Source organism: Camelus dromedarius, unplaced genomic scaffold (genome assembly GCF_036321535.1).
Source record: "Camelus dromedarius isolate mCamDro1 unplaced genomic scaffold, mCamDro1.pat HAP1_SCAFFOLD_179, whole genome shotgun sequence".
NCBI classification, from domain to species: domain Eukaryota; kingdom Metazoa; phylum Chordata; class Mammalia; order Artiodactyla; family Camelidae; genus Camelus; species Camelus dromedarius.
Window position 1 is genome coordinate 2,785,311 of NW_026989756.1, and position 72,089 is coordinate 2,857,399.

General features: G+C 41.9%; 1 long non-coding RNA gene across 2 annotated transcripts; it reads left to right on the top strand.

Annotated features, from left to right (window-relative positions):
* The first annotated feature begins 19,592 nt into the window (after nucleotides 1-19,592).
* Nucleotides 19,593-53,700, top strand: LOC116156030 (uncharacterized). Of its 2 annotated transcripts, none has more exons than XR_010379715.1 (3): nucleotides 19,593-19,720; nucleotides 22,278-22,392; nucleotides 53,609-53,700. It is a non-coding gene; the product is annotated as an uncharacterized LOC116156030 (long non-coding RNA). The 2 variants fall into 2 exon arrangements; XR_010379714.1 differs by lacking the exon at nucleotides 53,609-53,700 and adding an exon at nucleotides 27,321-27,420.
* The last annotated feature ends 18,389 nt before the right edge of the window (nucleotides 53,701-72,089 follow it).

Genomic DNA, 72,089 nt, shown 5'->3' on the forward strand with positions numbered 1-72,089 from the left:
ATGAATGGACTCCATCCCCTATCCATCAACATTAGTGTTGCTTTAATTCCGACTGTTTCAACCAGTGCTGTGATGAACACCCTTGAAAAGGCATCTTTGAATAGGTGTGTAAGGATTTTAGTGGGATGAACTGTAAGGATCAGAACTTCTGGGGAAGAGCTGCGTCTGTGGCCCTTTGATGTGTCCTGCACCCTCTTGTCCTGAAGAGGAGCGTCCTTTCTTTCTTCCCTCCAGGGCATCTGCTGGAGCCTCTGCCTGCTTACATTGTCACCAGGGCTGGTTGTCACCTGACTAAAGACCCGCCAGTGTGATGGTGACTGGTGCTCTCTCTGCAGTGTTTCCGTCTGCCTGTGTTCTCACCTGAGAGGTCAAGCATCTCTAACACACACTGGCCACCTGCATTGCCTCTCATTGGAACTGCCCATGTCTATTCTGTTTCTGTTTAGAACACTGCGTTTCAAAAGGATTTTGGACTACAGGGATGGGAATCCTTTCTCCAACCTTGGGTTATGAGGAATGCTTTTTCCAGGTTGTGGTCTCACTTTCAAGCAGTTTTTCTGGGCTTTTGCTAATTTTTTTGATTTGTTTGGTTTTGTTTTTGCCACAGGAAGAGCTAAGCATCTCCCTTATGTCTTCTGGCTGTGGTGTCACAGGGGGAACAGCAATGCTACCCTGAGATTATGCACAGAGTTACTAAAAGGGCTTCATTTTGTACATCACATCTTTAATCCCCCTGGATATCCCCTTAAAATGATAAAAATGCTGTTTCAAGTGAAAACAAAAAAAATCCCCAGCCCCAGCTGAAAACAAGTGGGCAGGGACAAAAGAAACCTTTTTTAAAGTTTCATTGTGAGGGAACACCAAGGAGAGGTAAAGACACGCAGAGAGAAAGAGGACTTGTGGTTGACAGGAGCTGGGTGAAGAGGGAGGGGAGTGCGCGCTCTGCATCCAAGGTTTCACTTTGATGAAAGAAATAGTGTGAAACTAGATAGTAGTGACGGTCGCACAACATTGTGAATGCCTCTAATGCTCCTAAGTTGCACAATTTATAAGGGGAAAAGTCTATATTTTATTAATGAAACTCTAAAAAGAAAAATAAAGCATGCCATAAATGACGTGAAACAAACAAAGGAAACTAAAGAAAACCAAACCAAAATATCTCCAGAGGAAGGGGGGTCAAGTTTGGAGGGGGAGGGGGAGGGGACTGATAGTGGGATTTTGGAGAACATTTTGGAGAAGAAGGTGTGGGTGGGTGCAGAGGGGGCTCTGCCCCAGGTGGTGGTGATGCCTGAACTGGTTCTCCGTTGCCCAGCAGTCCAGCTGCAGATGCAGGTTCAGGAGGAGCTGCAGGAGCGGCAGGAGGGAACTCGTGGTCCCCTGGTAGATCCAGATCGTCCTTTGATTGGTCTCTGACATCTTCCCCTGCCCCTGCCTCCTCTGTAACTATTGGATGTGGAGAGAGTTTTAAGTCTTGTGGAAGAGCTCATGCTGTGTGAGAGGAAAAATTTACACACCTGCCTCCCTTTCCATGTGCCTCTTCAAGGACAGAAAACTTCCCAGAGCTTTCCAGACAGCTCCCACCCAGAAAGTGCCCACAGGATGTGTTCTGTGACTGAATTTTTCCAGACAGGTGGCCTGAGGCCATTCTTTGCTCTGGTCCGAACAGTAGCCTCTGGGGACACCTCCTTGTGTGGCCCAGCCCTCGCCCCTCCCTCACCTACACACATGCATCAGCCCTGCCTTCCTGACCTTCGGGCTCTGCTTTGGGGGCTCCTGGTCCTCCACCTGACTTGCAGCAAGGTGGGCACTGTGCTCCATGTCAGAGCCGAGTGTGCTGAGCAACCCATCATCCCCGGGGAGGTACCTGGGGAGATCCCTGGGTGATCTCTGGGTCGGAGGCATGCCCCACTGATTTGTGGGCCATGGTGGAGGGGACCACACCATATCCAGACCCACCTGGATCCTGCGCTGGCCCTCAGAAGAGTGGCATATCAGCCCTTCACTTGGGAGAGGGGTCGTTGGTTTTCTTATTCATCAGCTGCTGTTCAATATGTGGTATCTGGCTCTGCAATGACAGTGACCAGCAGCTGACCCGGCCTGGAAGTCTCAGAGCCCTGCCCGGCCAGGAACACTCCTGCTTCTCTCCACTCGACCCTCTGCTGCCAGATCAGACCGAGACCTTGTTCAGCTCAGACACCCGGGAGGGAAAAGACATACCCAGAATGCATGGGCTCCACCTTGGGCAGCAGGACCCTTCCCTGGCTCTCCACATCCGAGCCAGCCAGCTTTGACCTGGGCTGTGGATGTGACTGGCCCCCCAGGCCTCTGACCTGCTTTTGTTTGAGGCAGAAACCCATCCCCAACATGACTGTTCCACCTCGACCATCCAGGACGGGGCCGTGGGGTTACCTGGGTGGGATCTGAGTGGTGGCCCGGACTGGGCGGGCCTGCTCTGGGCCTCCCTGTGCTACCTTTGGGTCTCTCTGGCCAAAAGTCCAGAGGCGCCTTGGGTGAGACCTAACCCAGCGCCAGCAGCGTTGGTACAGCCCCTCGCTGCGGGCTTTCCGGGGTCTGCAGCCTCGGGATATTGGAATGCAGCAGAACATGCCTCTGTCTCCAATCAGGTGAGCTGAGTAGGGACTTCTCTACAGAGTGGGTGCCTGGTGACTTTGGTTCCAAGTTCTGTTGGGCTCTATTGCCAGGGAAGTGAGGTCACTTCCTGGGGTCCACTTATCCAAGCTTCCTCCTGACTCAAAGCTCCCCAAGAGCCTTTCTGAGCTGCTGATCTCTCATTTCTCACTCCATGCCATGTCCACACACAGTGACACCAACTCAGCCCCCCTCATAGCCCTGGGGAGGCCTGGATGCAGCCAGTGCTGCAGCTCTGAAGACACAGCTGGGTTCAGACATGGCTCCCCCCACTCAGCAGTGCTATCACCATGGAAAAGCCACGTGCCTCTCAGGGTCTCCCCAATCTCCCATCAGCACAGTGGGGATCATTCTGGCCCCTGCTTCCTAGAGAAGCCATCCTGTCTCTAGACCTAGAAACACCTACTGCATCTGTCACCCCCATGGGCTGGCATCACAGGGAGCTCGTGCACAGACTTAGCAAAGGAAGGTCCCCACAGAAGGCTGGTGGAGCGCAGAGCAGATGCCACACAGCCCTGGGTCTGCCCTGAGGTCTGGAGAAAGTTACTTTCCTTATTGCTTGCTTCCCAGCTCCCAGTCGTGCAACTAAATTTAAATACAACCCTGACATTGCCCGCTCTGGCATACAACCTCCTAGGTCATTCTGTCATGTTGACATACAGGCCCAGTGTCCCATCTCGGCCTCTCTGGTGGGCTGCCCCACAATGGCTTCATAGTTTTTGCCTTCAGTTCCCAAGCCCTTATGTGATCCCCACACCCTCCCCTGGAGGGTGGATGGAGTTTGGGACCAGGTTCTGACATGCAGACTGACTTGTGAAAATGTGCGTGAGTTCCACTCCTTCCCAGCTCCAGTGTTCCTTCTCTCTGTCTCTGTTTCTCAGTGCCTCTCTCTTTGTCTTGTCTCTCTCTCTGTTTCTTTGTCTCCCCTGCTTCTCTGTGTTTCAGTCTGTCTGTCTCTTTTCCTGTATGTATGTGTGTATATATTTATGTGTATATGTGTGTATTTATGTGTGTGTATTTTTCGGGCCTAGGGCAGGTCACTTCTGAAAATCCCTTGATGACATATTGATTATTTTGAATTCATGTTACTAAAGAAAAATTATCTTTGAAAATTGTGCAAACACTTTGGTGGGATCTTATCTAAGGACCAGCACTGCTAGGGAAGGGATGTTCCTGTGGCACTTTGATGTATCCTGTACCTTGTTCTGCCGGAGAGGAGCGTCCATTTGCTCTTCCCTCCAGGGGACCTCCTGGGGCTTCTGCCTGCTCATGTTGTCACCAGGGCTGGTTGTCACCGGGCTAAAGACCTGCCAGTGTGATGGTGGCCAATGCTATCTCTGCAGTCTGTCCATCTGCCTATGTCCTCACCTTACAGGTCGAGCATCTCTAGCAGACACCGGCCACCTGCACTGCCTCACGTTGGAACTGCCTGTGTGTGTTTTGTTTCTTTTCAGAACACTGGGCTTCAAGAGGTTTTTGGACCACAGGGATGTGAAGATTTTCTCCGACCTTGGGTCATGAGGAAAGCTTTTTCCAGGCTGTGGTTTTTCTTTCCAGCTGTCTTTCTTGGCCTTTGTTTTCTGCTTTAGTTTGGTTTTATTTTGCCACAAGAAGAGCTAAGCATCTCCCTTCTGGCTCTGGTTTCACACTTAGAACTGCAGTGCCTACCACGAGATTATGCACAGAGTTACCAAAAGGGCTTCACTTGGTACGTCTCATCTTTAATCCATCTGGATTTTCCTCTCAAAATACAAAAATGCTAATTCACGTGAAAACAAACAAACAAAAATTTCACCCGTCCCTACTTAAGATATGTGGGCAGCGAGAAAAAAAGCCACCTTTTATATGATTTCATTGATAGGGAACCTCCAGGATAGGTAAAGAAATAGAGAGAGAAAGGGGATTAGGGCTTCTCATGGGCTAGGGGAGGTAGGATGTGGGGTGCTCTTTGTATACAAGCTTTTATTTTGAGGAAGGCAATTGTCTAAACCAGTGGTTTTGGTCTCACAGCATTGTGAATGCACTCAATGCTCCTTAAAATTGCACAATTTAAAATGGGAAAAGGCTAAACTTTATTCTTATAAACTTAAAACAAAAATAGAATATAGTATAATAGAAAAGAAAAAAATCTGACTCCATAGAAGATCGGTCCTTTTGACTTTAACCCTGTGCCCTCTTTTCTATGCTTAATCTTACTAGCTCTGCACCTTTTGTAAAACAATGTTGCCTTTAGCCTGAAATATACAGGAGAGCCTGTTTTCAAGGCTCTGCTCTTTAAAGATATTAACACTTTTCCACTTATATAAAGATGACAAGTTGCAGAATAGAAAATAACTTTTGTTTTGTTAGAGGTTTTACAGAGGCACTATGACCTGGTCTACGTAGACAGCTTCAGACCAAGATAATGGCAGACTAATATCTTGGAGAACCATCTTCCCCAAGTCAGACTTTAGGCTCCTTTTCTAGTAAATAGGGGAGGGGCTGTGGTTGGTTGTTGCAAACTTGTTGGTGTAGGATTTCTTTGTTCTTTGGAATCCTTTGCAGCTGTCCACGTGGGTCAGATCATGGTGTTCCTGTAAAACCTGCAACAAAACAACCTTTTTCTATTCTGAAACTTGTTATCTTTATAGGAGTGCAAAAGTGTTAATATCCTTAAAGGTCAGAGTTTTGAGAATAGGCTCTCCTGTTTATTTCAGGCTAAAGGCAACATTGTTTTTCAAAAGGTGCAGAGCTAGCAAGAGTAAGCCTAGAAAACACGGCAGAGGGTTAAAGGAAAAGGCACAGATCCAATATGGAGTCAGATTTGTTCTTCTCTATTACAGTGCCTTTGGGTGAGAGCTAAGAGTATGATTCCTGGGTGGGTCCACTACTGTCCCAGGATGGAGTTCAGGCAGGAACACTGCAAGATTCACCATGACTTTGGACCTGATCTCCCGCAGAGAAAGTGACAATTATTGGATTAAATTTACCTGTCAAAATCCCTTCAATTGCCTGTAAACTATACCACAGCAGGGGATGTCCCATTGGCCAGCCAACTGCCAGTCTCCCCTGATGCAAGGGACCAGCGTCACGGTGGGCTCCATGGTGGCCAGGCCAGTGCACCTTCCTACTTTGCTCTCCAGCCTTAGCTTCCTAACTTTGACGCTTTAAAATCTCCCGTCCCTCTCCCCTCTGGCCTGGTGTGAATGAACAATATCCCTGCACCCACCTGGGCTGAGGCCAGGCCATGCACACATCCCCATGCACACAGCCCACCCTCTGCTGTCTACCCCTGGGCTCAAGTGCACCCTCTGAACTCCCCCACCTCAAAGGTCTGCATGCCTGTGCCTCCGCCCTAAGGGTCCAGACCACCATCAGGACCATCAACCACCCAAGGCCCACAGGACAGTGGCTGACAGCCTGGGATCACCCTGACCCATTGGGTCAGATGAGACACAGAGTGCGGGGATCAGGGTGCCAGGGCAGGAATTGGAACCGCCTTCAGCCCAGCCTGCCTCGCCCTGTAGCCTCAGACATTAACTATGAAGGTGCACACTAGGCTGGATCCCCCACTGGTGGCAGTAGTCATCATTACTGGAGCCCGGATTTCCCCACCCCAACCACAGGGTGAGGGGTGAGGTGTGAGGGAGGGAGCTCAGTGTAGGGGTGCGCTCAGAGTGAAGGGGATCCCATGGTGAGGGGGTACAGGTTGTAGGGTGTGGGGCCCGCTTAGAATGGAACTGACCTGGCTGAGAGGTGAGGGGGACAATTTCAGGATGTTGGGCGTCCTGTGGTGAGGCATGAGGGGTAAGCTTGTGGGTGTAGGGGCCATAGGTTAGGACCTAGCAGGTTGGAGTGTCAGGGCAGGGACCTCGGTGTGAGGAGAAGGAGCCCTGTCTTCAAGGTCTGGTGGGAGACTGGGCCTGGCCAGAGTTGGGAGGGTAGTAACAGGGAGGGGAAGGTGAGCAGGGGAAGTGGGGCTGGCGGGGTGTGGCCTGGCTCAGGGCAGTCGTGGTTCTAGTTGAGTGCCAGGACCCAGTCGGTGGCGGGGTGAAGGCTCTGGGGACGGAGACCTGGCGGGACGAGCAGGAGGGGCCCCACCTGGCTCCTTCCGGCCCCAGTGGCCAGGTCCGGTAAAGCAGGAGACCCACCCGAGCAGGTTGCGCTGCAGGCGGGAGGAGGAGGGGAGAGCACGCGCAGACGCACAGACGCACAGACGTGCGGACGCCGGAACCTGCCCAGAACGCGTGGAAGCTGGCGGGAGCCGGTTGCTCCTGGACCAGCTCCTGGAAGAGGAACAAGGCCTGGGGTTTTGGCCGCCGCTTGCCCTCGGTTCGGCTGCCGCTGCCGGGCTGTTAAGGGTGCGCTGGTGGGGGGGTGCTGCTCGGGGAGCCGGCGGGTGACGCCTGGGCTGTGCAGCTGGGGAGGAGCACAGGGAGGGGTGCGGAGGTGAGGTCCCGGCCGCGCGTCCCGTTAGGACCCTGAGGCGGGTCCCAGCCGCCGCTGTGGTTAGTGGTAACCCCGCTATTAGTAGTTCCTGAACTCCGCGTTTTTGCCGCCGCTTATACCCGGGTTTAGGAGAGCAGGTACGGCCCCGGGAGGTGGGAGGGCACCGGACGGCTCCGGAGCATCTCCGACTGGCCCTCAGACCATGGCCTGCTCCTGGGAGGCTGGTGCGGTGCGGGCGCAGGGCCTCGGATGGAATGGGGGCTGCCCCATGAGAGCCCCTGGATTTGCTCCCATCTTCCCGGCGGCCTGACCTTGGGGGCGGCCTCTAAATCCCCAGGTTTTTGTGACTCAGGTTACAGGTCAGGCTGCTCCTGGGAGGTTGGCGCGGTGCGATCAGTGTGCTGGGATGGCTGCAGCAGCAGCGGGAAATGGTTGCAACCCCTGCGCTCTCATAAGGCAGCCCCAATCCCGCCATCGCAGCCGCCGCCATTCCCTGACAGCACAGCACCCACCTTCCAGGAGCAGGCTGACCTGTAACCTGAGTTCCATGAACCTGGGGCAGCAGAGGCTAAGCTCAGGCCATGTGCTGGGGAGTTTGAAGCAAATCTACAGGCACACATGGGCGGACCCCATAACCAGCCACTGCCTTCGACCACACCGCGCCCTCCTCTCGGGAGCAGGCTAACCTGGGGACCGTGCCTGGAGCAGCAGAGGCCGAGCCCTGGACAGGCCGTGGGGGAGATGGGGACAAATCGACCAGCTTGCCAGGTAGCTGCCCATCTCCCTGCTGCTGCCCCAGGTTCGTGGACCACTTGTTTTTAAGTCAGTGGGTTCCTGAGAGGCAGGCATGGTGCAGTCAGGAGGCGGGGGCTGCGGGGAGGGGTGCTGCCCCAGGGGGAGCAGGTGGACTTGCTCCCATCTCCCCCAGGGCCAGACCTGGGTACGGCCTCGGCTGCCTCAGGTTTGCAGGACACATGTCATGTCAGCCTGTCCCTGGGAGGAGGGCTCAGGTTACTCGGGGCAGCCTCAGTGGATGAGAAGGATTTTAGAAGTGGGCTCTAGCCCAGCATAACTAACTCTCCTTTCTTCTCTTGCTTCCTCAGTTGGTGGCTGTATCGGCTTTTTCATTATAGGTTATTGCTGGATAATGAACATAGGTTTCTGTGCTATACAGAAGAAACTTTATTTAAAAATCTATTTTTATATATAGTGGCTAAAATTTGTAAATTTCCCAGATTTATCCCTTCCCATCCCCTTTCCCTGGTAACCTTAAGATTGTTTACTAAATCTGCAAGTCTTTTTCTGTTTTGTAGATGAGTTCACAGTGTCTTTTTCTCTCTTTTTTTACATTGCACATCTGAGTGGTATCATTTGGTATTTTTCTGTTTCTGGCTGTTTTCACTTAGAATGACGATCTCTAGCTCCATCCATGTTGCTGCAAATGGTTTTATGTTGTCCTTTTCATGGTAGAGTAGTATTCCAGTGTATAAATATACCACAACGTCTTTATCCAGTCATCTGTTGCTACATTTAGCTTGCCTCCATATCTCAGCTATTGTATACAGTGGTGCTATGAATACTGGGGTGCAGGTATCTTTTCACATTGGAGTTCTTTCCAGTTATATACCCAGAAGTGGGATTGCTGGGTCATAGGGTAAGTCTACTTTTAGTTTTTTGAGGGATTTCCATGCTTTCCATAATGAGTACACCAAACTGGATTCCCACCAGCAGTGTAAGAGGGTACCCTACCCTCTTCTGCCTCTCTAGCATTTATCATTCATGAAATTCTGAGTGATGGCCATTCTGACTGGTGTGGGCTGATACCTCATTGTAGTTTTGATTTGCATTTCTCAGTTTATTAGTGATACTGAGCATTTTTTCATGTGTCTATTGGCCATTTGTGTCTTCATTGGAGAAATGCTTGTTTAGGTCTTCTGCCTATTTTTGGATTGAGTTTTTTTTGTTGTTGTTATTAAGTTGTATGAGCTGTTTATATATTCTGAAAATTAAGCCTTTGTTAGTCGTATCATTTGCAAATATTTTCTCCCATTCGTAGGTTGATGTTTTCTTTTACTTATGGTTGCCTTTGCTGTGAAGAAAATTATGAGTTTAATTACGTCCCATTTGTTTGTTTTTTTCTCTTATTTCCATTGCCTGGGTAGATTGCCCTAGGAGAACGTTGCTAAGCTTTATGTATGATAATGTTTTGCCTATGTTTTCTTTTAGGAGATTTATCAAGTCTTGTCCATCTGCAGCTTAAGCCTGTACTCTACATCTGTGCTTCAGTTTTGAATTTTGAGCTTCTTGGAGAACACCTACTAATAGCTCATATGTCAGATTCAACATGTCTAAAGCTGATTTCATATCTTTTTTTTTTTTTTTTTGCAGCATCTCCACTTATTCAGTGGGATAATCATTCTTCTGGTCTTGAATAGCCAAAGGTTTGGAATGGTCTTTGATTCATCTTTCTCTCACCACCCTCCACATTTTGTCAGCTTCTGGAACTGTATGTTTTTGGTTTCAAACGTCTATTCTGATTGCTGATACTCTGATGAAGAGCTTTCATCCCTGATACATGAATTTTTCCTTCTGTTGAATTCTTGGATATTCTCTCACCCCCCCTTTTCAGTCAACCTATCATTTTGACCTTCCAACATCTAGAGTCAAGTCAAAGACTTACCACAACCAGATCTCAGACAAGTAGTCTCGACCCTCCATTATTTTGGCCTTACCTTATGTGTTCCAATCATTATGTGACTTAGCCTCCTAGGGTAACCTGTGCCTTATTAAAAACCAGGAGTCACCAGCCTTTTCCTATCCAGTCCTCAGTTAAAACAGCTTAGAATTGCCCTGAGAACTAGTTGGAGCCCCATCCCATTCATAGAATCTTCCCTACTTACTCCAAATACTTCCAGCTCCTCTTTGTATTCCTGCACTGTTTATGATCGGTAGCCTGTTATCTTGGCTTTGAGTACTGACTTGGTACCATTCCCGGGTGGTTTCCAATGTGTCTCCTCACTCAGCTAGTAACTGGAGAAGACTCCCTTGTTCAGCCTCCTTTATACCCTCACCCTGCTTAGCATCGGGCAATAGCAGGCATCCAGGCAGTGTTAACCTACTTTATTTATTCGCAGGGGTGGTGGTGTGGAGTATATCTAATAACTATTAATTCAGTCTTGCAATTAAAAAAGAAAGCCAAGAAAATCCATAAAACTTTATCTCCATGTTCAGTTTAGCACTTTACCTCAACAGTTTTCTTAACTCTGTGTTTACATTCACATAGTGTTCAGTGCTTGTACAGTTCCCTGAGGCAAGCAGGTGAGATGTCATTATGTTTGACTTTCACGTTACATTTCATATTGGATATATTTGTGGAATGACAAAACCTTCTTTTATAAGTAAACAGCCAGAAGCCCAGAGAGACTAACAGCCTAACCCAGGGTCACCTGGTTAGTGTTTGGCACAGGCCAGGACCACGGTTCACATCTTCCAGCTGCTCCTCTTCCAGTGCCTTTTCATTCCAGTGCTGAGAAATGTAGCCCCATCAGCCAAACGGCCAAGTCACATTGCTGCCCCTTTACCTGCCATTGCTGGCAGTGCTACAAAAAGTGGCAAAGCAAAGGTCAGAAATAGGAGTGATAAAAGACATGGAAGTGCTGGAAATGAATCCTCAGCCTCCACCTACCTATTTGAGCGCCTCACAGTTGTCCCACTCTGACAGTGCTGTTCATTGTTTATAACATACTCTTTAAAATCAGACTGCTCTTTTATAGGACATGCTTTTATCCTGGTCCCTTTCCTGCTAGTAGTCACCGTCATGGGCAGAAAGTGCCTGACTGTGCTCTGTTTGTCACGTAGGTGGGAGGGAATGTGTGAGAGGGAGCGGGTTGAACTGAAGCCGAGCTTTTTACAGCTCTGTTGTTCTAGGACCAGAGCAGTTCCACTCCTGCTTTCATCACCTCTCCACCTCTGAGTCCCACCCACCCACTCCTGCCTGCTTCCCCAAACGCCATGTCCTGGGGGAGGACAGGGTGGTGGGCAATGACCCCTCCGCCCTCTGCCCTGGGAGGTGCAGGAGTCTGCTTCAACTTTTAAGCTGTTTTGGTAGTTGGGCTTTTCCAGCCTTTCTAGACATCTGCTTTCCAGCTCTGGGAAATTGGAAATGTAACTTAACCATACATGGACTATACTAATGTATTCAGTGGCATTAATGTGATGTTGTCTTTAAGGTGTTCTGTGACTTTATAGGAGGTATTTTTTATCTCACAGGATGCTTCATATCCAATTCTAAAGGCATACAGGCTGCAGGTGTAATTCAAGTTCTTACATGTCTGTAAGGCAGACATGAACATTATTTGGTAATATGACCATGTGTTCATAGATTACAGTTAGTCCGCTGGCTCTGTATCTAATAAAAGTTTAAATTCCAAACTCTTGAAGAAATTTTGTGGAACATGTCTTTTTGCCTGTAACTAGTTACAAAAAGTGAAATCACAACTCTACCAAAAGCAACAGTGTTTCCCAGTAGAGAAATCCCTCCACTTTTACAACCTCTAAGTAATGTGGTGGTTCTTTGGATGAGATGAGGGATGCCAGAGTATTTTATTGGGAAACTAGAGTGGCATGACAAGTATTCTGGGACTGGTTACAGTTGAATCTCTACTTCCTATATCCTGGACTGATTACAGAGGCAATGTTTGTGCAGTAACCAGCTACTGAACGCAAGTGTAGCTAGGAAGACAACAGAGAAAATAGAAGGGATATAAAGTAATGGAGGGACTTCAGAGCAGTACAAATGGTGACTTTGACACCACCAGCTGCTGACATGAACTTGGCAGGAATTTGTGAGAAGTGGTGGGTGTCATTGCAAGCAGAAGATTTCTGCAGCTTTTGGGGTGAACAGGCAAAGGGGAGAGCAGATATGGTGGTAACCCAGGGGCTATTTGTGTCCTGAATGTGAAAATGTCTGGTCCCCTGTTCAATTTTGCAGCCACAACTTCACGTGACTCATGGCATTATTTCCACCAGAAAACCATAAAAGCATAAACAACCTCTGTTTCCCAAAGTGTTTGTTCTCGATCTGAGATGATTGTCCTGTGGTGGGAGGTAAGTGGGCGATGAGGCCTATTACATCACCCCCTTTCACTAAAAGTCTACCTTGCTGCTTTTCACCCTACTCCTAGAGGTGCTGTCATTCTGTTACACCTACACCTGTAAGACGGGCTTGCCTGAATCCTCACATGAAGAGGGACGGTAGTGTGCAGTTTTAAAAAATTGCTTGGGTCATGGGGTCCTATGTTCCCTCCATTGGAAATCACTGTTCCAGAGCAAATAATATGCATCTATAGAAACTATATTGTTTGTAAGATGTCTTCAGAAGTTTTGCAGTAGGTTTAAATATTTGCTTAGTGATGGCATCTTGATTGTTTGAAGGAGGCAATCCTCACTAGGGGCTTTGTGTGCTTCCGTCTGAGAGTTCCTTTACTGGCAGTAGAGTGTTCGTAGGCAGAGTTAGAAAGTTACCTGGGCTGAGAAGCCGAATTTTCCCGCAGCTGGGAATTGGCAGAAGAGTCAGTTATGGAAGGAAGGCTTTAGGATTATGTGGTAGCAGAGTTCTGGGATCCCAACCCTGGGAAACCTCAGCTTTTGTAGCGTATGTTCTGTAGAAATAGGCTATTGGATAATTTTAACACGTTATGGGATGTAGAGTTGGGGAAAGACTTAAAAGTGAAAGAACCTTAAAAGAGAATCTCCAAATATTTTAAAGAAGACAGTACTCAGAATGAGAGCTTTTCTGGAAAAGACTAGTTATTCACTTCACAGGGGAAGCAGGGAGAAGGTGTAACTGCACTTACGGTAACTTAAAAGGTAAACCTCACCCTCCCACTTAGCTGTTTCCTGGTGTACGATCATCTTCCACATCTGTAGTTTTAGACATGACGTGTCATTTTCTGGTACTCCATTCTGCTTCTGAGTGAGAGACTGACACAAAGTCACATAGCAATGGAAAAATTTCGCAAAGGACTTTATTGTTAAAAATGTAGACCTGTGGCAGGGTGCTTCATTTGCAAGTGACATTCAGTAAAGAGAACACTTAAAAGAATGCAGTGTTATTTCTTTTTTTTATTCCTTTAAGCCTTTGAATAGGAGGTTTCTTTGCAGAGTTTCTGGTGTACATCAGAAAAAGCAGGAACTAAAAATAGCTTTAAGAAAGCACCAGTATAGACGTTACTTATAGTATGGTATCTGTCTTAAAGTTAATTCTTTAAAGCAGGAAGTTATAACTCTCAATTTCTTAAGCAAATATAAACATTCTTGACTCTTAATGACATTCTTTGTGGGGTGAAGCTGCTTTTGCTTCCATTCTGAGCATTGAAAGGCCTTCTAGGATACTTCTACCAGTCCTCAATATTTTATTTTCCCTCTATTGTGAACGTGTTATTAAATTTGGAGCAGATATAAATATCATTAACTTGCTACATATGTAGATATTCAGTGTTACATAGTCAGAAAGTTTCTGTACATCCACATATCTACATAATTCCCCCCTTTCCAACTGTGTTCCTGATGAAAGGATGGTGGGAAATGGCATTATGGGGATATGTCTTACAGTACACAGTGTTTCCCCTGTTCCCTCTACCAGATCTGGATGTTCTTTCATCTTTCGGCTTCTAGATTTACTAGCTCTTTTTCTTAAGCCAGGTGTAACTCATCCCCTTGCTCACACACACATGTGTACACACTCACACACACACACACACACACACACACACACACACACACACACACACATTCTGCCTTAGGGAGTAGCATGCACCATCCCATTCTCCCACTCCAGCTCTGATCCCACCCACTGGAGGCAGTGTCTTGCAAGATTTCATTTGTAAGTTCCTTTTTAAAACACGAGTGGTCGGGAAATAGGACTGATATCCACACCTAGTAGGTAGGCCCTCAAGGATAACTTCTATGGTAAATGCCAGGTTATCTTAATGTTTGAGTACCTGGGTTTCATGGCTTCCTGTACCACCTGTTTGACCTATAATTCCCATATTTCTGTCTCCCACTAGACTTTTTCTCTACAACTCTGGACTCTTACAATCTTCTGCTGATTTGGCATCTTCACTTGGAATTCTGATATCTTAAAACCAACATGTGTAAAAACTGAGCTCTTGGTCCTCCTACACCCCAAACTGGTTCTTTCTGCAGCCTCCCCCATTCAGTTAGTGAAAACTTAATCCTTCCAGCTGCTTGAGTCAAAAAACTTGGAGTTATTCTGACTTTCACTGACATACCACATGAATTCTGTCAATAGATCTGGTTTAACACTGCCTTTAAAACATATCCAGAGCCCAGCCACTTCTCACCATGGCTCCTGCCTCCACTGCTGCTTCCCTGCCCTGAGCCACTGTCCTCTCCTCCTGCACAGCCCTTCTCATTGGCTTCCCTCCTTTCATCTCTGACCCGTTTCGACTATTCTCACCCGGCAGTCAAATGAGCCTTGAATACCTAAGTTAGATTGTGTCGTCCTTCTGCAGTGCCTCCCCATTTCACTCCGGGTAAAAGCCACAGTCCTTACAACGTCCTCCAAGTCCTTACAGGATCTGCACTGACCCTTCTCCGCAGCTCCAGCTGTTCCTCCATTCTGGAACATGCGAGGTGCAATCTGGCCTTGGTAATTGTTATTCCGTCCACCTGGGACTTCTTACCTCGTAGTCCTAGTTCTAACCTCAGTCCTCAGTGTGGCCTGCTCTGGTAATTAATACAACATCACCCTCATCCCATACCCTCAACTGTCTTTACCTTGCCCTTTTTATTTTTTCCATGGTTCCTCTTTCCTAACATGCCACCTCCTCTGCTGCTCTGTTGTGTGAATTGTCATCTCCACCCCTCACCCCAGCTAGACTCCAACCAAGCTCTGTGAGCACAGGACTTCTGTTTTGTTTATTGATCTATTCCAACTGCCTAGACTAGTCCTGGGTACATAGTAGGAAGTCAAAATTTATTTGCTGAATAGATTAAAAGACTATTTTAAAAATGATTCATCCTTTCAGGAACGGGTGAAGAAAGGAAGCTGCATGAAGTAAAATGGTTCAGTAAATAATGATATTTGCCTATTGTACTTTGTGTGATATATATATGTTTTAGTCTTAATTTGGTATCCCAATTTCTTAATTTAATAGCTGTATTAAGGTGTAATTTACAGTCCATAAAATTCACACATTATAGTTGTACAAGTCAGCCATTTTAGGTTTTTCTACAGTTGTGCAACTGTGTCCTCAAAAAGTCCCCTTGTTTCCATCCATATGTAGTTCTGCTTCCCCCCGGTGGCAACCTGATTTTATTTGTTTTTTTGGCAATCACATCTCAAAAGAATAATTTACACAGCAGTACTAATATATCTTTGCACTTTTAGAAATTACACTTAAATATGAAATAAATGGTAATTGCTGAATGTAGGCAGCAGTATCAGACATCGGTGAGAAGAATGGACTTGAGTGTCAGACTGGCTGCAGTCTTACCCAGCTCCACCATTTACCAAGTTACCCAAATTATTTTCTGCCTCAAGCTCTTTATCTGTTATATGGGGGTAATAATAGCAGCTTACAGAGATATTGTGAGGATTAAGCAAACAGGGAAACAAAATTTAGTACAGTGGCCAACTTATGTTATTACCTAAAAAATAGCCTTGCAGGTATACAGCAAAATTCAAATCAGTTTCTAAACTATGTGTAAAATATGATCCAGTTCCTGCCTGGTTTGTAAACACGTATGCCTACTGCAGAATGTAAAAGCAGACTAATTTCCAACAGAAAAGATCGTTTCTCAGCATTTCTTTCAAAGGTAGTTGCAAAAATCGTTTTTACTAAATTTTCTGTGCACATCTCTGACAGAGCTTTGACACCAGGGAGGTAATTATCTACTTTTTTGTTAAAATCATGCTGACCATCAGAAAGTGTTCTGAATTATATTTTAGCCTTTATGTTGGGAAATACTGTGAGACTTCTAAATTAATGGGAGGAGGGGCATTCATTGTAGCTCTTGTAGCCTGATAAGTCTGCACTAAATTATCTTTTTTAAACTTTTTATTAAAGTAATTAATTAATTTTTTGCAGGGGGGAGGTAATTAGGTTTTTATTTATTTATTTTATTTTTAGAAGAAGTACTGGGGATTGAACCCAGGCCCTTGTGCATGCTAAGAATATGATCTTTCACTTGAGCTATACCCTCCCCCCTAAATTATCTTTAATAAGGTCTTTTTCTCTGTTTTATTATTTTCTTTTATGTACAGATGCACAAAGCAGGTTCAGCAGAAGCCTCTCAATTCCAAAGATGATAATAGTGAAAAACATTGCACAGTGACAGTGAATCCTTGGCATATGAAGAAAGATTGTAAAGTCCTGAATGAATTAAGAAGGTATTGTTACATTAACATACATGTAACCATGGCCCTCTTACCTTTAATTTTCAGTTTATAATGAAGATACTCCCCACCCGTCAAGGTTGCTTTATTTGATATAGGGAATATCTAAAGCCTTTTCTGCAAGTTTTTTAAATAAGTAAGAGCAGGTAATTTATCAGAAGTGTGAATGGTGTTATCTGCTCTGTCTAGTATGGTAGCCACCAGCCACATGTGGCTATTGTGAATTGAGATGTCCTATAAGTGGAAAATATGTAATAGATTTTCAAGACTTTGTACAACAAAAATAATGTAAAATATTTATTAATAAGTTTTCAAAGTGTTAATCACACTTGAAATGATAGTATATTGGATATTTTGGGATAAATATAATTATTCCTGGAATTAAGTACACTTGTTCCTTTTTATTGTCTAAATGGGATTACTGGAAAATTGTGACTTGCAGTATGTTTGTATTGACAGTGCTTGCTTCTAACTTATTGCAAATAATATGAAAAGAAAACTTTGATTACAAATTTTGTAATTGAGTAATTGATTTACATCATATTAGTTTCAGGTTAAAACACAGAGGCTCAACATTTTTATAGATTATATTCCATTTAGTCACCATAATATAATGGCTATATTTCCCTGTGCTGTATGATGCAGCCCTGTAACCTATCCATTTTATATGTAATATTTTTTACCTCTCAATCCCCTACCCCCTTCCTGCCTCCCCTCTCCTCCTTCTCCCCATTGGTAACCACCAGTCTGTTCTGTGTACCTGTGAGTCTATTTCTGTTTTATTATAGTAATTAATTTGTTTTATTTTTTAGATATACATATAAGTTAATACATAGAATACTTGTTTTTCTTTCTCTGACTTATTTTACTCAGCATAATACCCTGTATGTCCATCCATGTTATCGCAAATGTCATTATTTTATGTTTTATGGCTGAGCACTATTCCATTGTGTGTGTGTGTTCATGTGTATATATGTGTGTGTATATATATGTATATACCACAACTTCTTTATCCAGTCATCTGTCAGTGAACATTTGGGTTGTTTAAGTGTCTTGTAAATAGTGCTGCTGTGAACATTGGGGTGCATGTGTCTTTTTGAATTATATTTTTCTCCAGACATATACCCATGAATGGGATTGCTGGATCACATGGAAGTCTATTTTTAGTTTTCTAAGGAACCTCTATAATGTCCTCCATAGTGGCTGCACCAATTTACATTCCCATCAACCGAGTAGGAGGGTTCCTTTTTCTCTTAGAAGGTCAAAAGTTCTCTACATTTATATACTTTCCTTTCAGTTTAGGACACAATTTGGCAAAAGCCAGATAGAATTTAATAGCAGCAAATACAATATTTTTTTTAAATGGCCATGCATTATGGATAGATATGTTATTGATGAGTTGGTTCCCTATATTTGTAGATGCAGAAGTTTTTATAGCTTCACAGACATTTCAGACTTGCAGAGAGAAAAATGCCTTGCATTTTGCTGAACTTGTCCGGGTGGCTTTATCGAATTTTGTCCAGGTCTGCAGAGGTGAATACACATCCAAACCTGAAACATTTGAATGTCTGCAAGATTTTAAGAGTCTAGAATGTCAGATCTGAACTATAACTCTGGTGAATGACATCAGTGAGTGGACTCAAGAAAACTCCATTTGAGTGCAAAGCCTTTCATAAGCCAAAAAAGGCTTTGAAATTCTGGCAAAGCCAGAGACTTTTGTGCACCACATATGGCCACAAACCCATGGGGAAAACCACAGGCCTTCTGGAGTGCCAAGGGAATTCCATGTGAGGAGTCCAGCACTCACAGGAATCCAACAAGTCCCTGCCAGCCAGAGCACCTTCATTGCTACTGTGCTGTTTTGAGCAAATGCCTTTTAATCAGGTTCAAATTGGTTTGTTGTTTTTTTTTGCATAAAAAATCAAACAACTTCTTGTTCCCTTGGTGAAAGTAAAAGCCTAACATTTTCTGATATCTTTTGACAGAGAAAATATGAGCCTATGAATCTAACCTCATCTGTGATGGTCTGCAGCTGGGAGCAACCTGATCAGTGTCAGTCCCTTGCAGCCATTGGCTGGGAGCCTGCATGTTACCTGGAATGGTATATGAAACATGTCACCCTAGCCATACCTTCACTGTGGGCTGGGAGGCGAGTCAGTCAGGATCTGCATTATGGAATGTATGTTTCAGATCCAAAGCTAGGAGATTTTTTTATAGCCAGATAATGTAGTCATAAATATATCTATTAATGTATTAATGCAAGAACATTTTTAAAGATATTTTTATTATAAAAATTTACCCCCCAAATTGAAAATGAAAGAACAGTGGAATTAAAAATAATCTGTACCTTAATTATACATAAAGAAACTTAAAATCCTTCTAAATATTTTTTTTTGTTCAAATGTAGGTATTTTTCCCTTCAAAAAATGAAAATTATTATTTCATAGTTTTTGCTTTTTCCTTTTATTATATATTCCATATCAATAAAAATAATTATTTTAAATCTCTTTTAATGGCTGTTTAACACTATATTGAACAGATATATAAATAGTCCTAGGTTTCAGAAATTCAAAAAATTGTCATTACAATACCACTGCAAAGAATATTATGGTGTTTCTAATTTTAGTTACTAATTTGGACTAAAAATTAACAAGTTTGCTTTTCTTCATGTAAAACAATGGTTATTTTATGAATGAACTCTAAGGATTTTAAATGACTTTTCAGTAATTTCAACAAAGAAATTATCTTTAAGGCAAAAATTTATGATGGTTTGCAAATCTATTTTTATTATATCTTCACTTTTACCAGTGTCATATGTGTGTGTGTTTGCACAAGTGCTTTAACTACCACTACTTCTTTCTAAACGTAAGAAAAATCTGTGTACTAAAAATGTGAAAATAGTTTCCTCATTTGTGTTTTCATTCTCCCAATATAGGTTTTGGATGACAAGCTTGTATTTGAAAAGTACACACCCTGTGGGAGGTGCTCTGTACATACACTGAGATACTGCACATAAAATTGCCTCTGAAGCCCAATGATCTGAAAACCTGGTCCTCAGCCTTTGATAATTTCAGCTGTTTTATGAAAGTCCTCCAAGTACATGAAAGTATCATCAAGCCGGAGCAAGAGTTTTTCATTCCCCTATTTGAGAAGAGCTGCGTGAATGACTTTTATATTCAGGATAGAGATACATTCTTCAATCCAGCCACCAGAAGCCGCATTGTAAGTCTAAGCCGAGTTTAACTGCTGTCTTGTGGGTGATTTAGAACCTGCTGATAAATTATCAGTGATTTGGTTTGGTTGGTTTGGTTTGGTTTTTAAAAGCTGCCCATAAAAGGAAAAAAGTGAAAGAAAAGAAATATGCCTACAGATTCGAGTTAGGATAGTAAACAGTGGCTGGTTAGTTATCCTGTATAAACCACACACTCTTTTAGAATCTTTTTATGTTTACTTCATCCTTTCTCAGATCAAGTATCAAGTAAGGGACAGTGTTAAAAGAAATTAGGGATTAACAGGCTTGTGAGCTCCGGGATCAGCAAGGCAGCTTTCCCTCCCCATGGTGTAAGTCAAATGGCAGAAATTAAATAAAGCACATCATGTATCCTCCGATGTTAACAGGAAAAGGCTAATCTTCTTGACCTTGTTTCTTCCTGGGTAAAATGAAGATAATATGTCAGGAGGCGACAAGCTCACTTAGGGCAGGAACCATGTTGTCTTGTTCACTGCGGAATCCCAGGCACCAGGAAGGCTGAGTTTAATGAGTGAGTGAATGAATGAACTATAGTTCCCCCAGAGTTACCATGTGGGGTGGTGCGGATTAGCAGCTAAGAGCATAGACTCGAGAGGGGAGGGTACAGCTCAAGTGATGGGGTGCATGCTTAGCACGCATATGGTCCTGGGTTCAGCCCCCAACACCTCCTCTAAAATAGACAAATAACCCTAATTACCTCCCCAGCCCCCACCAGAATTACCTTACTATCTCCCCACCACCAAAAAAAAAAAAAAAAAAGAAGAGGCCAAGAGCGTAGACTCAGGCTGGAACACCTGTGCTGGTTTCTCACTGTCGACCTTGTAAAAGTCATTTAGCCTCTGTGTTTATCAAGTTCCTCATCAATAAAATGGGGATAATAATAATACCCATCTCGTAGAGTTGCTATGGTGATAAATGAATCTGTGTCAATGTTAGAACAGCCCTGGCTAATAGGAAGTACTATGCATCTGTCAGCTCTTTTCATAATTACTGACAGATGTTATCAACCAAAGGAGTATTAGTTCTTTGTAAGGGAAATACATGTTAGACCATTTCATTTATCATTTTCTGTAATTCAGGATTTTTCCCTCTGAAATACCATTTTCTGTCTGTGCACTAGGAAGCCACAGGGCTTTCCAAATTTCATCTGTCTGGGTTCTTGTCATTATGGCAATACTGCAGAGTGTTGACATTTTTTAGGGACTCCGTCTGAGATGACAGGAACCCCTCAAATTCAGGAGCACATCTCTAACTGATAACATCTCGCATGAAATGACGTTTTCAAAATGTAACAGCTTCAGACTCTTAATGATGCCATAAATTCAAGGATGTTATATCTAAGCTCTTTAAATAAATCTTGTCATTGGAATAAAGGAAATACTGTATTATAGCACTCTATGACTTTGTTATCTTTGCTATCCATTTATCTGACTCTCTAAGACCAAAGAAAGCAAAGACTGAGATTGATCGTTACTCCTGGGTGGTACACGTATATGTGGATGAAGACAATACTGAAATGCACTGTTTAAGATATTAAAATGGACACTAAACAGCTGCTTGATGCACATGCATGAACAGAACAGGGAGCTGGGTGCAGGGAGCAGACACTGAGCTTCCTGGATCAGAGACCCAGCATAGCAGTCCAGCCCAGCAGTCCACCTGTTTTATATTTATGTCCCTGCAAAATTAGCAGTGAGAGTCTGAAATGAACTTTGGGGACACTGGCAAACAGCTGTCATGATTACTAATGTGGGACACCAGGATTCTACAGTGTTTAGTTGGCATCTGCCCACAACCAGTACTTTTCCACTAAAGCCTGTTGTAATTGCTGGTCTCACATCCAGGCTGAGGAATCATCTTATGTGGTGTTTGGGAGGGAGGTAAGTGGAGTCAGGACCCATGTTAAGGCTGGGTGGGTAATAATCTGGTTCTAGTACAGGAGAAAGGAAAGTAGGTCAGGTGGGAAGGAGAATGACTGGATTTAAATTTTGTTTCTTGAGTAAGCTAAATATATAACATCATGTCAAGTTTCTTTGTTGTTTATATTCCATGTGCTGTCACTGAATAACTACTGAATTGTGGGGACAAAAAAGCCTGGGTTTTAGAATTTACCCTGCCCCTAACCTGCCAGAGTACAGGTTCCTCTGTGTGTCCAAGGAGGGGGCTGGACCATCAGGTGTCCCTCCACTGCAGCAGTTTGGGCACTTGGGTGACCTAGTTATTTTGCTGTGGAAGACTGGCCCGGTTGTAGACATTAAGTATCTGCAAGGCCCTCACCAGGTACCCACGGTGGTCCCAGGACTGTAACATCCAAGTGTTCCTTTCCACCCACTTTTGCAAATGACCCTCAAAGGGTTAGTATTAATACTGGGTGAGAATTATGAAAAATTATATGGTACCTCCATCCCTCCTGGCAAGTGAGGGCTTCTTATTTACAAATGACCACAAAGTGTTAGCCCCACATTTTATCAACAGAACATGTGAACACATGGTGACATTGATGCTCACTTGTTTGCTTCTGCTTCCCAGTGCAACTTCAGCCTCCGTCAGAGGACCTCAGCTGCCCCAGCGAACAGGGCCTTCTGTACAGGGAATGGGCTCCTCCTCGAAGCATAGACAAGAAGCAGCCCTTAGATCTCATCAGGTGAGCTGCTGTGGAGAGCACTCCAGTGGGAAGGGCTCAGGGTTGCCCTCATGGCATCTGAGTGTGACAGTCCTCCAAGAGTGTTACCAACCAGGAAGCTCACAGGAGCTCTGAGCTTTGTTGCCCCAAGTTTTTACTGGAGGCTTTATAACAAAGACATGATTTACTGGGTCACTACTGACATAGCTATCCCAAACCTTAACTGTAACTCAAACCTTTACTTAGCCCTAAACGTTGAGCCCCTTCCTCCCCTGGTGTTCACTCACTTGTCACAAAGCTCAAAGCCCCACTCCCCTAATCACATGGTTGGTGTCCCTGGCTGGCCAGTCCCCATCCTGAGTCATCCCATGAACACAAGCCAACCAAGGGTCCACCATGATAAGCAAAGACATTCCTATCTTGGGAAATTTCAAGGCTTTAGTGGTTGCTGTCCAGGAACTGGGACCAAACACCTACCAAATTCGTCATTAAACAGGAGTAAATGTTAGGTTTCTCTTAAATTATAAAATAAGAGAGAAATTCTCACTGCTTGGCTGTATCTGCTGTTCGACACCGTTTCACTACACCACGTGACTGTAATGTCATGTTCAGCATGTGTCTTCTCAGAGCAGCAGTGCCGGCTGCTTCCCGGGAGCTTATGTAATTTGGGCAAGGCTGCCGGGTGGAGGGAGGCCAAGGACAACCGAGCAAACAAAAATAATTGGGCGAATAAGGAAACAATGTCAGATTGAAATGAAGGAAGTAACACAGTATTGAGTTGGGAGACTTGGGGGGAAGTGAGTCAAGAAAGCTATATTTGAGTAGGTTACATGTGAGCTGAGATGGTGATAAGGAGGCTGGACTTTGAGGATCTGGGAAAAGTCACCCCAGGAACAGAGGCAGCTTGTCCATTGGCCCCGAGGCACAAATGTGCTCAGCAGGTTTGAGGAGATACTGGAGCCAGCGCTGGTGAGAGTGATGAGATGAGAGGTTTAGAAGGGCATCAGGAGCACGGAAATTAGTGTAGACTCTAAGTGCAGTGAGAAGCAGTCATGATAGTTTAAGCACTAAAGTAATTTTCTCTCACTCCCATTTTGCAAAGATAATGTGGAGAATGAATTGCAGGGACCCAGGAAGCAGGGAGGCCGGGTAGGAGGCTCTTGGAGTGGGCCAGATGAGAGATGGTGGGAGCCAGGGAGGAATGCGTTTGGGGAGTGGAGCTGACAGGATGTAGTTATGGGCTGGCTGTGGATGGTGAGGAGAAGAGGAGGGTCAAGGTAGCCCCAGGTCGGCCTGGAGCCAGGTGCCTGTTCTTTCTAATCTCAGCGCCCCATGCAGATGCCCACCTACTTGGGCCAACCTCTTAACCTTGAAAGTGAGGGTTTTAAATCACTGAAGTCTTTTTGTTTGTTTCACATTTTATGGAAAGATTCAAACATGTACAGAAGTAGAGAGAACAGCACAGCCAGCCTGCCTGTATCAGTCACCCAGCTCCAGAATTATAAACTCAGAGTCACTGTTGTTGCATCTTTCATCTCCACCTCCTCCCCTCCCCCACTACGGGATCATTTTGAAGGCAATCCTACATAGCTTAACCTTTCATTAGTGAAATGACAAGGTCTCTTTCAAATACAATTGGAATATACTTTTTTTTTTTTAGGGTTAGAAAATAATTCCCTGATTGTCACAAAAATACACTTTTAAGTAGTTTTGGGGTTGAAATCAGGATCCAGACTAGGTTCAGACATTGCAGCTAGCATATCTCTCAAGTGGGTTCTAATCTATAATTTTCCTGTTTCTCATTTTCCTTGAAATTGCTGAGGGGTTTCTCTATTTCCTGTTTTGCTGATTTCATTCTCCCCTGTAGTGTTAGACTTGTTTCTTCATCCTTTGTATTTGCTTTAGCTAAGTGATTTGATCCTCCCCTAAAAGCTTGATCTGATTGAGGTTCAACTTTGTGCAAGAATATTTGTTATGTGAAGTTTTGTACTCCTAGCATAAGGTACATAATGTCCAGTTGACTCTCTTTTTTGTGATGACAGCAGCCAATAATGATTGTCACCCGAGATCATTATTTCATAAGGGATTTTATTTCATGTGGTCATACTCTAATTTCCTCCCTCAATTATCAGCAGGATCACAGTCATGAAGAAGCACTTTCTCTTTAACCCGGGTTATCCTGTAGAACACAGTTTTAAAAGAGGATGTTTGTACATATGTAAATATTTAAAGTTGATACATTTTTCTTTTTAATTTTTTTTCTAATGGAGGTACTGAAGATTGAATCTAGGACCTTATGCATGCTGAGTACACACTCTGCCACTGAGTGTACCCCATCCCCCTTGAGATTCATATTTATATGATATTTTCCTTCTGTTATTTTTGTTTTATGTTATACAGTATTTGATGACAGGGTAATGGGTTTGACGGCTCTTTAATCATTCTTTATGGGCTTTTGGGGTTGGTGTGTGTGTTTGTGTTTGTAAAGAAAACAATTTTCCCACTATTTTAAGTATGTTTTGCTAAGGAAAATATGTTGATCTGTTCCCTGCTCCTGGTCCATGTGTTCCTTTTGTTGCTTCCCACTAGTGGCCCCTTGAGCTCTGTGACAAGTCTAGCATGTCGTTAATCCAGGTTGAAGGAGATCTGAAGAGATTTATTCAAGGAGATGAAATTTGTAGACAATGTATTGGAAAGTATTGAGAAAGTTATTCATTAGGAGAAGGTCTGGGGTTGAATTGTTAAGTGCACAGAAATCTAAGCTATGAACCACCAAGACAATTATTAACTCCAGGGAAAACAAAGTAGGAAAGGAAAAAGTAAGCCTAGCAGACAACTTGCTACAGCTGTGAACAGTCTGTACAGAGTCCTAATAACGTAAAGCAAGGATACTGAGCTGATCAAAATTATAATGTAATTGTATCAAAATGTTGGAAGAATGAAGGTTTGGGTGTGTAGATGAGATGTGGTTTGAAAGAGAGCTTAATCCTCATTTTCCAAAATAGATAGTTAAATAGGTGATACATAAAGCTGAAAAAGGCAGTAGGCTGTGTTACAAGGATAGTAGTCAGAGACAGGGAGTAATTATTCCAAGAGTCAGCAGTAGGAGCTGAAGGTGGTTGCTTCTGGCCAGGAAATGGGGCGGTTGTTGGGAACTGCTCCTTTTTACAATCGGTGTTCGAGAACTGTTTGACTCTTTAATGAATGTATGGTATAACTTTGATAAAAAGAAATCAAAGCTGAATTTTGAAAAATTGATGTTAAGAATTAAACTACATTTGAAGGGATCCTCATTATTTCTAGCCTTTCAGCAAGGACTAGGAGGCAGACATCTGTTTAAGGTTCAAAAATTCTTTCTGACCTTCTTGCCGACATGTAACCTGTGGAAGTAATGAACTCCCCGTCACTGTAAATATGCAGGCAGAGGCTGCCTGACCAGCTCTCTAACGGTAGCAGGGTGTCTTTACAACTGGCCAGTTGGAGCAGGCAACTTCTAACATTCTTTCAGGTTTGAATGTGGCATTTTCAGGACGGATAGTTGATAAGAACGTATTACAAAAAGCTTAATAAGAAAGGCTCCAAGACATCTCAAACCCATTGCCAGGGTTTTCTCTGCCAGACACCATCCTGAGCCTGCCATCCTTGAGCCAGGCCACAAAGCCCAGTCACATGAGAATGAACACACTTTGTCCCTCCTATCTGACTTGGCATCGGGCTCAGCCATTTTCCCCATGGAATGGTCCACGCCCAGGTCTCTGACGATGGAGCTGGTCTCACAGCAGCCCTGTGAGCGCTGGTCCAGCCCAAGGGGGTTCCTGCGTGAAGTTTCCCAGGACTGCAGGCTGTTCTCAGAGCTGAGTCTCCCCTAGGCTAAGCCCACGGAGCTCATCTCAGCTCCAGAGTGAGCCGGAAGCCTCAGAGAGAACTCAGAGCTAAGGAAAGCCACAGGTTTTACCCAGCACTGCTGCGTCAGCAGTGCTCCAGCTGAGGGAAGTATCAGCAGCAGCAAGACACACCTGAGCTGCCGTCTCATTGTTCCGCCTCATCCCTAAACCCTCTGTGTCGGCCTGTCTGTGTCTGTCTCACTTTCAGGACCAGCCTGGCGCCGCTTCATGCCCTGCCTCCTTTCTTCTAATCTTGCATCCCTGGCCTGTTCCGTCTATTCCATATTAACTGAGAAACATTGAAGAGTTTTTAAAACCTAAGAACAACAGATGTGCTAGATACAAAGAATACAGGGCAATGCCTTCGTCAGTCACATCCCTCCTGCCCTCTCCCATCCCCACAATGAGTTTTATAAATATTTTATCACAGAGACATTGCACTCCCAGTTGTTATCATTATCAGCCATTTCCTTATTATCTGTGGTTTACGATGCATTTGCTCCAGGGAAGTTCCCGAGATAAAGCAGGAGCAGATGACTGAGTCAGTTGTTGACGTCCAATTGTGTCAAGCCTGTTAAGAATGATCTTTGGGGGGATTTTTTGAATGTGCCAGTCTGTCCAGTGAGTGGTGATGATCCCCTGCATCTGCTCCGGAGTTGGCCTCATCCCCTCCTTTGCTCTGTTCTCATTTATCTCTCTTCAGCAGGTGAACCAGTGATCTGTACTTCTATGATATGTAAAATACTTCTTATTTCACGGTAGAATTTGGGGGCTGCTGTGAAAACGCATATGTTTTAAGTGTGAATTGAGTCAGAGGTTTAAACTTAAAGCCCCCTTGATTTAGAATCAGAAATTAGTATGGTGGAAGGAAGGTATAGCTCAGTGGTAGAGTGAATGCCTAGCATGCATGAGGTCCTGGGTTCAATCCCCAATGCCTCCATTTAAAAAACAAATAAATAAACCTAATTATGCCCACCAAAAAAACAAAGAAAAAAGAAATTAACATGAGGATGAAGCTACAGAGTGATTGTGTGTCTTCTGAAGCTACCTTCTGTCTTTCTGCAGGAAATTCTATGGAGAGACGGTTGGAATCTACTTTGCTTGGCTGGGCTATTACACTCAGATGCTCCTCCTGGCAGCAGTCGTGGGGGTCACTTGCTTTCTGTATGGAGATTTTAATCAAAATAACTGTACTTAGAGGTAACTTCTCTTTATTCCTTGTTACGGTGCTTACTTAACTTAGAATGACATTCTCCAGGAGCATCCACGTTGCTGAAAATGGCCCTATATTGTCAGTATTTATGGCCGAGTAGTATTCCATTGTATTAATATACCACTTCTTTAACCAGTCATCCATTGATGGACATTTAGGCTTTCTCCTTGTCTTGGCTATTGTAAATAGTGCTGCTATGAACATTGGAGTGCTGGTGTCATCCTGAAGTAGGGTTCTTTCAGGATATATGCCCAGGAGCGGGATTCCTGGGTCATATGGCAAGTCTATTCCTAGTCTTTTGAGGAAACTCAATACTGTTTCCACAGTGGCTGCACCAAACTGCATTCACACCAGAAGTGTCGGAGGTTTCCCTTTGTCCACAGCCTCTCTAGCATATGTCATTTGTGGATTTTTGAATGATGGCCATTTTGACTGGTTTGAGGTGATACCTCATTGTAGTTTTGATTTGCATTTCTCTGATAATTAGTGATATTGAGCATTTTCTCATGTGCCCATTGATCATTTGTATGTCTTCCTTGGAGAATTGCTTGTTTAGGTCTTCTGCCCATTTTTGGATTGGGTTATTTGGTTGTTTCTTATTAAGTCATATGAGCTGCTTATATATTCTGGAGATCAAGTTTTTGTCAGTTTCATTTGCAAAAATGTTCTCCCATTCTGTAGGTTGTCTTTTTGTTTTACTTATGGTGTCCTTTGCTATGCAGAAGCTTGTAAGTTTCATTAGGTCCCATTTGTTTATTCTTGCTTTTATTTCTATTGCTTGGGTAGACTGCCCTAGGGGAACATTTCTGAGATGTATGTCAGATAGTTTGCCTGTATTTTCTCCTAGGAGGTTTATTGTATCTTGTCTTATGTTTATCTTGCTGAAGAGACTGTCTTTTTTCCATTGTATATTCTTGCCTCCTTTGTTGAAGATTAGTTGACCAAAAGTTTGTGGGTTCGTTTCTGGGCTCTCTATTCTGTTCCATTGGTCTATATGTCTGTTTTTGTACCAATACCATATTGTCTTGATGACTGTAACTCTATAGTATTGTCTCAAGTCTGGGAGAGTTATTCCTCCAGCCTCTTTCTTTTTTTCTTAAGTAATGCCCTGGAAATTCTATGTCTTTGATGTTTCCATATAAATTTTATTGTGATTTGTTCTAGTTCTATGAAATCTGTCTGGGGTAATTTGACAGGGATTGCATTAAATCTGTAGATTGCCTTGGGCAGTGTGACCATTTGAACAATATTGATTCTTGCAATCCAAGAGCATGGGATACCTTTCCATTTCTTAAAATCTTCTTTAATTTCCTTCACCAATGGTTTATAGTTTTCTGTGTATAATTCTCTCACGTCTGTGGTTAGATTTATTCCTAGATATTTGATTACTTTGGGGGCTATTTTAAAGGGGATTGTTTCTTTACTTTCTTTTTCTGTTGATTCATCATTAGTGTAAAGAAATGCAACTGATTTTTGAACATTAATCTTGTAACCTACTATTTTGCTAAATTCTTCGATCAGCTTTAGTAGTTTTTGTGTGGACCTTTTAGTGTTTTCTATATATAGTATCATGTCATCTGCATATAGTGACACTTTTACCTCTTCTTTTCCAACTTAGACCCCTTTTACTTCTCTTACTTGCCTGATTGCTGTGGCCAGGACTTCCAAGACTGTGTTGAATAGGAGTGGTGATAGTGGGCATCCTTGTCTTGTCCCAGATTTTAGTGGGAAGCTTTTGAGTGTTTCACCATTGAGTGCTATGCTGGCTGTAGGTTTGTCATATATAGCTTTTATGATGTTGAGTTATGTTCCCTCAATACCCACTTGGGTGAGAATTTTTATCATAAATGGGTGTTGAATTTTATCAAAAGCTTTTCTGCATCTATTGAGATCATCATGTGGTTTTTGTCTTTTCTCTTGTTGATGTGAAGTATTACATTGATTGATTTTCATATGTTGAACCACACTTGTGTCCCTGAGATGAACCCCACTTGAGCATGATGTATAATCTTTTTTATGTGCTGTTGGGTTCTATTTGCTAGTATTTTGGTAAGGACTTCTTGCATCTGTGTTCATCAGTGATATTGGTCTGTAATTCTCTTTTTTGGTGGTGTCTTTGCCTGGTTTTGGTATCAGGGTGATGGTGGCTTCATAGAATGAGTTTGGGAATGTTCCTCCTTTTCAATCTTCTGGAAGAGTTTGAGAAGGACTGATATGAGTTCTTCTTTGTATGTGTGGTAGAATTCCCTGGTGAAGCTGTCCAATCCTGGACTTTTATTTCTAGGGAGGTTTTTTTTATTGTTAATTTGATTTCAATCCTAGTGATTGGTTTGTTCAAGTGGTCAGTTTCTTCTTGATTCAGTCTTGGTGGACTATATGTTTTCAGAAACTTGTCTGTCTCCTCTAGGTTATCCATTTTTTCCCCATGTAGTTTTTCATGATATCTTCATATGATATTCTGTATTTCTATGTTATTTGTTGTAGTTTCTCCGTTTTCCTTTCTTATTTTGCAAATTTGCGCTCTCTCATTCTTCTTCTTTGTGAGTTTTGCCAGAGGTTTCTCGATTTTATTTATTCTTTCAAAAATCTGGCTTTTGGTTTGATTGATTATTTTCTTTATTTTTTTTAGTCTCTATTTTATTTATTTCCTCCCTGATCTTTATTATTTCCTTCCTTCTGCTGACTTTTGGGTGTTTTTGCTCTTCTGTTTCTAGTTCTTTTAGCTGGTGGGTTAGATTATTTATTTGATATTGTTCTTCTTTTTTGAGGAAAGCCTGTATAGCCCTAAACTTTCCTCTTAGCACTGCTTTTGCTGTGTTCCATAAGTTTTGTGTGGTTGCAGTTTCATTTTCATTTGTCTCAAGGTATTCTTTAATTTCAACTTTGATTTCATCATTGACCCATTGTTTTTTTAATAGCATGTTGTTTAATCTCTATGCTTTCCTTTTTTTTTCTCCTTTGTTTCTCTGTATTTGATTTCTAGTTTCAATGGCATTGTGGTCAGTAAAGATGCTTGAGATAATTTCTATCTTCTTAAAATTGTTGAGGCTTCTTTTGTGACCAAGTACATGATCAATCCTAGAAAATGTTCCACACGCAATTGAAAAGAATGTATACCCTATTTTGGGAGGTTGTAATGCTCTGAAAATATACACTAAATCTAATTTTTCTATTGTATCATTTAATTTCTCTGTTGCCTTCTTTATTTTCTGTCTGGAAGGTCTATCTAGTGATGTTAATGTGGTGTTAAAATTTCTGACAATGATTGTATTCCCATCAATTTCCCCCTTTATCTCTGTTAGTAGTTGTTTTATGTACTTAGGTGCTCATTTTGGGTGCATATATATTAATGATTGTAATATCCTCATCTTGTGTTGCTCCTTTAATCATTATAAAATGTCTTTATTTATCTTTCTTTATGGCCCTCGTTTTAAAGTCTATTTTGTCTGAAATCAGTACTGCTACACCTGCTTTTTTTGAAATTTCCATTTGCATGGAGTTTCATTTTCTGTCCATTCACTCTCAATCTATATGTGTCCTTCTCCCTAAAGTGTGTCTCTTGTATGCAGTTTATTGAAGGTTCTTGCTTTATTATCCAGTCTGCCACTCTGTCTTTTGACTGGAGCATTTAGTCCATTAACATTTACAGTAATTAATGATAGATGAGTGTTTATTGCTATTTTGAACTTATTTTTGCAGTTGATTTGGTATTTCTTCTTTGTTTCTTTGTTCTTCCTTTTGTGGTATGGTAATTTTCCTTTGTATTATCTTGGATTGTATTTAGTTTTTGTGACTCACTTGTAAGTTTTTGGCTTGTAGTTACACTTTTTTGTAAGTCTGTTAACCAATTACTGTAACTGTGTGTACTAAACAGAAAGTAATGTAATCTCAAACCCATCCTACCAAGAACAAAAAATTAAAAAAAAAAAGAAGAAGAAAGAAAATAATACTCTATATTTTCTTGCTTCCCTCTCCCACTCAATGATTTAGATGTCTTCTTTTACAATTTCATGTTTATTCTATTTGTAATTCGTGGTAGTTATCACCTTTCCACTTATGAGTTCTCATTTCTGTAGCATCGTGCATCTTTTCTATTTAGAATAGACCTTTCAATATTTCTTTTAGCATGGGTTTAGTGTTGCTAAAGTCTTTTAGTTTTTGCTTCTCTGTGAAATTCTTTATCTCTCCTATTCTAAAGGATAGCCTTGCTGGAGAAAGTATCCTAGGCTGCATCTTCTTTTTAATTCAGGACTTTGAATATATCTTACCACTCCCTTCTGGCCTGTAGTGTTTCTGTAGAGAAATCAGCTGAGAGCCTTCTCTTATAAATCACTCTTTGTTTTTCTCTTGCTGCCTTTAGGATCATTTCTTTATCCTTCAGTCTGGCCATCTTGATTATGATGTCTTGGTGTGGGTCTCTTTGGGCTCTTCCGGTTTGGGAACCTCTGAGCCTCCTGTACTTGGGTGTCTGATTCCTCCTTTAGGTTTGGGAAGTGTTCAGTCATGATTTTTTAAATACCTTTTCCATCCCCTTTGTTCTTTCTTCCCCTTCTGGAACCCCTATTATACATAGATTGGCATGCTTTATATTATCCCATAAGTTCCTTATATTGTTTTCATTGTTTTTTATTTGTTTTTCTCTCAGCTGTTCTGATTGGGTGCTTTCTGTTGTCCTGTATTCTAGGTCACTTATTCGTTCCTCTGCATTATCTAGCCTGCTTTGTACAGCCTTTAGGTCAGATCTCATTTCAGGCAATGAATTTACCAATTCTACTTGGCTCTTCTTTATAGCTTCTATTTTGTTTTTGGCATATTTTATGTCTCTAAACACTATCTCTTTTAGTTCCTTCAGTAATTTGATCACTTCTTTTTTGAAATATTGATCTAGTAGGCCATCAATGTCTATTTCATTGATCGTTCTTTCAGGGGGTTTCTCTTGCTCTTTTAATTGGGAGTACTGCCTCTGCTTCTTCATAATGCTCATATCTCTCTGGCACTGTGGCTTAAGGAGTATCAGTTATCTATTGTGGTCCTTAAAGGAGTTTATTTATCTATCTAAAGTCTTTGTGGGAATAAAACTTAAAAACGAGAGAGAGAGAGAGAATTTTAAAAGAATGGAGGAAAAGAAAGTTTGAAAAAAGTGTATAATCAATAATAGAAGAGCAAATTGAAGCAGATTAGGAATCAAGTTGAGATGTCTTTTAAGAACCTTAATAAAAAGAAGAAAATAATCAAAACACAATATTTGAAACCTGTGAATAATCAATAACAGATCAAAACCAAGAGAATTAAAAATGAAATAACTGTAAACATATAGAATTGTTTAAAAAGTAAAGATTGAAAAGGTAATAGAAAACAAAACAGACATTCAAGATTTAAAAAACCAAGGTATATTCTCCTAGAGACTGTGCACTCTTAATGGTTTTATTGACAGGTCTTTGTGTCTTCACCCTGTTTCACGAACTCAGCTTGCTCTGTTGGTCCCCTCGTCTGTGCAGCTCACAGTGTCTGTCGGCAAGAAGATCATGCCCCTCCAACACTGGGTCAGGTGCTGCTCTCCTTTACGGTGGGTGGGTGGGTCACTCCCACTCCGGATGCTGCAGTCAGTGCTGTGCCAGTTGCTCCATAGGTGAGCTCAACTTCAAGAATAACAGCTTTATGGAGATATAATTCACATACCATAAAATGCAGCCTTTGAAAGTGTGCATTAGGGTTTTAAGTACCTTTCAGGTTTGTGTAGCCATCACTCCCAAAAGGAACAAGTACCCTTTAGTAAGTCACTCCCTAACCTTCCTTTCCCTTAGACCCCAGCAGCCACCACTCTACTTTCTGCATCTATGGATTTGCCTGTTCTGGGCATTTCACATAAGTAGAACCATACAGTATTCTGCCTTTTTTGATTGTCGTCTTTCATTTAGTGTGACGTTGTCAAGGCTCATCCATGGTGTAGCATATTTCGGTACCCAAATTCCTTTTTGTGTTCAAATAATATGCCATTGTTATAAGTACACCACATTGCTTATCCATCCATCAGTTGATGATGAATAATTCTGCTGTAAATGCTCATGGACAAGTTTTTGTGTGAACACATATTTTCAGTTCTCTTGAGGATATATCAAAAATGGAATTGCTGGGATGGATTCTACTTTTAACATTTTGAGGAATTGCTAAAGTAGCTTTTAAAGTGACTGCACCATTTTATATTTCCAGTAGTAATGTATGAGGAGTCCAGTTTCTCCACATCCTCATCAACACTTTATTACCAGGTTTATAGATACATATTTATATATCATATATCGTATATATTTGTCATCCTAGTTGGTATGAAGTGGCATGTCATTGTGCTTTTGATCTCTGTTTCCCTAATGCCTACTGATGTTGAACATTTTTTATGTGCTTATTTCCCATTCATATGTCTTCTTTGGAGAAACATCTATTCAAATTCTTTGCCCATTTTAATTGTATTTGTCTTTGTATTGTCACGTTTTAAGTCCTCTTTGTCTATTCTGGATAAAAGTCCCTTATCAGGGAAAATATTGGAAATATTTTCACCCATTCTGTGGATTGTCTTCTTACTTTCCTGATGAAGTCCTTTGAAGCACAGAAGTTTTTAATTTTACTGAAGTCCAGTTTACTTGATTTTTTTCTTTTGTTGTTTGTGCTTTTAGTGTCATATCTTTGAAGTATTTGTAATCCAAAGTCCTGAAGATTTTCTCATTGTTCATTTTCTAAAAGGTTTATAGTTTCATGTCTGAGATTTATCTTGAGTTAAATTTCATAAATGGTGTTAAGCTAAAAGTTCAGTTTTCTTTCTTTCCAGGTGTATGTTCAGGTGTCCCAGCATCATTTTTGTAAAGATTATTTTTTCCCCATTGGATTGTCATGGCACCTTTGTCAAAAATTAACTGGCTACACGTAAGAGTTTGTTTATGGACTCTCAGTTCTTTTCTCTCAATCTATTTGTCTGTCCTTTATGCAAGTACCACACTGTATGGATTACACTTTTGTTAGTGAGTTTTGAATTTGGAAACTTCAAAACTTTGTTCTTTTTCAAGATTGTTTTGACTATTCTGGGTATCTTGCATTTCCATATTAGTTTTAGGATCAGCTTGTTCATTTCTGCCAAAAAGCCAGAGTTGCATTGAATCTATAGGTCATTTTGAGGACAATTGCCATCCTAACAATAAGGCTTCTGATCCATGAACACAGAAGAGCTTTCCATTTATTTTAGGTCATTTTTAACTTCTATCAGTAGTATTTTACTTTTCAATATACAAGTTTCAGATATTTTTCTCAGTATTCCACATATTTTTCTTAATATTCCTAAGTATTTTATTCTTTTTGATGCTATTGCTAATGAAAATGTTTCCTTCTTTTTATTTTTAGATTATTCACTGCTGTTGTATAGAAATATAATTACTTTTTTATATACTGATTTATGTCTTACAATTTTGGTCAGACTGGGTTATTAAGTCTAATAGTTTTTTTTTTTTCTTTTCTCTCTCTTTTTTTTCTTTGTGGTTTCCTTGTGATTTCAATATATAATATCATGTCATCTGGAATTGAAATAGTTTTATTTCTTTCTTTCTAAACTAGAGGCTTTATTTTCTTTGTCTGTTTGCTTTGACTAGAACCTCTAGTACAATGTTGATTTTGGGAGGAATTAATTCAGTCTTTCACCATTATGTATGATCTTTGCTCCAGGTTTTTCATAGATGTTGTCTGTCAAGTTGAGGAAGTTCTCTTCTATTCCTAGTTTTTATCCATTATTCTATTAATATGGCATATTACATGAATTGACTTTTGTATGTTGAACTGCCTTTGCATACCTGGATACATCCCACTTAAATGTGGTCTATTTTTTATGTTACTGGATTGGATTTGCTTGTATTCTGTTGAGGATTTTTGCATTTATATTCATAAGAGATAGTCTTTAGTTTTCTTGTGATGCCTTTATCTGGTTTTGGTATCAGTGTGATACTAGTCTCATTGAATGAATTGGGAAGTGTGCCCACCTCTTTATTTTCAGATGAGTTTGTGAAGCATTTTTTTGTTTGTTTGTTTTTGTTTTTGTTTTTTCTTTAAGTGGTTGTTGGAATTCACCAGCAAAGCCATACAGGCCTAGCATTTCTTTGTGGGAATGTTTTGGATTACTATTTCAGACACTACTTATTGTAGGTTTATTTGAGTTTTCTATTTCTCCATGAGTTAGCTTCAGTCATTTATGTCCTTCTAGGAATTTATCCATTTCATCTAGATTATCTCATTTATTGGCTATATAATTATTCATGGTATTCCCTTATATTCCTTGTTATTTTTGTAAGGGCAGTAGTGACATCCTTCCATTCATTTCTCATTTTAGTAATTTGAATCTTCTTTTTTTTCTTCAGTACTAGGTAAAAATTTCTCAATTTTGTTGATCTTTTCAAAGAACCAAATTTTCTTTTTGTTGATTATTCTGTTGTTCATCTATTCACTATTCCATTTATTTCTACCTTTAGTATTTTGATTAGAATGTTTAATTCATTTACATTAATGTAATTTCTTATCATGTTGAAGTTACATCTGCTATCTGCTTTCTATATGCCTTTTACTTTTCCCATTCCTCTATTACTACACTTTTTTGTACAAAGTAGGCATTTTCAAGTGTGCCATTTTAATTTGTTGTTTATTTTATCTTTTTCTTCTCCTCCTCCTCCTCCTCTTCCTCCTCCTCCTTCTCCTCCATTGCCCTGGAGATTATAATTAACAACTTGTTTTAAAGCAATCTAGTTCACATGAATGCCAACTTAATTTCAATAGTACACAAAAACTTTGCTTTGATATCAGTCTTTTCCCTCCCCCTCCTCATGCTGTCACTGTCATACAAATTACACCTTTATGCATTTATAAGTGCATCCACACAGTTTCATAAGTATTGTTTTATGCAGTTGTCTTTTACATCAATTAGAAGAAAACACTTACATGTAATACTGTATTTATACTGTTTTATTTTTTTACTCATGTATTTACCTCTACCAGTGCTCTTTATTTTTCAGGTGAGTGTCCTTTCATTTACAGCTGCTGGACTATCCTTAATATTTCTTGTAGAACAGGCCTGCTAGCAATGGATTCTTTCAGATTTTGTTTTTATAGGAGTGTCTTAATTTCTCCTTTAATTTTTTTGAAGAATAATTTTGCTGGCTATAAAATACTTGGTGACAGTCTTTTCCTTTTATCACCTTGATGATACAATCCCACTGCTTTCTGGTCTCCATGGTTTTTGATGAGAAATCAACTATCTTACTAAGGAGCCTTTGTATATGTTGAGCAACTTTTCTCTTTCTGCTGTCAAAATTCTTTGTTCTTGTCTTCTGACACACTGAGTCTTATGTGCCTATTCTAGATGTCTCTACGTTTATACCACGTGTAGTTTGTTGAGCTGCTGGGATGTACAAATTAATGTTTTCATCAAATTTGGGAAGTTTTCAGCCTTTATTTTCTTATATATTCTTTCTACCCCTTTTTTTCTCTCCTTCCGTCTGGCGCTCCCATTATGTTTGTATTGGTATTGTTGATTGTGTCCCACCTATCTCTGACACAGTGTTCATTTTTTTTTCATTCCTTTTTCTTTCTGTTCCACAGACTGGATAATCTCAGAAGTTTTAGTTAACTGACTTTTTCTTCAAAAAGTTCATATCTACAGAGAAACCTCTTATTGAATTTTTCATTTTAGTCATTATATTTGTATCTCTAGAATTTCTAGTTGGTTTTTAATATAAATTTTACCTATTGATATTCTCTGTACAATGAGATGTTCACATAATTTAATTCTTTAGGCATGGTTTCTGTTAGCTCTTTGAATATATGTGTAATTCCTTATTTATGTCTTTGTCTAGTAAGTCCAGTGTCTGGGCTTCCTCAGGGAGTTTCTATTGACTACTTTTTCAACTGTGTTATGGTCAAACTTTTCTGTTTCTTTGTACATCTTGTAATTTTCTGATGAAAACTGGACATTTAAAATATTACAATATGGCAGATCTGAAAGCCAGATTTTCCTCATCTCCAGTGTTTATCATTGCTTCCTTTGTCATTGCTGCTGCAGCTATTTATTTAATTAATTTTCTGAACAAATTCTGTAAAGTCTGTATTCTTTACCATGCATGGCCATGAGATCAGAGTGTGTGCAGAAAGCCTAGTTGTCATCACTGTAATAATGATTGGACAGTGATTTCTTTCAATGCCTGGAGCCAATCGTTTGAGCTGTTGCCAGGTGGCTGTGTGTCTGTGTGCTGAGGGATGCCTTCAGCACCGGCAGGCAGTCTGCAGCTCTTCTGTAGCCTTTAGCTCTTGCTTATGCAGAACCTCAAGTTCAGCCAGAGTTGAAGGCTTAAGATTTTCTCAGATCTTTCCTTGCCATGTGCCACATATGTGTACGGCCTTCTACAATTCTCAGTATTTTTTGGAGCTATTTAACCCTACCTCCACCCCCAGAATGTCTCATTACTCAATTTTGCCTTCTAAGTTCCCTAGTCAGCATCTAGTTAGCCTCTACTGGTACCACTGCCTCAGGCAGTTGTAATGTTAAATACTGACTGCTGATTGTTTTACACACACACTCTGGGGACAGGCTGTTTGCACAGCATGAGTTTGAGATAGGTGAAATAGTGACAGCTCTCTGGGGGCGGATTTTTTGGGTAATTTCAAATCAATTCTGCCCCTACCTTTATTGTGAGACTGTTGCTTTTAAAAGCCACCATTTAAGGAAAGGATACGGGAATGGGGGTAGATCAAGTTACAATGCCACAAAACTCACTATCTTTATGGAGATTTAGCTGTTTTTTCCTAAAATAAACACGCCCCGGATTGCTGGAAGCCTATGTTTAATTTCCAGAGCTCTGCATAGGTTAATTTTGACAAATTTCGCCATTGACATTGCTTCATAGAGGAGTAAGTTTTCCAAGATTTTTACTCAGATATTCTAGAAGTGTTTCCCATTTGCATTTGTTTTTAACTGAGTTACTTGCAAGACTAACTAATTCTACAGCTCTAGCCCCATTCACATAAGAGTCCATCTGCATGCTTTCTCCTACAAGGAGCAGTGTGCAACCTGTTGTCAGTTTGTTGTTTTCTTATTAAAGTGTAGGGGTTTTTAAAAATATGCTCATGAATAGCCCTTTGTCATATTTACACGTTACAAAACTTCCACTAGTCTGTGGCTATTTTTTTCCCTCACTTTTCGTTGCTTTAATGAAGTTCTCACTTTTAAGGATTTTCAGTATAGCAGTCTGTGGATGCTGATCACATGGGTGAGGCTTTTAACTACTGTCTATAAACCTCGGTCTTTGCTCTGATTCACTGTCTAGAGCATCTGAACACATCTACTGTACCCCATATACCAATGGATGCTGACAGCCCTAATTAAAAAAATGCTTTTTAAGTAAAGCAAAAAATATTAACTTTGACACTGGAAAAGACAAATCTCAAATTTCCTAGCTGATCTTGCTTTCTGTGTTCATTAGCTACATCATGTGTATAGAGCCGAGAGGCATATTGAGCAACTGATTTTATTTCATCGGGTTTTACAATGCAGAACACATTTCAGGCCCACTTATAGTACCATATGTGTATCTTTAAGGATATGTACATATGATGATGTCTTTATTTTAAGTACCTTATTTTATTTTTAAGTACCTGCTGCTGCGAACCTCATTAAGGAAATCTTGGAACTGCAGAACTGAAATTTTTTATACCACCATCATCCCGTGGCATCTCTTTTGCACTTAGATGTTGTGTGGCAGAGTATTTTTCTGCTCCCTAGAAATGATCAATGTTGAAGGGGAAAAAAAAATCTTCCTCTAATAAATATAGTTCAAATCACACATTTATCTGAACAATGGCCACCATTTTAGTCCACACCAATCCATCTACTCACACTGACTCAGATTCCTCAACACAGACAATCCACCACTGTTGTCTGGGTCCTCAGCACATGTTCTATCCCCTCCCCATTCCTTGTTGATTCTGACCTACTTTTGTCCAACACGTCCTGTCAGTATCTTTGCTGCCTGACTGCAGTTTTTAATTTTTACCTTTGAGTTCCAGGCTGCACCTAGTGATTTCCAGAGAAACGCCAGACACCTGGCTCATCAGGAGGGGCAGGGAGGATTTCAGGAAGCTGTTACCCTAACTCACTTGCAGATCAGTGAGTGGCTGCTGTGAGCATTCCTTCTAGATCTCTGCCATGCCGGCTGCATCCACCCCAGCAAAATAACGTAGCTCCACCAACTACCTCTGCCTCCATTCATCTGGGTTTCTGCTTTCAGTGACACTCAGATGCTGCTGATGGGCATTATACATATATATATATATTTTAATTGAAGTATAGTCAGTTACACTATGTCAATTTCTGATGTACAGCACAATGTTCCAGTCATTCATATACACGTATATATGTATGAATTCTTTTTCATATTCTTTTTCATTAAAGTTTATTACAAGATATCAAATATAGTTCCCTGTGCTATACAGAAGAAATTCAGTTTTTTTAGCTATTTTTATATATAGTAGTTAATATTTGCAAATCTCAATCTCTGATGGGCATTTTTAAAGCCACATCTGGAACCCTTGCTGCAGAAGAGTCTCAGAAATATACTTTCAACCTTATAGCCTTTTAGTTAGGAAGTTGGAATAAAGGCTGAGCTGGCTCACCTAACTTGTCTGCCTTTGTGAGTAAAGAGGTCTGGAGTTTCAAGGCCCAATGAAATGTCCCAGCCCCTCAGTAGCAAACTTAAAGCAACCAAAATACTCCCATCTACCAGAGCATGACTTGTCCTTAGACACTGCTGGACATAACCACCAACGCTGACTAAGGCATCGTCTTCATCTGGTGCACACTTTCTTTAGATGTCTAATATCCTGATTAACAGGACAAGCTGGTTTGGATTCCCAAGGTCACAGGCAGCCTTCTGCCTGACTTTGGTGTATATATGTTCATTGAAGAGTCCTCTCTCAGATCAGCTAGAGCTGCCTGGTGTGTGGTTTGCCAGAGAATGTGGGTGCAGTGCTCCCCACCAGAGTCCTACCAGTTGTTTTATTGCAGGAAGAGAGAGAGCAAAAGAGACAGAACAGAAAGTTCTTGTCCAGCCTCAAACACAGTCACCCCCGCCCCGGGCTCTTGCTCTGGGACACACAGCAGTGCAGGTCAGCAGCGACGTGGCCCTGGTGTACTCCAAAACACGGTGTGGTTGTACTGGGCTATCTGTGTCTTTCATGGACCCTGCAACGTTCTCGGCTTTGTGAAATGGGGAACTAAGGAACTCCCACCCATGCCTGTAGCTCCCAGGGTTTGCACCCTTACGGGTTTTGAGGATTTGCTGGCAACTCATTCTTTTTCACCAGGTCATTTCTCGGCAGTCCTGTGACTTCCTTATCAGAACTGCTCCTTAAGTTCGGGATTTAGTGAAATATGCCATTTTACCCTGTACGTTCATGTTCAGGGAGGAGGAGGAAGACAGCACAGATCAGAATTGCTGTTTTGCTTTTTGTTGTTGTTGTTTTCATAAGCCATCTCCTGTTGTCGAATAGACACTGAGCAAATGAATGACTGTTACACTCCCATTTGAAGGATGAGGATAATGACACTCAGGGAGAGAAGGCAAATTTCCTGAGGTTCCAAAGACAAAAAGGGATGAGCACAGAATAAGATCCCTGCAAATTTCTTGGCTGTCATCAGCCTTTAGGTCAGTGACAGTGTAGTAGTAAAGTTGTAGCGTGTTTTAGAAGGGTGCAGATGTTCTTGTTTTGCTTATACAATCACACTGTTTTGTCTGGGACTCTGAAAAAGAGAAATGGGTTATAAAATGTTGGTTTCTCATCCTTGGTCCTTCCTCACCCTCACAGATATGGACCCTTCCATCTGTAGCAGGAATAAGACAGCCCCAGCCTTCCCATCTCATGAGATAAGTACTCATTCATTTCATCCTTGCTCACCTGTAGGTGATAAAGCACAGCATGATTTTCATGTCCTGCTTCACTGATTCTTGTGAAATTAGGTGTTTGAAGATAGAAACTCATGAAAGGAAGCTGATTTTTTTTATATAAAGTGCAGTAATTTTCTTAGCAGAGAAGGTAATTGAGGATTTTCTTCATTGAAAATCAATAGAGGATTCAAGACCATCTGTATTTCTGATGCATAGATTAAAATGACAAAATCTACAGGGATTACAGAAACACAAGGAAGACACCAAAAATGTCTTTAAAGAGCTTTTCTAAGACTGGGCTTGTAAAGAGACTGTTAGTTGACAGAGACCCTCTTCTCACCCATAGTCCCTCTCCTTAGGTTGCAAAGGGCCAGCATTTCCCCTGTGTGCAGTCGTGGTGCTTCAAGTGAGTGGTGGGGCAGGGCGGTGCACATGGTGCTGCCTTCAGTTTGTCCATCCTAAGTAACCCCTGGCAGTCAGAGGGCGAGTGTGTTGTAACCTCATAAACCAGCCACCATGCTCTCCTGGGTGTGTGCCCATCTCAGCTCATCCCAGCTCAGGTGATGACAGAGCAGGGTGTGGTGGCAAGAGGTCAGCCATGAGTAGCAGGGAGCACCTGGAGTCAGCTGGGACCCAAGTGGCTAGGAGTTGCAAGTGGAATTCCCAGGACTTCCCACAGCTCATTCATTCAGCAAATACTTCTCCAGCACCTGTAATGTGCTGGAGCTTCCATTGTGAACAGAACCAAATCCCTGCCCTCATGAAGGTGACGTTCTAGTGGACATGAGAAATGATACACGCAGGAGTAGATCCAGGTCAGGACACATGAGTGCTGTCAATTTTGGAGTGCCCAAGGTGAGATCCTTTGGGAAGGAATGTATGATACAGGAAAATGTGGGGAGGGATGGCCTTACCCCAGGTCTTATTTGGGTTCTTGGGATGCACCTGGCCAAGTGTGGGTCTTTGGTTTGCACAGGAACGAACCCAAGAGAGAGCCACAGTTCAGTAAAAGTAGATTTATTCAGAGAGATATATATTCCATAGACAGAGTGGGCTGTTTCAGAAGGCAAGAGAAAGGCCATGAGATATGGGGTTTGGGTGATCCAGTTTAAAGTAAAAGTAGATACACACTCCACAGACAGTTTGTGGGCTGTCTCCCTCAACAGAGAGAGTAGCCACGAGGTGTGGGGTTGTTAGTTTTTATGCACTCAGCATCTTCATATGCTAATAAGTGGGAGGACTATTCCAACCGCTTTGTGGAAGGTGTTGGGACTCCCAGAAATTGGGCCACCTCTCACCTTTGACATTTTATGGTCAGCCTTGAACCTGTCCTGGCACCTGTGGGCGTGCCATCTAGCATCCTGCTGTATTTTGGTGAGTGTGTATTGAAGCTCAAGATCTATTGGGAGTTGACTTTTTCATCGTTTTGGTGCTACTGGCTGTGCCATTCTTTTAATGGCTGTGCCCGGCCCCCTTCCCTCCTGTCTCATGAAGGAGCTCTGGACTGATTACACAATTGCAGAGCAGGGGACAGAGTGGAAAGTACTTCATAAGTGGAAAGTGGAAGGCAGTATTGGCAGTAGAATTCTCAAGTCAATTTTAAAGTAAGGGTCTTCTTTTTGCTGGGGGTACCTGGCGTCACATTAGGGAACTGTGAGCCTTGGGGACATCAGTGAGTGGGTGGCTCACTGTGTATACTGTGTTGCTTCTTAGGTGGCCTGAGGAAAGTTGGCTTATAGGTGACCCATTCACTCAAGCAGGGGTCTCTTTGGGGATTTTCTGCATGTGAGGCTAACATGGGTCACATGGGGGGCAGGTCCGGCCAGTCACAGCTTGGTCCACAGTCACCTAGTGCCCTCAAGGCTTTCATCCCATGAATGTGTCACCTCCCCCTGGATGGGGACAAGGGCACAAGTGGCGGGGCAGCTTCTCAGTGGTGGAGGCATTGCTCTCCAGACCCAACACTCAACAGTGTGGACCCCTGGTGTTGGCCACAGTCTTGGCTAGATGAGGCTGTTGGGTATCTGAGCTCATAAGTCGTGGGTGCCATGCTTCCATTCTCACCAAGAGCTCTACTTTTGAAGGTTCCGGTCAGAGAGCCACAAATACTCCCTAGCCCATAAACAAAGAACAGTCTCTTTCACTTAGGGAAGGCACACAGAAGGAGAACGGATCATCCCGAGAGCAGGAGAGGCCAAATCCGTCCTGCCATCAGGGATCTGACAGACGAGCCAGCTCAGTTCCTCTTAATAGTTGTTTACTTGGAGGACCTGGGGTATTTGGGTGACCTGCAAGTGTCAGGAAATAGTACACGAGGGCTTTGTAGATTTTCTGGTCCGGTGTTAACTCACCCCATTGTAGCTGTCGTGCAAGGAAAAAAAACTTGGTGGACAACAGGCCATGGCCTCTGCTCCCTGATGGAGCCAGGAGGTTACAATGATAAGTATGACTGAGGGGGCATCATTTCTATGTTGAGAGGCCAGATGGCCTTACATATCTCTCATGCTGGATGTCTAAGTTGCAGAGGGAAACTGGATTCCATCCAGCTCTCCAGCCAAGGAGTAGACCAGAAGTGGCCTCCCCCGCCAACTGTGAGCTATTTTCCTCCACTGACAGCAGCAGCTATAGCAAAAAGCTGGGTTGCCACCTGCGTTTCCGTGTAAACATCTGAGTACCCACAGCAATGGCCTCGTGAGGGTTGGTGTGCCCAAGGAAGCGGTGTGTGGGACGGAGGGAGCAGTGCCGGGGTCAGACACTGGGCGGGCAGGCAGGCAGTGACGACATCTGTGCAGCACAGGCGCCATGGAACTAAGCGAAAGGGAGGCGGGTTTTGGAGCAGGGAGCCTGAGCAATGCCGTGTTGCTCGTAAGAAGATCTTGGGCTCTGGATCCAAGAAGTCATTGGCTTTATTCCTGACTCCAACCCTCATCTTGGGCAAATGTTTGAAGCTTTCTGTGACTCTGTTTCTTGGTGTCCCAAATGGGGACAATAGTAGCAATTACCTCTGAGAGTCAGGAGGGCTTTTATAGATGTCATTTCATTACGCTCACAGCAGCCCACGAACACGGTTCTAGGTCCCCCATTTTACACGTGGCAGACGGGTAACCTTTTAATCAGTAATCACGCAGCTAAGAATGGTCAGAACCAGCATTTGAATTTGATCACTGTGTCCAGGTTATTTCTATTCTCACTCAGTATTACTGGAAAACTAATAAAGTCAGAACAAACACTGCTGGGAAATGGGTGCTTGAAACATGTTTGTCGTCTTTGCCATTGGGGAGTGTTGAATTCACATTCCTCACAGCCCATCCGAGGCTCCCTGCATCTCCGGCTGCCCCTGGTGGGGTCTGCAGGGCTCTGGGCAGCTTCTCCTTGATCTCTACCCCAAGGCTCTCTGCTCTCTACAGGTTGATTCTCAACTCTGACTACTCATTAGAGCTAATGTCTAAAAACAAAAAAAGGTGGGGAGGGTATGGCTCAGTGGTAGAGCCCGTGCTTAGCATGCAAGAGGTCCTGGGTTCAATTCCAAGTACCTCCATTAAAACAAAGCTAACTACCCCCCAAAAAAGGAAAGAAGTATTTAAAAAACAATAAACAGTACAATGTCCCCACTCCAGGCTGGGGTGCACTATATTTTAAAGGCTCCCAGATGCTTCCCATGTGCAGGACGGTGAGAGCTACCCCTCTACAACTCTTCTCGTGAGCTTGTCCACTCACACCCATTAGCCTCTTGAAACAGGAAAACTACTTGACTCAGCCTAGAACTTTCTCCTGATTTCTAGACATTTATTTGCCTACTGGACATCTCTCCTGGAGCCCACAGGCACCCAGCCAGAACTGAATCAGTTGTCTCCTCTCATGACTTGCCCCTCTTCCTACCCTTCTTATTTCAGGGAATGGCATTGTAATTTAGGACACTGCCAAAGGCAGAAATCTGGCTGGCATCTTTGACCTCTTCCTGCCTTTCCATCACACCTGTGGCCAATCCATCCACCTGCTGAAATGTTTTCTTCTCTCTCCTCCTGGCGGGGCCTCAGCAGGCCTTCACATGAACCTGCCAATAGGTCTCCCTGCCTCCATCTTGTCTCTTTCTAGACCACTTTGCATGTCTCCTCTACCTTGGAGGCACACAGAGTCCTGTGTGATGTGCACCTGTGATCTCTCCACCTGGTTGCCTCACCTGCCTCCCACACCCTGTGCTCACTTCTAGACTATTTGCAGTTCCTGGAAGTGACCTGGCTCTCTTTGGCCTCCCTCCTTTGCATGTGCAGCTCCCCAGGGAGAAATGGCCTTAACATTATACCTTCACCTGATCACTTCTAGGGCATCTCAGAACTCACCACAGTGGTTCCCTCCTCTGAGAGAGCCTTGGCTACAGTTCTGGCTCTCTGCCCCGAGCACCCACTGCTGACTGTTATCCAAGCCGTCTTAACACGCCTCCTCAGCCATCATTTCACGATGAGTCCTGTGCACGTAGGAGCTCCCGGAAGCAGGGACTGTGTTTTTTTTCTCTATTCTCAGAACATGGTAGAGACTCAGGTATAATGGTGGAGGGAACAGTGGTTATTCTGAAATTTCTCTGTAGTTGGGGCCTAGGGGTAACAGTCTGGTTGGAAGAAGGGCTTAGGTGATTTACCCTGAAGCCACATTTTCAATTAACATTTCATGTTGTTTATGTCTACTATTTGAAGTTACGAGTCTTAAAACAGATTGATTATTTCTAAAAATTACTTTACCGAAGATTGAGGAAAATGGCAGTTTTCCATATTTAAGAATATCATTTTAATTTTGTGTGACTGGGGTGGTGGAAAATAGAAATTCAGGTGCTACTAAAGCATTCTCATCCCCTTCCCCACCCTCAGGCCCTTCGGACAGAAGAGACAGAGGGATGTGAGGAGAAGGCTTGGAGGGTGGACCGTGCACTGCTTTTAAATTGTGACAGTTACTTGTGCTTTTTTTAACTTTCTTTTTTAATGGAGGTACTGGGGCTTGAACCCAGGACCTTGTACATGTTAAGCACGTGCTCTACCACTGAGCTATACCCACCCATCCCCCCGATATTTGTGTTTTTAGTGAGCATAATGTGCTGGTAGCAGGTAGTTTAGCATCAGACACAGTCACCTGCCTCTGACCATCACGTTAATACCTTTCCCCTGAGCTAGAGAGCTACATAGTCTGTTTTCACAAGTTCAATAAATTATCTACATTTTCTTTTTTCTTAAAAAAAGGCATTAACTCATGTTTCTCTTTAGTATCACCTATAAATAAATCTGATTTTATTAACCATTTACCAAAGTGTTAAGTGTAATAAATATTAAGTACAGATTTCTGAAGCATCAGTCATCACTGAAGATCCACATTCTGCTGTTCTCTCTCTCTGTTAGTCACCTTACTTCTGGAGTTCTGGAAGTGGTGCCAGGCAGAACTTGAGTACTAAAGGGACACAGTTTAGCAGGAAGAACAAGCCCGGCCAGAATAGGAGGTGTGGTGTCCCTATGTGGAGATGGATGAGATTACCCAGGAAAAGCGGGCACTGTTTAGATGTGCTTTATTCTGTTTACTTCTGGACTTGTCAGCCTTGGCTGCATGTTGGAATCACCAGGGGACCTTAAAAAATGTTGGTGCCTGGATTCCATCACTGCAAACTCTGATGGTACTTAGTGGCCTGGGGTACATTCTGGCATAGGGAAGTTTTTAAAGTTCCTCTGGTTATTATAATGTGCAGCCAAGGTGAAGGAGCACTGCCTGGAATGGTGGACACAGAAGAGAACTGAGGTCCTTCATTCATAGTAACAGTAAAAAGGGGGAAAAGAAAAGGTCTGGTATAAGTGTATGAGAAAAGTGGCATTGACTTGTATCCTTTCATAACACCAATAAATAGATGCAAAATATAAATTAGCTGCTATGACATAGATGTAGGGGGAAAGACACATTGGTTTTTATAGTTGACTCCCATTTTTTCACATGTGCCTTCATTATTGCCGCCTCCTTTTCATCGTAGACTAGGTGCCCCTTTGTCTTTAACTAAGTCCTGGTCACTGCTCCCCTTTCCGGTTGGGATGTGCACAAAGCAGCATGGCTCTCATCCTAAAGTCAGAGAAAGGGTAGAAGAAGCAGGGAAACATTTGTTGAGGTGCCATCAGTGTTTGAGCTAGGCATTTTACATAATTGGAAATGTAAATTTATTGCTGCCACTCCTGCTGCAAAATTAAAAAAATAAAACTGTATATCTTTGTATCAACATTCCAGAGCTATGAAAATATGATTTTTGAGGCATCTGTATTATTGCTTCTTTCCATCAGCTGAGATAATTTAGAGCTGATGGTACTTGTAGTCAGCAGCAGCAGGACAGTAGGTTGTGAGCATGAATAACTCTTGGAAAGAAAATGCTTTTACTAGGAGCATCTGAAAATATCTCCAACTATAGATTTAATAAATTGAATCACAGATCTACAGAATGTTGGCACTGAAAAGTTCTGGAGGGAGCAGGTCAAACTCCTCTTTTTATAAATGGAAAAAAATGAGGTTCAGCTACCAATAGAAAGTGACATTTGTCTTTTCCAATGTAATAAGCTTCTAATAATCCCCATTATGAATATTTCCCATTGTTTACAACTGAAGATGGGGGTCAAAGCATATGTTGGTGAAAGACTGTACATTCAGAGATGAAAGCTGAAACTTATACAAAATTAGATGTTCATAATATTTTTGAGTCCTGAAAAACAAAAACGTATCATATTGGCAACATACAAAAAATACTGAAGAAAAGTTTTTTGGTCATTTAAACTGCCTATTTTAAATTTTAAATTGCCGTCTAATAAGTTTAAGTTTTCATTGGAACATGCTTGTTGAAAAATTGAAGATGAAGACTCATTTCACTTTATCATTTTTCCTTATTTAAAAAATGATTTTTTTTAGTTTTTTAATTGAAGAGTTTTACTTTAATTGCAAATGCATGCTCCATTGTTTAGAGAGGCCAGAGTTGTGGTAGTGAGACCTTGGGAATGAAGTTGCCTAAATTCATATTTGAACACAGCACCTTGCTTCCGGAGTGATCTTGGACAACTTAACTTCTCTGTGCCATAGTTTCCTATAAAATAAAAATAAGAGAGTTGCTTCCTCATGACTGTGGTAAGGACGGGTTGGATTAATGTGCAGAATCTACTTGGAAGAATTCCTGGCATAGAGGAAGGGCCATGTACTTAGTGACAGCTATTATTATACTATATCTGCTTTCATTATCCAGGTAAAACTTGAGTCTTACTGATTTCATCTCTAAAAATGAAATCTAAATATAAACTCTAAAATGGAAACTCCAAAACTTCATAGTTGTTGCCAATAATCACATAAAGCTCAACCAAGGAACACACAGTGGAGACCAGTTAGCTGCAGACACCTGTGAAACTTCCTGTCCTGCACGGACACTAAGCTGTCACTAGCGTCACTTCTGAAATCTAAGGCAAGCTCAGGAATAGAGCTTTACAGCTTGGCCTCGTCAGGTACCCAGACCCCTAATCTCAGACCATGGCAGGGAAACAATTTGCTGTTCACATGTGCATTTACAAAAAATAGTATTAAAATGAACACTGTACATATTTTGTTGTGTGTTTGACATCATTAACAGAAAAGAAAAGAAAAGAAAAAAAAAAGGAAAAAAACCCATGCAGTTACAAATAGGGAGGCTATGTCTGAAAATTATTACTTTTTTTTAAATTATGTTTAGGATTTAGTGACCAGTTAGGAGAGAAATCATTTCATTGGTGTAATCCCTTGATTGACTAAACTTGTTTTTTTAATTAGGAAGAAGAGCTTGTTCCCTTTACCACCTGAGGAAAGTGTATACATATAACCCTTTGTGCAAGTGCTCTTTTTCTGGGTAAGAACCTGCCACACACTTTTTAAAATCTAATGTGAAATGCTGAGAAAACTGAAAGTCAAGCTGGGAACTATGTAGTCTCATAGAGAAAACTTTTTCCAGAAAACATTCTGAGCCAACGCAGGGCGCCACTCTGGAGGTTCCACAGTCTCTTCTGATCACAGTGCTTCCCCCGATTCTTTTCACCTCATTTGTTCAAATCAGATCAGTGGTTTAGGATTCTCCACTGCCTGATTAAGAGACCAGATGGAGACATTAAGAATTCTAAAATTTTCCAAGATTAAGAACCAAGGTAAAATGTCTAAGATAGCCTAACAAAAGGATAGTAGGAAATATCAAAAAAATAAAAGTAAAAACTATTGAAAGGTATAAAAGATGCTTTAATCACATGATTCTAGATTAAAAGATAATATCTCCAAAATATCAGAAGTTATAAAATTGATTTGGGGTTTATTGTGAATAAAATCATATTAGTAATATAATAATTAGTAAGATAATGAGAGTTTTACTAGTTCAATAATAGCCAGATTAGAAAATAGGACAGGAAGTCCAGATATGGGCACTGATATTGATAATAAATTAATACAAGAGATGGAAGGCATTACAAATCAAGGAGATAAATAAAGCTTATTCAGTAAATGGAACACTTGTTAGCTACTTGGGAAAAGAGAAGATTGAAATCATACAGTGAACCATATATTGTGATAAATTCCAGAAACATTTAAAAAAGTAACACAATTAGAAAAAAATTAGAAATAAATATGAATGAATATACAACCTCTAGATGAGCAGTAATTTTCAGAGGAAAATATATAAAGATTTCCATGCATCAGAAGCATCCTAATTTTAAACAAAACACCAGAGGATGTCATTTGTTTACACATTTGACAAGGGGCTATTTCCTTCAATACATAGAGAGTTCAGATCACTTCAAAGGTTACATCAAAAAATCTCAGGAGAGTAGAAGGCAGAGATGATGAACACACCTTCACAAAGGAAAAAATAGATGTCACAGTCCAATGGTAATTCAGTCAGTGCACATCAGAATGAAGTAGTTTTCCACCTCTCAACTGACACAGCTCTGTTTATGAGGATGAAGTGCCACTGATCACCAATCTCAAGCCTAGGTTACTGGATATTTTTTGTGAAGTATGGTTGATTTACAGTGCTGTGTTAATTTCTGGTGTACTCCTCAAGCGTTCTTAGAGAGCAGTCTGGCAGTTCATATCAAGAGTCAAAAATATTCATATGCTAATCCACTAATTCATCTTTGAAAAACTTTTAATCAGGAAATATTTGAAAATGGCAGGGAAAAGTCAGTATGGATGCAAGTCACAGACATACTTTTGTGTGTATATATATATAAAATCTCAGCCAAAATATTCTTCCAACCCTTCACATAGTGGAATATTATGCAGCCATGAAAAAGTGTGTCCATGAAAATATTTTATGACAAGTCAAATTGTTATGCTTATGATAAGCTTGAGAATAAAATTAATATATAAAATGATTTGTAATATACAAACAATGCACAGTTCTGAAGGAATTATGTCTACAGGTAGAAGCATTTTTCTTATTTTATTTTTTATTCATTTTCAGAGTTGGAGTCTTTTGATTGTAGGTGACAAAATCAATCTCCAATGTGCTTAAACAACAACAAAAAATGGGGATGCATGGGATTTATTGGTTCCTGTAAATGAAAACCTCAGGTCTGAGGTCTGGCTTCAGTCAAGGAGAGATACTGTAGCCCAGATGATGTCAAGGGCTGGTTTTGTCCTGTCTTCATTCTGTGTCCAAGGATGTCTCAGCATGCTGCTTATAGGCACTCAGCATCCCAGATCATCCATCCAAACAGAGAGGTCTCTTTTGGCAGCTTCCTCTCTTGATAGGGGAAGCTTATCATTCACATGGGCACCAGCACGTATCTCCTCACATAATAGTGGCTCTTACTGGGTTATTTGCCAATTCTCCAGTCATGTGTGAGGCCAATAGAATGAGTGGTAATATTTGTCTTAAGCCAACTGAGATCTACCTCTGGTGCTTCAGAAAGAGTGGGTCAATCGAGCTTAAATCACAGGACTAAAAACAGAAGGGAGGTCATTTATCTTAAAACAAAATCTGGGTCCTCTTCTAAGACTGGGGACAGATCCAGGACAGAATTTATGTCCACTACTGAGTACTTTCAAATTTTCTTTAATGAGCAAATATTAAAGTTATGATCGGAAAAGATGATAAGTAAGAAGAAACTTGAGGAAGGAGAATGGAAAGCTTTCCTGTTTCTTAAGAAATATTGAACCCATTAAATGCTTGGAAGAAAAACGGAATGTGTCAAGATTGTAAAAGTTCTGAAATGAATTAGAATTTATTTCACAGACCATGTAGGAGACAGTGCTATACAGTTAGTGTGTCTCTGGGCTCTTTGAGTATTTCAGTTCTTTCATTTAATAGTTGCTTCATTGGGGGCAAATTGCATCATCTCCACGTGGCTCTATTTCCTCATCTGTAAAACAGATATAATATTACCTTCCCCACAGGGTGATTGTGAGGATTTAGAAAAAATAGATGTGTGCTGAAGCAATAGTAAGCATTTAAAGAATCTTAACTATTATGATTACTTAATACATAATGAAAAAAATTATTATGCAGACTTTTTAAAAATGCATACTATTGAAATGGCCTATATGTGCTGTACAAAGGGGAAGGCTTAATATACCTTCTATAATACATTTTTCTCAGCCTTAACTAACTTTCACATTTAATCACACACACTAAAATGTTATTCCTGTCACAAGCATGAAGCCTTAACTGTGAAGAAAACGGTGATGAAAGAGAGTAGGGGAGGAAATAAAATGTTTTCTCTACAAACTGATGGCTTAAAAACTAAGAGAAACACCTTTTAAGACTTTGGTCACCATATTCACAGCTAATACTTAGGTAGAGATTTTCACATGCCTGTGGTTAATGTTCCAATTGTTTTCACAATTAGTAAATCATTGACTTATCACACTAGTTCTATAAATTGCTATTATTATCCCCCCATTATATGGGTGAGGAGATTGAAGCCCCTAGAGGTTAAGAAATTTGCACAAGACCCCACAGCTAGCATCGGAGCTGGGATCCAGATGCAGGGGTGTGGCTCCAGGAGGGGCTTGTAAACACACCCTCTGCTCTCCCCTGCAGGTGCAAGCCAGCCTCCCGCTGTTACTGTAAATAACATGATGTGGTTCACTTAGTCTTGAAATTCACATTCTTTGTAGCTTTCTCTCTGGGGCAGCCATCAGGAGCAGCCAGGGACACTGAGTACATGATTCTGGACTATGACCAAGAAGGTAGATGGAAGGAAAACAGTTTAAAAATGGGATCTTTAATGTGCCTTCTTCAGTGGCCAGAAAAAATCCTGCCTAGTGGGGAACTGAAGCCCTACCAGCCACGTGCAAATTATGCTTCAACACTCCCGTAGCCCTTGGGTCCACACAGGCAGAACTACAATGGATCAGGGACATGAATCTTGTGCAAATGCAGGGAGTATGAATACCTGTCATTTTAAGATCTCAAGGAGTATGAAAAGCATGTGAAGCTTTCATCAGCAGAGACCTGCTGTCACTTCCACTATTTCCCTCAGGGCATGTCCACAGCTTCACTGGTCCTATTCAGAATGAAGACGATGGCTAACACCTGCTGGCCCCTGAAGCAGTGATAGGTTCTTCCTTGAAAGGAAGCATATCCCCTTCATGGGTTACAACTAGTTCATAACCTAAGTAATTCTATAGATGTAGAAGGGATACTTTCATTGGTTCTGCTATCACAGCCTTGTCTCCAAAAGAACATGCCACCAGTTACTCCATGTTCACCCATTTAAATATATACTTAAACAGACTTCCTTCTTTAGTGCAGTTTTAGGTTTACAGAAAACTTCACAGAAAGTGGAGTTCCCATATATTCCCTATGCCCTGCACACAGCTGCTCCTGCTGTCAGCGTGTTACATTAGTGGATGCACTCATTCTTTTTGACATCCTTCATTCCTCCTACCCTAAAATTTAACATGCCTGATATTCACGTCTCTTGTGGCATTTACATGCGATTTACATCACTTCTCACGTTTATGTGAGGTTTACAGCACGTGCATGTTGTCTGTTTAAGCGTGGATTGGGGGCAAGTTTTCTGTGTAAAAATACGATCATTAGTGAGCCTTATGCTGCTGGGGTTTTGGGTTGTCAGGTCCTGTTGACCATTGCTTCAATTATTGGGGTCATTGTCTATGGACTCTCAGTGTTCATTTTATTTTCAGCAGAACTTCCCAAGAACCTGAATGGAAGAGACCCAATCCAGAAGTACCTGACTGTGCAGGTGGGCCACGCCCATCACTGCTTCCCTCATCAGTTTTATCATCATCGTGACCCTGAACGCCATATATGAGAAAGTGGCAATCATGGTGACTGAGTCTGGTAAGCTACTCCTGTAGCTGAGGTCATTTCTACACCAGTTTTAGAACCAGGTCAAAACAGAGACTTTATCTTTTAGGCACTTCAATTCCAGTACATTACAGTCTTTAGAAAACTTCAAGTGTAAATGTATTTTCTCTAGCCTATATGAGAAGTGAATTAGCTGCAGCTTTGCATTAGTAAAAGGGATAAAGAAAGCTTTAGAATGTCCAAGCTCTGTGTAAATATGTCAGTGCTTAATAATAATTTTAATTACATTAGATCATGTACCCTATTGTTGAAAGTAAATAGTCTCTGTATTGCAAATAAGTGGAAGAGGGTCGTGGTTCCAGTGGCAGATTTGCTTGTGCGTTACGGAGAGGACAAGTAATCACACTGTTATGTGTCCTCCCCCCATGCTGTTCCTGTTAGTGTAGCTCCATTCTCATCAGCTGTGGCTTCTATAACAAATGTTTCTTCTCTCTGGCTTGTATCCCAGCCAGCGGCTTAGCGGCCCAAGTTAATTGCTTCCCACACGCTGCATGTGGCTGGGTCGTTCTCCCAGTTTTCTGCTCAGTGGTCATCTTCTGAAAACACTAAGACAAATTCAAATTTTGAACTAGGAGGATGTTTTATGTTCCCCAAATGCTTCTAGCAAGTTGCCCCGTGTTTTGTTTGTTTTCTTCAATAGTCCTACCTTCCTGCCGTTCAGGGAGACAAGAGAATTTCATTTAGCAGGATGTTTAGAAGTAGCTTTCTTTCAACTTACACCTGACAGAGGACAGTTCTTGCCCATTGGATACTGTTGTGCTTATAAATTTTAAGGAACGGGTGACTTTTTTTTTTTTTGCCTTGTGTGATATTGCATTCATAGTGGGAGAAACTCTTACAACAGTGTGTACAGTTGGAATTAACATAGTAGCTATGTTAAGGAATTCAAAACAGCTTATATGAAAAAAGTGTGAATTGTGTATATATATATATACATATTTAGCGTGTTAACTCATGTGTCCGTGGCTTTGATTATGGTCTCAAAGCCGTTCACAGTTTTACACACTTAACTTTTCTTTATTCTAGCTGCAGAGATCCCAAGGACCAGACTGAATGTGGGAACAACCTAGCCATGAAGATGTTCTTCTTCCAGTTTGTCAACTACTACTCCTCGTGTTTCTACATCACATTCTTTAAGGGCAGATTTGTGACTTATCCTGGAGATCTGGTGTATTGGCTGTGAAAATACAGAAATGAAGACGTGTGAATACAGCTTTGTGTTCTGACAGTCTAAACTGTTTCAGGTTTTCTCTTAGTTGCCCAATGATGAGTGTCTTTACTCTCTGTCCCTTAGATTTTTTTAGGCATAAAATAATGACTTTATTTCATGTTAGAGCTATCTAAAATTTAAATGAGATTTTCTTTTTAATATTCTAGTGTGACCCAGGTGGCAGTCTCCTTGAACTGATGACGCAGCTGACAATAATCATGGGAGGACAGTCCATCTGGAATAACATACAAGAGGTGTTATTTCCATGAGTACTAAATCATGTGATCTTTGGGTGAGAACGGCCCACCCATGCAAGTCATTTTCCTGCATGCCCATTTCTAAAACAGGGGAGACTCTCTGCTTATTAAAACTCTCCAGATAAGATGATCCAGCCAACAGTGTAAACATACCGCCTGTTTAATAATTATGTTTAAATACCTTCCTTTTTATGTTTAAATTAAATCCTCAAGTGCTATAGTTTCTGCTTATTAGCCCATCACTGGGGACTGACTTATCAGAGCCCTTTGAGAGATGGCCCTTTTTGGGGCCGTGAACTAAGTTTTCCCACAACTTCCCGAAACATTCTCCTCCTTTTATACATGCATTTAAGAATCCATAACAGGAATTTGTTGAGTGCCTAGTATGTGCTAGTCACTGTATTAAATGTTGTACATATATGTGTGTGTGCGTGTGTGTGTGTGTGTGTACAATTTAATCACCCAAACAATCCTTATTCTTATCTTCCTTTTGCAAATGAAGATCCTGTGGCTTAAAGAGGGTAAATGACTTGCCCAAGCTCTCATTGGCAATAAGAGACCTCTGTGGGACTCAGATGTAAGACCCTATCTCATGGAATCCATGTTCTTCTAAGAACAGAGACTCTCTTGGGGTCCTAAGGCACAGGGTTACATAATGTTTTAAGAGACACTTGTCTAAAATAATAACTACAGAGGTTTTGACTTACTGTTCTCTTCCTAAAAATGAGAAAAGCAGATGTTAGCAAAGGTCACACTGTCCTTTGGATTTTCACATAAGCCCAATCCCACATCAAAGTGGACAGTCCAGTGTTATCTGCAATTTCTGAATATTTCAAGGAGTTTACTGTATTCGTTTTCTGTTGCTGTTGTAACAAGTATCCCCAAACGTCATGGTAGTAGGAAGAAAAAAGAAAAAGTCTCCACTAAACAACACAAATTTAACCTTGTAGGGTTCTTGAATGCAGAAGCCTGCTGAAGTCAAAGTATTGGCAGGGCTGTTTCTGAAGGCCTCAGGGGAACCTGTATCTTTGACTTTTCTGGCTTCCAGAGGCTACCTGCATCTCTTGGCCTGTGACCTCTTTTCTCTCTCTAAAGGTCAGTGTGGTTGTGTGTCTCTGACTCTGATCCTGTGGTCATATCTCCTCTCCTCTCTCTCCTCTTCTGCCTCCCTCTTCCTCCTTTTAACGACTCTGGTGATTACACTGGGCCCACCTCTATAATCCAGCTCATCTCTCTTAGAGTCGGCTGGGTGACAAGCTTAACTGCTTCTGCAACAATAGGCCCCCTTTGCCAGGGAACCTGACCTCTTCATATATTCTGGGGATTAGGATATAGACATCTTGGGGGGGGTCATTTTTCTGCCCACCACACTAACGTTTTTAAGTTAATTTCTGGCTTTGATTTTCTGTCCTCATGAAACTGTTGATCTCTCTTCTGTCTTGCCTTCCACACCAGCATTCTGCTCCTGGCCAACCTAACTGCAGAGCTCACCCCTCTCTGTGGTGTCCCCCAAAACCAATTACACAAGCAGGTCTTACTGTTGTTTGGAGCATGGAGGAGAAACTCAAACAACTTGAATTTTGAAATAAGAAACCTCCATCATTTTAAAATCTTCCATGCCACTATAAAAAATTTTTCTTTTTTTAACTTTGTTTTTTAATTTTTAAACTATTTTAAACTTTGTTACTTTTTTAAAGTTTACTTTTTTTCTTATCATCCTTCATTGTAGGCTCCAGAAACCTGCTATTCTGCCCACCGCATTCAAGTTTCCTTTCATTGTTTCTCCTCCCTTCCCTAATCTTCCTTCTCTCTCCCTTATTACCAAGTTTCTGTCCATTCTCTTTATAGGGCAGTTAAATTATTTTTTCTTTCTTTCTGTTTTTGCCGAGTGAACACCTTTGGGTGTCAGTGTGTCCTTCCACATTTCTTCAAAAGGGCTTCTTCTTTCAGCTTCAGTATGGATTACTGGGGTCTGTCTCTAAACAAAGGCATTTCTCTTGTCCCCCAGCACACCATGCCCCTCAAAAAAAACAAGATTCTGATCTTTGCTGTGAAGTGAATCTTTTTTTTTCCCTACTATGTAGTAGACAACTCTTACCCTGAGCTCACAGTCAGATTTTTCCAGAGGAGTAAAAGTAGCTCATGTGCAAATAATACTATTTTTCTCTGTGAAAAGAAATAGATCAGATAGAGGAAATACTTAACTCAGATTACTCAAAAGCATTTCCTGAAGGAAATAGGTTAATTATTTGACACTAAATTTTGTTGAATCTGGTTATCAGTGAGCTATTTTTACCAATCAAGGAGAAGGATTTATTTTCAAAATTGGTACTGAGCAATTCATGTGAAATGAAACTTGCTCACATGAACTAGTTTAAAGTAAAGGATGCATTATAGTATCTGTGGTCTGTTTATACCTTCGCTTAAGTAAGCACATTGCTGTAGGTTCCAGTGAGCTGAACTTTGCCTCCATGTATTTCTATTCTGAGCTGAAATATTTATGGAAAATATTTTGAATTATGTTTCCCTTGTTTGAAAACAAGGAATGCTGAATGGTAGCCAAGTTCGAGGGTGGCTTGCGTTTTCTTCACTGCCTCTTCTCTTTGTATAAGGTGCCAGTTTCCTTCTTAATTTTTCATAGAAAATCCTAACATACCAGAGATCTATCAATTACTCTTGCTACCCCAAAACTATACCCATCCTCAAAAATACATAGGAAGGGAAAAGAAAACTTATCAAAGATAGTGACTATTTTCATGCTATTTAAATATGTCTAAAGGAACATAATGAAATGAATTTCACCATAACTCACCTGCCTCCACACCCCAAATTCCATGTGGATTTCTTGAGTAGGATTCTGGGAGCAAATGAAGAAGGACAGTGATGCCATGATCCAGGCTCCCTCTGGGGTCTCCCCAGCACTTGGATCGGCAGCTGGTATAAAGTTGGTCTCAGTCCGAGCCAGCTGAGTGGGTGAGTGACTCACAGGCATCAAATGCGTGATATCAGTGAATTAACAGCATTCTTTGTAGGACTAAGAGCATAAGCTGAGAGCCCTGTGGCCTTCCGAGCCTCACATACTATTTTGATATTGGGGTCATTTCTGGGAATGTTATTCTGTACTTGAAAAAAGGCTAGTACAATTCGAGGCTTAAGCAACTTGCCCTAGGGAAATTTTATGATAAAATATTAAGAAAAATAGTTAAATGCCAAAAATGACATAGCGTTGTCCTTTGGTGTTTAGATAATGTATGGCTGTAATTTTCTTACTTTATATGCTTTCTGCATTTTCCACCGTGTGTATGCACTACTATATAGTAAGAAAATGCAAATATTTAAAAGAGAATATCTCTCTTTTCCAGATATGATTTGTTTAGAGGATGTGTCAGATACATATAATAAGAGAATCTTAAATACATGTGTCCATAATTCTCTCTTTAATTTCAGGAACAGGAAACTCAGGAATGAAATAGATTAAGAGAATCAAAGATACTTGTATTCAAGATTAGCAAGTGGGAGTGTCCTCAACCGAAACGGTGATAATCTATAATGCAGGGATTAAATGTGATAATGAGGGTACAAAGACAACATGAAGTAGAAAATGCCACGTGGCAAGCACTGAGTAAAGGGCAATTTACCATGATTATGCCAACATGTGTGGTCAATTCCCAAGCAAATGATTGTGTAACCCCTGCTAGAGGGAGAAAGCTTCCAGCCTTGGCCAGAGATGGGGGAGGATCCAGTGCCTGTATTTTTTAAAATGTCTACAGGTGCTTCTCATGTGCAAATTGATATCCCTGCACGAGAACCATAAACCAACAGAAAACCCAAAAGACCGAGGACAATGATGCGTAGACGACCGCCCAAGCTTTTCTGCCACAGAAGAGTGGCTCCACTCAGGAAGACTGAGCAAGAGGCTCAGAGCCTTAGCTAAGGACAAGCCAGTCGGGACTGCTAATACGACCTGATGCCATCGACGGGGGAGGGCAGTTCAGCGCAAGAAGGGAGCACCAGGTGAGTTAACATGGAAGTTACATCCTGGATCCAAACCGTGATGGATTTGGGTCCCAGAGGGTTAAAGCCCTGCTTCCGTGGGGCATGGACCGGATTCCACAAGAGGCTGAGACAGGAAGTATGAGGCAGAGAAAAATTCCCCCAGGGGACTCCCGAGTCTGGGTGCCTGGAAGGGTGATGGACGAGCGTGGTCCCAGCTCCACCCGCACCGCAGGGCTCCGAGGGGCTGTGGAGCTGCGAGCTCCCGGCCGGACCTCAGACCTGACTGCAGAGCTCTGGGCTGCGGCCTGGGGAGCAGCTTGAGCAGCAGGCTGTCCCCGTCATTCTCTTAGGTGCTGCAGTGACTCCCACCCCTGTGGCCACAGCATTCCCAAGAAAAGGTTCTTAATGACTTCAACCCTATTTACAGGTGACCACAGCCGGTTAGCCTGTGCTGCTCAAAAGGAAGGTCCCACATGGGGTTTTGATGTGTTAGGGGGATTGCTAATACCTGGCCTTCTTTGAATAGTTTCATCCTGACAGCAGCCTGGGCAGTGGAAGTTTCACCTCCCAATTTTATTTCAACTTTTTTTGTTGAAAGTATAGTTGGTTCACAATATTGTGTTAATTCTTGGTGTACAGCATAGTGATTCAGTTATACATTCATATATATATATATATATATATTCCTTGTCATATTCTTTTTCACTATAGGCTATTAAAAGTTACTGAATGTAGTTCCCTGTGCTATACAGTAGGACCTTGTTGTTTGATGCAAAAATTAGTAAACAAAGTATTTGCAGACTAAACCTAGCCATGTATGACAGAGTTGAGTTTATCTCAGAATTTAAATGTGGTTTTGATCTCCAGGATCTCTTTATCAACTTATCATAAGTAAAGAGCCTGTAGACAACTTCTCAGAAAAATGTTTTAAAATCATAAGATTTAGAGAATAAAGAAGAAAGATAATTATACTGAAAAGCAGATATCAAAATATAGAAATGGGCACTTGTGATATAGTAATATCTGAATTATTGGAAGAAAGTGTTGAATAAGAGGATCCAGTGGTGGGTCTACTAACTGCAACATTCTGCCACAGCAGTGAGTGTAAATCATCTGAGATCCACAAAAATTGCATTTGGACTGTAAATAAAGTTAAATAACAAATAAGCCATGAAGTGTGGATTCAGATTCAGGGGTATCTCGAGTCCATATCCACACCAATTCCCAGAGCTCCCTCCTCTTCCCCTAATGTCATTGAAAGAAAGAATTGGGGAAAGTATGTGAAGCGAAGGGCATGTTCCATTGCAAAGAAATCTCGTAGCAAAGCTGGGAGCATGGCCAGTGAAAGGTTAACGCTGAGATCAGAGGCAGTGGGAAAGCTAGATGGGGCAGCTCTTTACAAGTCACATCATATAATCTGTGTGTGTCCACGTGTGTGTGCATACAGATGTGTGGGCATGTATGATGTATACACCTGCATTTCGTGTGAAGCCGCCTCACTGTCCAAATTTGAAATCCATCCAAACGTGCAGTGCAGTCAGCCGAAGCTCCGCCAGACTCTAAGTTGTCTATTTTTGCTCTGTGTCTTCTGCTGAACTCCACGAGTAAACCATGCACCAGCTGTTGCTTTCAGGGACAACAGCTCTGTAGGCTACAGGTCCATGCCATGTTTCACTGCCGACTCCAATTTCCTTTCAGGACAAATTGCCATTTGAAAAAGGGGGAAGCATTCAGTTGACCCACAAGTCTCTGAGTAAGGATAAAAGATAACCTTAGAGACAGCTCTGTGGGACAGCATCCAGGAGGGGTCAGAGCACTGGGCTGCGAGTCGAGGCTGTGTTTCTTTCAAGCTCTGCACTGACTTTGAAGCGGCATGTCACTTCTTTGGCCCTTGATTTGTTCAGCTTAAATTAGGGTCTTGGACCTGTTTGATCCAACATTAGAGTATCACTTTTCTGCTTGGTGACCCTCAAAGGCTTCACAAATCCTTCAGAGGGAAAAATGCCCACATCCTCACTGCAGTCTCTTAGGCTCCACCCCCAAAACCACCACTTATTTCCTATTCACTTTGGCCCACACCAGCCTCCATGCTGTCTGTCCAGCGTGAGGGACCTCTAGGCGTGTGATCACTGTTCCCTCTGCCCCTCCTCTGCCTGGCCCTTCCCTCCATCTTTGCCTTATTCAAAGGTCACTGCCCCATCCCCACTCCTCCCTACCACACATTCTTCGTCCTCCTTTATTTTCCCCACAGCATTTATCACCAGCTCACATATCCTGTATTTCTTTCTTTTACTTATTTTCTCTGACGATTTTCAGACTGGAAAGGCCACAGTGGATAATAGCAGAGAAATGGGTGGGGAAAAAGCAAATGAGGGAAGGTATCTTCTAAAAGCTAAAATGCCCACCTGGAAAGGAGGTAGGAGATAAAGTAGTAGTCGTTAAAATTTTGATAAAGCCAAGGTAAGTAGTCAGGACTAGTTTCCACAATATTTGGGGATAGGGAGGCAGCAATAAAAAGAAATTTATCCTGAAAACAAGAAATTAATTTCTTGGGAAGTTGATGTGTTCAGCTTGAGATATCAGTAATACTTTTATGACCTTGGTCTGATAATACCCTGCCTTATAATTTGATCTGTTTGGCAGCTGGGTCATGAATCTAATGGTGCCACAGTTTCAGGAGCAGAACAGACCACCCCACGGTGGGAACGGGACAACCATCTGTATCCCATGGGCAAACTGGGTTTATTTTATGAATTCCTTGAAATGAGCAAGATATCAGTGGAGATTTCGGTGCTGTCGGTTATACTAGTGTATGTTTTGGGTCTCAGAAGCATCAGTTACCGAGCCAAACAATGACCTAGCATACCGAAACAGAGCCCGCTTTTCTCCAATAGATGCAATTATGCAGTCAGGCTTTCAAATACGGTGCCTGTGTGTATCTTTGTCAATATTTATGTTGTACAAAGCTGAAGATTTACTGCCAAGAAATGAAATGGAATACTCATTCAGGTACTTCTCCACCATTGATTCTCAGATCCTTCTGGTCATGTCTTCTAAGGATGAACTCAGAACCGTTACTAGATGTGACTCAGATCGGGCTGTAGCCCGTGTGGCACAGCTGTTGGCTGATATCCTTCTAAACAGAGTCATGTGAGCCCGCCAGCCTGTGCAGAAAGCCCGCAAGAGCATCCTGCCTCATGGTAGCAAGGGTCACAGGGTCACCCCTTCCACATTTCACACCTGCCTTTGACATTGTTCCTATTTCTTCCGGCCGATGGTTTCTGCCTGGTTCCTTGAGTGAACTCATGGCACATCACTGGCTTGAATTCAGGATGAATTTGCTAATCTGGAGTGTCGGTTGAGCACAGATCCCCTCCTACTCCAATGTCTTTGTCCATTTATGTACATTTGCTTGGGCTCTGTTTCTCTTTGATTGAACTTGGTTTTGAGCTCTCGGTTGCCTTTAAATGGTTGCATCTCAAAATAGATTTCCATAGGAAACATCATCTTTTCTCTTATGCATGGTGCACTTTTATCTACTAGAATGCTGATGATGTGCACGTTTTGTATCTGAGCCCTTTCAGCTCACCACTGCCTTGAATTACTTTTTTTTTTTTTTAAGCTTAGGGGACAGGAAAGGAGTTTGGTCAATAGGCTTTGCATTTTACATGCGGGTTCATGTCTGCAAAGGCACCCCTTTGTGCTTCTTGTTTATCAGTCTACAGATAGAGGGAGTTTTCATTTTCCTAAATTACATTCTATACATGAAATAATTGCTTTAAAAATATACATTATACATGGAAATGCATCTGGTTCCCTCGGAGAGTGAAAGGTCATCTTGTGGCATCTTCAGTCAGCTATGCTTTGTGGCCTGGTGTCTGATGTGAGTTTCACCTTTGCTTTTGTTGTGTTTCGTTACCAGGTTCCATTAAGGGTGCAGCTGCAGTCCCTGGCATAGAAGTTATATTTGTTTATTCTGCTTATTTTCAAAAGGACTATAAGCCAATTTCCTGTTATTCCAAAGTGAATCATAATTGTAAATATGTCTTATTGGGGCTATTATCAGCATTAATAATAACAACAACATTCTGAGTGCAGCAGATCATTTGGTATTTTAACACATACAAAAAAAGCCTTGGAAAAAAGTGAGTGTTCTAGTTAAGCCAAATAAAGGTCATTTAAAGGAAAAGTTGTATGCTTTTGGGAGAAATTGATAGGACATTTAGAACTTTATAGTCTCATTAAAATACCAATTAAATAATTTAGCCTCCCCCTACCCTACAGAACAGGATGGAGAAACAGCTATTCTAGAGAGATTCTTCAGATATATTCGTTTTCCTATTCTCTAAATAATCCCTAATGAATTAGAAAATTCAATCAATTTCTGAGAGTAGGCAGTCTGTTATTCTGTATTCAATGCTGGATTGAAACTTATTTTGTGTTCTTTTCGTTCATGGGAGATAGAATTTCCAAGTGCTTTTTGAATTATTTTGGTTCCTCTAAAATAAAATGCCTTTGGTGCTGGTCTCCTGACCTCAGTTTCCTCCTCCCAGTTTTCCCCATGATCATTAATGACACCCCACCTGCCCTTTTAGTTATGCCTCTTAGCTACTGAAGGGGAACAGCTTCTGACAGATGACCCTGGAGCCCTCCACCCATGCTTCGGTAGGCCTCGCACCCAGCCACCAACCCTAGTCTCCTTCGCCTGAAGTAGCTTTCTCTGCTTTTCTGCCTGGAAGGACTCTTGCCAAGCCTTGGCAGGGACCCCGCCACTTCTTAGACATTATCTGCTCTCCTCTCTAGGCATGAATTGCACTTGATTCTTGTCTTGATGGTGCATGATCATGTCCGTGTCCATCATGCTCCCCAGCTGGACTGATCCTGTCGGAGGCAGTAGTCAGGCTTTTCACCTTCCTGTCCATGTCTGGAGCACCACAGCCTGGACCCTGGTTCTCATACATGTTTAAGTGACTTTAGCTTGGAGTTTCAATGCACTCACATAAAACTGTTAGATGAGTTGGCGGTAATATTGCCCCGAAGATCCCCACAAGGTTCTATATGGCACATGTTTTTTTCTGAGTGAAATTTCTCTTTTATTTGTTTTAGTGAATTCCCCACTGTCCTTTGAGATTATTAGAGTAACTCTGAGTTGTTAACCACAATAGCTCTCCTCACACCAGCGAAAGGTCCTGCTGTCTGAGAACTCAGACATGGGACATAAGAGAAATGATCTATCAGTCTTAAAATCTGGAAGCCATAAGATACCGATTTGTACTTAGAGCACCCACAACACAAACACCAGTCTCTCAAGAACTTGGCGCTGCCTTCCCAGAGGGAGGGTGCCGTAAGTGAAGTGCAGTGAGTGATGAAGTGAGAGCTCTTCGTCTCTGGTACTGCCTTTTCCACCCTTGCTGTGTTAACTTGATCTTCCCTTCATATACTATGTTCTCCATTTAATTTACTGCAATTAATATCAGTTGTTTTTCAACATCTCCTTGCACCCGCCCCCTCCATTCCCTCTCTCTCCAGTGCTCTCCCACCCACGCCTCTCCTGCGCTCTCCATGACCAGGTCTGTCTGCCCCCACGCCCTCACCTCTGTTCTGTCTGCCCGCCACCTGCACTGACATTTCCTTAACTCCGCAGAGTGAACTTTCCAAAATGGCAGCTGAGTAACTGGGGGGATTCTAGACCTCTCATCTCTTTACTGATACATTCATTTATCCCCCCAACAAACACTGAGCACCTGCTGTGCCAAACACTGTATCAACTTCTGGGGAGACCAAGACAGGTAAGACTTGGTGTCTGCACTCCGCAGGCCAGGTGAGGCATGGTGAGTAGTTGATGGATTGCAAAGCAGGTGAACACACATTGGACTTCCTAGAGCTGGAAATATTTGAACTGAATCTTGAAAGGTGAAAGGAAGTTAGCTCTCTAATATGTGTTAGAGGGAGTGGACAATTCATGCAGAGAGGTAGAGACATATAAGAGTACACGGCATGAAGCGGCTTGGCCAGACTGAACAACAAGTAGGGCTAGAACAAAGGATCCATAGGTGGGAATATCAGGTGCACAAGGCCTCTGTCACGATGGGCCTTGTGTGCTTAGACTTGAATGTATCCTTAAAGAAACAGGGATATATTGGAATATTTGTAAGCAAGAGAATTGCATGTTTATGTTGAAGAAGATCTGGTTATTCTGGCAGCAGAATGGAAGATATGTTTTTGGGGGGAGGCCCATATTTTGGGGTGAAAGGATATTTTGGGGACCACCGCAGGTAGCCCAGACAACAAGTGGCACACACCTGCAGAGAGGCCCTGGGCAGAGGGAGAGAGACGTGGGCGGCAGAAGTGGTGATTGCTGCAGAGGGGAATGCAGGGCCGGGGCGGTGGGCCACAGAGCTGCTGAGGTGACTTTCCAGTGACCCATCCGGAAAGCGGATCTGCAGGGGGAGTGTAAGGGGAAGAGATTGTTTCGAGGAGATGGTTCTGTGTGTGGCATTTTGAGTGCAAATTGTCTATGGGACATTTGAGGGTTGATTGCATTGTTAAGCTGGATTCACCAGTCAGGAACTCAGAGGAGCTGTGGGTGAGGCCGTCGGCGTGATTCAGTCCTGCCAGGCGGAGGATTGAAGATGAGGCCTGGGAAAAAGGGCCATGTACATGGCACATGGGAGAAGAGAAATCCACCAAGAGAAAGAATAGCAGAGCAGTTGGGAGAAAACTAGTTGAGGCAACAGAGAGAAGGCTGTAACCTGGCTTAAGAGGGATTTGAACACTGACTAAAAGGAGCATAGTGAGAAAGGGGGGTGTGCGGGGCAAAAAAGCAAGAGCTAAAGCCCACCTTTAATTGCCAAGACTGGGGAAAAGGAGGAGGAGGGCTATACTTAGGTAGCCTTTAAAAAACAGATCTGTGTGTATCTGTGTGTGTGCATATGTGCACACATATTTTATGCCTGGCCTTTTTAAATTTATTTAAGTAAAACAAAAATTAAGGGGGGAAAATATTCCACTGAGAGGAAAATATTTGTCCACGACAAAAGCTACCTGGTAATCAAATAAACAGGAGCTGAAAATGCCCACTGGTTTGAAACATGCAGCCACCGGCAGTGCAACTGCTGTCTCAGTGCCGCGGTGAGGGCCATAGGGGATGCAGGGCTCTGAGCCCTGGAGGAGTCTTCAGCGCAGGTACTTCTCCAAGAAACTGGACTTTAAAGGGAAGAAGAAAGTGTAGAAAGTATAAGAGAGCAATACAAGGCCATGAGAGAGGCTTGGGCGAGGGTTAGTTTTGTTTTACAGTGGGCGATTCTGGCCTTGCTGAGTTGCTAGGCGTTTGTTGTTGTTGGTCTTTGTTCCAAAAGCTTTTTAGAAAGTTCTTCTCGCTTGAATATCTGAACAGATTAAATCATGTTGGGTTATTTCCGGTGTTTTATTCTTTAATTAAAAAATTATCTGGAATTTATTTTAATGTCATAAATGAAGACACTGTGCCAGGTTTTCCAATGATTTAGCTAATTACTCCAGTACTTGAATCCACTGATTTGAAGTGTCAGGTTTCTAATATTACTAAAATCTCATAAATATCCACGTCTATTCTTGAAATGTATTCTTTTTCATTCATACTCTTAGCGCACTATTTCTATACTGTTTCCGTGATGATAGATTAATACCTCCTAGAGTTGGTGCTATTTTATCCTTTTCCAGAATGTCCCTAATACTACAAATTCAACCATCCCTCCTCATTAATTTATTTGTAGATTTGTGTATACTTCTGGAAGAACTTTAGTATCACCCTTCAGATTTTTTTCTTAAATCCATTTGGGATTATTAACTATATTTGCATTCAGATTCTAAATTTATTTTGGAGAAAAAATGTTCTATGTCCCCCAAATTTGAGTCTGCCTACTGAAGAGGATGGTGCATTCTACTGTTCATGCTATCATTTTTTTTTCTTTTTTTAAATCATTTATCAGAATCTTCTTAATATTTTTCATTAATTTATTTCTGAATAGTCTGTGCCTTCTTTGTCATTATAAATGATATCTTTTCTGGGTTTTGATCTGGGTTGATTGCTAATAAACTCAATTTCTGGCTTCTCTTGAATAAGAAGGAGATCTGACACTGTGAGGCCCTATTTCCAGTATGGTGACGGTGAGCATTGCATCTCCTTAGGATGTCCACTTGCCAATTTGCCAGTGGCTGCACCCACTCCACACATTTCTGCTACTTACCTGCCCCCGTAAGCAGATGAGCTCATGTAGGGTTAGGTGGGTTATGGACACAGATACTGACATCACTGTTGCCACGCTGCTGACCCTGTGGCGTCACTAACTAGTTCTTGCTCTCTGACCTCCCTGAATATGACAGCTCATTTTGGGCTGTGGACCTGCTGCATCTTTCCAGCACTGTCGGCTTTTCTGCAACACACCCCTACCTCTCAGGTCAGAAGCAAATGTCAGCTCCTCCTACCCATCCACCGCAGCCACGGTCTTGCCGTTCCAGGCCAGAGTGGTCCCTACCCCTTGACTGAGGAGTAACACTAAAGGGACTATAAACTTGCCTCTCATCCACTGTCTTAGTTACATACCAGTGCTAGTTTACTTTAAAGGTCTGCCAGTCAGGAGGGGAGGGTCTAAAATTCTTTTAGATCTCTGGCCTTATCATTTCTAACCACTCCCCCACCCCATGGAACAGCTTAACACAGATCTCTGCTGCACCGTCTGTAGCAATACCATGTAAATTACAGACAAAGAGAAAAGAACTTCTAAGCCACCACCATAACTTTGACTTCCTCTGACCACACAGACCATAGAAATATCAAGATAAAAATTCCTGAAGAAGGATATTTTGCTTAGGAAGTCAATTTAATTGCATACCTTTCTGTGACTTGTAATAACTTAATAGACCCTCTGAATGTGCTGCACTCACCTTCCCAGACTCAAGGGAGCTTGCTCACTTGCCTATATTCAGTGTATTTCCTCCAACATTCTCTATGCATAGCTTTCCCAAAGGTACATTTCTTATTTCTATTTAAATTGTTAGATACATCCACAATATTCTTTTTTAATCATCAATTACAAATCATCTTCCAAGACTGTATTATTTCAACACCGAGAGTGAATAATATGCCTCAAGATTCCCAAGTTTATTACCAGCAAATAACTATGGTTGGTTGAAGATTTTTAAGCATGTTACTCCTACTAAGGGTATATACGTGAAAGAAACAGATTGTAATTAGTCTTATTCCCAGGGATTTTATATTTGCCTTTTGTTTGGATTCTTTCACTGTTGAACATTATTATTACCATGAATGTCTATTCTCTTTGGGAATTAGTTCATCATTTGTCCCTCTCTCTTTACAGGAGTAAAGGAATTGATGTTGTCCTTCCATCCATCCACCACTCTATGTTGTGTGTCCATTCCTTCAACAGGTATTCAGTTTGGGTTCACCAACTTATCTGTGGCCTCTTTCCAGTGGACCCTCTGTTGGCACTGGAGAACAATATATTGGAAATCAGAGTGGGTACGTGGAAACTTGACTACCCAGTATAGACGCATGGTGCCAGAAAAAGCCCAGGACATTGCAGCTTGGCAGCCCACCATGCAAGGAACAGCAATTCTGGCTGTGGTGGACCAATGTGAATAAAAAGGCTCCATGGGGTGAAGACTTAGAAAAGTCCAAAACTGCATTGGCATTGCTTCCTATGGAATCCAGTTTTGGGTATTGTTTAATATGAGAGGGAGATGCTAACACTATCATCGTTATAAACAACATAGCTTTTGTAACTGTAATTGTTATTATTTTTAATATATATTTTTATAATTATTATTTGTGACTTACAAGAGCTCTTACAGGGGCAGTTGTTAAGAAGCGTGGCAGTTATACTCTTGCTGAAGTGTTAATTCAGTACAAGCGTGGTAATAACATTAATAAGTACTCACACTTTTGATCCTCACATGACTCTAAAGGTCACCCAGCAGTGCTTGTATAATGGAGATAGAAATCTATCCATTTAAGAGTTTGTAGAATCTAAAATAAGAGCAGTCATTCCACCGCATTTGACCATATATTCCAGACTATCAGTTTAAAGTAGGAACTACCTGATGAGGCCATATAAACCCTTTGTGCTTCCCCAATCATTCATTACCTTCCTGGTCCCCTGGGGCAGAGGTTCTTCCAGAAGGTGGCCCCATCTCTCCTCCCCACCCCACTCTTGGCCTTTGCTACCCATTGTTGGTCATTAGCTAAGCATCCTCATGTCCTGCATGTGTCTGAGCTGTGAGGGAACACAACTCAGCTGTTTACAAACTTTATTGACTATGACCAGTCTGAACAGCCTCTCTCCTTCCCTGCCCACAACCCCACAGGGCAACAGGGGGCTCACAACCACAGCGATTCCCATGCCAGCCCATCAGGGCACCTTCTTCCCTAGAAATATTCTTACAACCAGGGCTGTTTCCTCCCTTACTTCACTGCCAGTTTCACTCCCAGGTTACAGTCCCCAACAAAAGGCTATCCCAGTTTGAATTTCTTAATCAAGTCACATTGACCTGAGTACCTGGCATTTTCCTATGAGCACTCATAGAAACAGAACAGGGCCTGGCAGTGTCTGTGGGCCAGGTTCCTGGGTGAGGGGACTTGCTGGGCCCTTCAGGTTCTGTAGCCTGGCCTGAGCTCAGCTCCCAGCATGGCGTCTTCCCATCTGCATGATTTCGGGCCAGGCTTCAACAGTTCAGAGCTTCATTCTTTAATCTGCAAACAGAAAAATTCCCTGCTGCATATTTTAAGACTGTTATGTACCACAAAGGGTGCTTAGGGAATTCAGTGAGTCAATGCATGGAAGTCACACAACCTGGTCCTCAGGGAATGTTAGTTATCTTCATTATGCACCATCTATAAAATTGGCTCACAGACTTGGCAAGGTATCAAAGCTACAGGCACAAGAATTTGACAATGTGTCACTGGATCATAGTCACAATTTTACACAGTAAAATAAGCTACCTGGGACCACCCAGCTGTCAGCCCACCCGACTCCCCACCCCAAGAACCCTCAGTTTATCTGATTTGCTTGCTACCCCTACTTTTTGGAGAAACTTGGCAAATCACACACAGTCAATGACTGCTAGTTTATGTCCATTCCCATTCACTCAAATTCACTCACCCCATTTTCAGTATCCACTGTGCTGCAAATCATAGACTAATGTTCATAAATGTGACAGCAAGGCCTTTCCAGTTCCACAGTCAGAGAAGTACGAATCTGTCATGTTTAATATGCCATATGACACTAAGCAAGGCAGGAAAACAGGCTCCTGTGCTTTAAGAAAACCTTTAGCAATGACGTTTGAAACTAAAAGTGTTTTTGTTTGACCTTCAGCTAACCAGAAAATTCAATTGACTCCTATTACCCATTACTCAGGTGTCCTGGTTTGATTGTATTAGGCAATTTTTCCTCATCTCCCCAGCATGACTTGGCTCCATCAGCACAGATGGAGTGTCTCCAAGGCTGCTCTGTGTGCATGGGTGTGTGCGTGCACACATGTGCACCCACTGATTGCTGCCACTGATTCATATCCAGGAGTTGTTCTGTCTTATAACTCAAGCATTGCTTTATTATATCCTAGAAAACTGCTTTTAGATCATTGATTGAACTATAGACCATCCTCTTGCCCACATTAGGAAGTGACGTCTTCCAAGACACAGGTCCTGTGTGCTTGTATATATGTATAAGTAAGAATTAAATATGCATGTGATCCCCTCACATATTTATTTTGAGCCTTCCCAATTGAATGTGACATTAAAGGCTAACTTCCCATAACAGGAGAACTTTTAGGAAGAAAGAAGAAGGAATTAGCCACCAGGGAGAAGACAGGACATCAAGCAGGAGTTTGGTATAAAATCATTTATTCTAAAGCTGCTCTGGCTCAATAAATAAGTGGAATTAACATTGTTGTATCATGCCAGAGCATCTGCTATTGAAGACCGATTTTAATTTACTTTGATATAAGTGGAAAATTGTGTTGGAACAACATGGGAAATGAAGCACACTGCATCTATCTGTACTCCTGAAGTGTGTCTCAGAGCTGCTCAGTTTTGAGGAAAATTATCTTGTCTGGAGACAATAGAATTATTTTCATTGTTGGAATTTTTGCAGCTTCCAGAAGCACATCTGCAGGTGATTCTGTAAAAGCCTAGATTTGACTTAAATAGCAGGAAATTTTAGCCTATTGAAATCAGGAGAAGTGAAATATTTTTGCCTACCACCACCACCACCACCACCACCACCACCGCCACCACCACCAGGCAAGCACGTGTACACCCAGAGAGATTTCACATCAGAGGGAATGACAAAGCTGGTTCTGTTACCGAGGCCAAACTTGTTCTGCTCACTGCAAAACAGTGATAAATAAATCAGGAGACAAGGTTTTGGGGCAAGGAATAGTAACTTTATTCAGAAAGCTGGCAGACCAAGAAGATGGGGGACTAATTTCCTGGAAAATCATCTTGCCCAAGTCAGAATTCAGGCTCCTTTTAAGCTAAAAAGGAGACGGGGTGTGGTTGGTTGTGAAAACTTCTTGCTGGAGGCGTACTTTGTTCTTGCAGCCATCCACATGGGTCAGGCTATGGTGTCCCTGTAAACCTCCAACAAAACAAAGGCTATTCTCTATTTTGCAACTTGCCATCTCTGCATAAGTGCAGAAGTGCTAACATCCTTAAAGGTCAGATCCCCGAGAATAGGCTTTCCTGTAGGTTTTAGGCTAAAGGCAATGTTGTTTTACAAAAGGTGCAGAGCCAGCAAGATTAAGCCTGGAAAACAGGGCACAGGGCTTCAGACTGAAGGAACAGATCCAAT